The 70,314-nt window shown below is 44.6% G+C and overlaps 5 protein-coding genes across 14 annotated transcripts in view; 3 read left to right on the forward strand and 2 right to left on the reverse strand.

Moving 5' to 3' along the window:
• The first annotated feature begins 238 nt into the window (after positions 1 to 238).
• gopc (golgi-associated PDZ and coiled-coil motif containing) lies at positions 239 to 19,163 on the forward strand. Of its 2 annotated transcripts, XM_040125297.1 has the most exons (9): positions 239 to 796; positions 6,253 to 6,417; positions 9,741 to 9,764; positions 11,947 to 12,122; positions 12,950 to 13,115; positions 13,201 to 13,296; positions 14,551 to 14,715; positions 14,804 to 14,969; positions 17,280 to 19,163. In XM_040125297.1, exons 1-9 carry the CDS (start codon positions 536 to 538, stop codon positions 17,393 to 17,395), a joined length of 1,335 nt encoding a protein of 444 aa, XP_039981231.1. In that variant the 5' UTR covers positions 239 to 535; the 3' UTR covers positions 17,396 to 19,163. The 2 variants fall into 2 exon arrangements, with proteins under 2 accessions (XP_039981231.1, XP_039981232.1); XM_040125298.1 differs by lacking the exon at positions 9,741 to 9,764.
• A 2,327-nt stretch (positions 19,164 to 21,490) lies between these two features.
• Positions 21,491 to 38,800, reverse strand: cep85l (centrosomal protein 85, like). Of its 3 annotated transcripts, none has more exons than XM_040125485.1 (13): positions 38,452 to 38,800; positions 36,193 to 36,357; positions 33,376 to 34,238; positions 32,684 to 32,769; positions 28,849 to 28,966; positions 28,579 to 28,749; positions 28,204 to 28,356; positions 26,365 to 26,516; positions 25,716 to 25,833; positions 25,566 to 25,616; positions 24,993 to 25,091; positions 23,694 to 23,874; positions 21,491 to 23,064 (listed from the first exon to the last, which is right to left on the reverse strand). In XM_040125485.1, the coding sequence occupies exons 1-13, from the start codon at positions 38,498 to 38,500 to the stop codon at positions 22,883 to 22,885; spliced, it is 2,388 nt and encodes a 795-aa protein (XP_039981419.1). In that variant the 5' UTR covers positions 38,501 to 38,800; the 3' UTR covers positions 21,491 to 22,882. The 3 variants fall into 3 exon arrangements, with proteins under 3 accessions (XP_039981419.1, XP_039981418.1, XP_039981420.1); XM_040125484.1 differs by having other exon boundaries at positions 26,365 to 26,519; XM_040125486.1 differs by lacking the exon at positions 24,993 to 25,091 and having other exon boundaries at positions 26,365 to 26,519.
• Positions 38,801 to 44,122: 5,322 nt separating this feature from the next.
• Positions 44,123 to 62,287, forward strand: mcm9 (minichromosome maintenance 9 homologous recombination repair factor). Of its 6 annotated transcripts, none has more exons than XM_040125751.1 (15): positions 44,123 to 44,299; positions 46,452 to 46,640; positions 48,623 to 48,788; positions 50,217 to 50,323; positions 50,495 to 50,701; positions 51,264 to 51,345; positions 51,679 to 51,879; positions 51,988 to 52,113; positions 52,788 to 52,907; positions 53,061 to 53,235; positions 55,376 to 55,578; positions 56,005 to 56,208; positions 57,334 to 57,416; positions 58,813 to 58,958; positions 60,131 to 62,287. In XM_040125751.1, the coding sequence occupies exons 1-15, from the start codon at positions 44,138 to 44,140 to the stop codon at positions 62,112 to 62,114; spliced, it is 4,155 nt and encodes a 1,384-aa protein (XP_039981685.1). In that variant the 5' UTR covers positions 44,123 to 44,137; the 3' UTR covers positions 62,115 to 62,287. The 6 variants fall into 6 exon arrangements, with proteins under 6 accessions (XP_039981685.1, XP_039981686.1, XP_039981688.1 ...); XM_040125753.1 differs by having other exon boundaries at positions 44,196 to 44,299; positions 46,460 to 46,640; XM_040125752.1 differs by lacking the exon at positions 51,988 to 52,113.
• Positions 62,288 to 65,052: 2,765 nt separating this feature from the next.
• LOC120789119 (gap junction Cx32.2 protein-like) overlaps positions 65,053 to 70,314 on the forward strand; it is a 9,703-nt gene continuing 4,441 nt past the window's right edge. For both annotated transcript variants that reach the window (XM_040125629.1, XM_040125630.1), the window contains exon 1: positions 65,053 to 65,427. The gene's annotated coding sequence lies outside the window, so the exon portion shown is untranslated. The remainder of the gene's footprint in view (positions 65,428 to 70,314) is intronic.
• Positions 65,417 to 69,252, reverse strand: LOC120789121 (gap junction Cx32.2 protein-like). The gene is made up of 2 exons (XM_040125631.1): positions 69,187 to 69,252; positions 65,417 to 67,136 (listed from the first exon to the last, which is right to left on the reverse strand). The coding sequence occupies exon 2, from the start codon at positions 67,125 to 67,127 to the stop codon at positions 66,363 to 66,365; it is 765 nt and encodes a 254-aa protein (XP_039981565.1). The 5' UTR covers positions 67,128 to 67,136; positions 69,187 to 69,252; the 3' UTR covers positions 65,417 to 66,362.

The following is a 70,314-nucleotide window of genomic DNA, read 5'->3' on the forward strand; positions in this document are numbered from 1 at the left end:
TAACAATGAAAGGAACACATTGTATTAAAGATGATTAGTTTTATGGATTTTTCGTTTTTCAGGTAAAACTTTGCTTGGCCATTATGAGAACCAGCTGACTGCAAAGGCAGTTATTCAGTTAATATTCAAGTGCAGTATATGAACTGTGATCGATGCAGGGTCACCTTTCGTCCTGCAGAGGGCAGCAACGCGGCCAGTAGCGTCAAAACTGCCAAACAGCATCAGAGGCGAAGAGGAGGCTCTGCTATCCACTGCTTTTCCCTGCCGCAGTGACATCCGCCTCACACAAGCAATCGGGAGTCTGACGCGGGACTTCCTGGTCAGACAGTGTTATTCACAGGAATCAGAAAACGCTATTTGTCAGACCTCTCTCCGCCGACCCGACACGCAGGCCGGTCATTGGGTTTCAGCGTTATTTCGACAGTTGTTTCATTTAGTATTAACGGTCAAAAGAGGGCGGACTGATTAACATCATACACCATCAAAGTTAGCCGGTAAGCTAACAGTAACGTCAGGGCTCTGCTGTGCTTTAGCCATGTCCGCGTCGGCTGGATGCTCCCCGGCGGGCCACGGCTCGGGCCTTGGCCCCGGCATGTCCATGTTTCGCTGGCTAGAAGTGCTGGAGAAAGAGTTTGACAAGGCCTTCGTGGACGTGGATCTGTTGCTCGGGGAAATAGACCCAGATCAAGTCGACATTACGTACGAGGGTCGGCAGAAGATGACCAGCCTAAGCTCCTGTTTCGCTCAGCTGTGCCACAAAATCCAGACGGTTTTCCAACTCAACCATAAACTAGAGGTTAGTAACTGTTGTATGATGCACGGTTAACGCCACACTTCAGTCACTTGTAAGAGAGCTATCATGCAGACCCCCCCGCCGAGATGGAGAAGTGACTGACGGTGACGTTATAACGTTAGCGGTCCCGTCCTGAATCGGACTGGGACTGGGACTCGTGTTCCACTGACACAGAGCCCGTCTCACCGGAGAAATGCCCACTCCTGCTGAATGATGTTACTGCTGACTAGGACATAGCGCTGCCGAGTGTAACTTGCCAACCGTGGTAAGCAGGCAGATGTGAGCACACCGGCACCCGCCGCTGGTGTGCCACTGCCACTGCCACTGCCACTGCCACGGTCCTACGTCCGCTGCTCGGCTGGCAACTGGCCAACGGAGACGGAACCACTGGCACATGGCGGTTCCCCAGTGCCACACAGAGACGCCATGCCACTCATATGTCACCGTAGCAGGTGTCACTGCTCTGATAAAGGATTTCACTGATAGATACGGTCCTGGTTGACATTAATGGCAGCCCTGAAATTTCAGTACGGAATTTAGAACATCTACAGAAATGAATGCAAATTAATCGATTTTGTATCATCAGAATATTTTTATAAAATGTCCAAAGGTACCAAACAAGAAAAAACTAATGTACTGAAAAAAAAGACATAAAATGTATGCTTAACACAATTATTTGATGAATTTAAATTAGTTCCTTAAACAAAATATCAAACAAATAAGACTCATCTGTGCTTAATTTCCAGTGTTCACATGACCTGAATGAACCAATGAAAGATGGTTTTGCTGCATAAAAAGGGGCTGATTGTTTCCAGTTTCTTTTTAACAATGATGAAGACCAGAGCTGTCTGAGAGCATCAGAAATGCTATCATCAAAAAACAGAACAATTCCAAAGGCTACAAGGCATCAGCAGAGATCTGGAAATCCCTGTTTCACCAGCTCGTAACATTGTCAAGAAGTTATCTTGAAATCCCTGTTTCACAAGCTCGTAACGTTATCGAGAGGTTTCAAAGTCATAAAACTGTTAAGACGCTTCCAGTACGTGGGGCTAGGAAGAAACTCAGTGAGAGAAGTCTGTGAAGGTTGATGCACATTATTGAAAAAACACCACGCAAGTGATCTAAAGAACTTCAGACTGATCTGGATCAATCTGGAGTGGTGGTTTCAGCCCCGTACCATACGACGCATACTAAACTTAGCAGAGCTCCATGGGCGAAGGCCAAGGAGGACACCACTACTGAAAGAAAGGCACAAAAAGGCAAAACTAATGTTTGCAAAAACTCTCCTAGATAAGCCACAGTCTTTCTGGGACAATGTCCTATGGACAGATGAAACCAAAGTAGAGCTCTTTGGGATGAAGTGCATCAGTTTGTTTATAAGTGACGAAATGAAGCCCATAAGGAAAATAACACCCTACCAAAATGTCAGAAAACTAGGTTTGAGGTGAAGGTCTTGGGTCTTTCAGCAGGACAACGACCCAAAGCAAACATCCAGCAGCACAAAAGAATGGTTGAAAAGGAAAAGATGGACTCTTGTAAACTGGCCAGCAGCAAGTCCTGACCTAAATCCCATTGAAAACCTTTGGAGAGAGCTGAAATCTGCTGTTGCAGGAAGGACTCCTGTAAACTCAAAAGAGCTTGAACACGTAGCAGTGGAAGAAGTGGCAGAAACAACCAGTAGACGGGTGCAAGAAGCTTGTAGATGGCTACAAGAAACGTTTAGAGGCTGCCATTGATGCCAAAGGTTCAGAAACCAAATCACCAATCAGTGTAGGCCAGTAACTGTGTTTGGGTACAGTTTGTGTTGGTATTTTTTCACTTTCATTCAAGTTTTTTCTTATTTTCTTTTGTTCAGTAACCTTGGACACTTTATAAAAATATTCTGATCATACAAATTGGTTAATTTGCATTTATTTCTGAAGATACTCTAATTGCTGTACTTGAAATTACTGGCACCCCTGAATTTTAACCAGGACTCTAAGCAGGCTGGGCCAGCCATAGCTGTCGCTGCCTGTAGTACCATTACATGCCAGTCACACGATGGCCTGAAAGCATCAGTGGTTGTTTGTGGTGACAGCTGCATTTTAAAGGAACTGTAGCTCCTTCAGTGATTTCAAAACGTTCCCAAAGTCTGAGATCTTTCAGCATGAAGAACGAGCTTTCTTGCCCTCAAGCCTTGTGAGATGTAAAAGAGGTCACATATTTAGTCATAAATATAACAAAAAGTTAACAGATATGAACTGAACCATATTCTAAATATTTTATCACTGATTACAGAGAGATCTCTTTCACAATTTTAATCAATTTTAGTGGCTGACATAAAGCAGAAGCCTGCTTCACAAATGTATGTGATGGGGATGGACAGTTAGGTTTCACTGCATGCTGATGGAGAGAGGGGATACTCCGCTTGACTCGGCAGAAATGATGATGTGTTGCCAGGAGTAGCTCTCCAAGACTGCATGGACCGGTCTCTGAGAATGGTTGATCTAAAACCAAATCCACGCACAATAATTACACATAGCCATATAAAACAAGACAGGACAGCATGACGTGATACATTTAAAAAACAAAAAAACACCCTGGCATGTTCAAACAGTCCTGTTGCACACATTATTGACAGAAGATAGAAGTCAAGCGCTCTGACCAGGGCAGAGATGTGCATACATATTTAGAATTACAGACAGGACACTAGAATTCAATTAACCTCATGTATTTCTTTTATCATTCACTGCTGAAATAGAAATGCTAAATGTTATTGATTGCTTTTCTCGCATTTAGAATTTTCTCTTAGGCCCAAATGAAATTCATGAGTGGTCCAGACCTGTTGTATGAGTCATGGACAGACAACCTGCCTTTCTCCAAAGGCCAAAAAACACTAATGTGACCTTAAATTGAAATGCTATAACAACACTTATGTTTACTCTCTGTATTACTCAACAAAATGCATTGTGTTAATCCTGGAGGTCTCACAGATGTCATAAATGCTTTTCCTTCCTCTTAAAACATTTTGCAAAACCAGCATTGCTTACATGCGTGTTTGCTTGCTAGCGGCGGTCTTCTTCCCTGTTTTCGTGCGTTCATTGGTGCTTATCTTGGTGCATTACTGCTACCTGTAGGTCAGAGGAATAGTGTGAAGCCATTGGCAGGATTTTGTCTCGCACCACCCGCGTGCATGCTCTTTTGCGTCGTAATGACAAACAACATTGGCACCCGCTCATAAAGAAACTGCTCCACAGCGCCACCAGAGGTCTGAATGAATTTGGAGTTTAAATATGACACAGGTATGAACTTAAATAAAATATAAAACTAAGAAAAACTTAATGCAAAATCAATATTCCGTTCACCATATCATCATCGTCATGGCTTGCCAATTCAGGCTATCCTGAAATCCTGTCCTAATCCTGTCTAATATCTTTGACTGTCATTCGCTTTTTATTTGTCACAGTCTGCGTTGCTCTGATGACACACTGTTGACAGGTGTACCGTTTTTACTGTTTTCTAATTATTTCTTGCCTCTGACACTGCCAAATTTGTTTGCTGATTTCTAACAGTGGGACATGAAGTTCTGCGCTGTGAAATGATTTCTATCTCTCTCCTTGATTAAATCTCACAAGCTTTTACCTCCTCACGGACAAGTGGCACTCATCAGACTGAAACAGAAGACAAACTAAGTTTGAGACATGAAAAAAGGGAGAGTGGCTTAAGAACAAAGTATGGAAATGTTCTTGCGTGAGGAACATTTTGTTTCCTCTCAGCTGGGAAGGATTCAATTTCTGTTGCTTTACAGTTATAAAACTTGAAAACTCCTTCTTAAACTGCAAACTACCATACAAAAATGCTTCCCTCATTGCCACGTTTGTTTAAAAACACAATACTTATGTCAAGTAGCACATAAGTAGCATCTATGGATCAATGAACACTTGCTGCAAGAAGCAAATATGGAACAAGAAACAGTGCAACACACTGAGCCAGTGTGTTTTGAGAACCGAGTACCTGTCGAGCACTGAATGTGGAAGCAAGCGATGAAACAGACTGCACTGCAGCTCTTTGTTAGAAAGAGCTGATTGTAATACACATGCTTGTAATATTGTTTTATTCTGTGTTTAAATGTTTTATCCAGAATTTCTGTCTAAACTCCTGGTCACCCCCAAAGACTTACCACAGATGCTGTTGCTGTTTGAGCTGCACTGTCACTTAGAAACACAGTGATTGATTGATTTGATTGATTGACTGATGCAGGTAATAATGCCTTTTTTGTTCACATTTTTGTGTGTGCGTATGTTTCTGCCCCTTCAGAAAACAATAATGGAAGTGTTGAAACATTATTTCAGAGGGCTATTATCTCAGCTTTATACCAGAATAATTTTGTGTGCAACCCTAATTGGAAAAAAGTTTGTGGCCAGATGTATAAATGATGTGTACACAAAAAAACTATGCACACATCATTTCCACACACAAACTGACTTTTATCAAAACAGCAACTGTGATGAGAAAGCATACAACTCATACATATTTGAGACCAGCATACACATGGTTTTCTAGAGCAAGCCCAGGGTATATAGTAATCTGGAGATGGAAACTGAGATTAGAGACAGAATCTGGAAATGAAACATTGGTTCTTTGGGTTGATATCCAATTTTATTGATTGAGAGATGTATTTATTTATTTTGCAGTTTAGGCAGAAACCAATAAAATGCCCATCAAAGGCACATTTATTAACTTTATTTTAGTTTTAGACTTTTGTAACTGTCAGTCTTCGTTTGTGGATTTCTAAACTAGGGCACCCAATGGCAGACCCTAAGGACATAGCTGCTCTTACAATGTACAGACAGTGATCTTACAGTGTTGTATGGTTTTGTGGCACGTGTTGACTCCTCGTGGCTTGAAAACATTTGGCTGGATGTTCATAAAGTCCGGCCGTGTTAGGTCAGTCTCCCATTTGAGGATGACTCCTTGGAACCTGTCACTTGTGAACACCCCATCAGTGTGCACTCTAGAAAGGCAGTTAAAGATTCCCTGTGGAGTTATAAACCTTTAGTAGTACTTTGCTTATCTTGTGCGCGTGCTTTTCACTTCTACCAGTGGTGTCGCACTATTCCACTGATCAAAAGGTGGCAGTAACGCGCCACGATTTGCTGCAATGCACCAAGAAAGACGAGGAAAAAGACTACAAGCTAGTAAATGTGGATGTAAACAATACAGGATTTAAAATACTTTGAAAAAGACCCTTTCAAGTCTTTTATGAGGAAGGAAAAGCACTTGACATTGGTTAGAGCTGAAGGATACACGCAATGCATTTTGGTAAACAGAACTCAAAGGGAGTCCTGCTGGGACTGTTCTGTATTTTCTGAGGCGAGCACAGTGTTGACTCTGACCTGACATATCTACCTCTGGTGTCCTTCCCCATTACCCCCCCTTCTTCCACACTTCTTTCCTTCCATCCACCCCCTCCACTCCAGGCTCAGCTGGTGGACCTGCGTTCTGAGCTGACTGAGACTAAGGCTGAGCGGGCAGTGGTAGAAAGAGAGGTCCATGACCAGCTCCTGCAGCTTCATGCTCTCCAGCTGCAGCTTCACGCCAAGCAAGGCCAGGCTGAGGACTCTGACACCATCAAAGACAGACTGGTAGGTGTGAGGAGGAGATGCTATCCACAACCTTCAAAGTGACCAAAATAAAGTTTTAAAACCAGGAAAAATTATTTTTTCAGCTATGTGTTTTGGCATTTTGCCTTTATTTCTTCGAGACAGTAAAGATACAGGAAGTAACTGCTGTGAGAGAAGGAAAGGAAGACATAAAAAAGGACATTGAAAAGGTCCACCATTGGAGATGACCCGAGGGTGTAGCAGTTATTTGGTATGCATCTTAACCTGGTTGCTCCAGAGAAAACAACGTTAAACAAAATATAAGCACAATATATTTGACCCTCTCGCAATAGACCAAATTGGTTGTGGGTTTTTGTGGTTAATTGAAAGGATCAAGAATTATACACTTACAGTGGATTCAGAAAGTATTGAGACCCCTTCACTTTCTGCAGATTAGTGTTGTTAATTTGATTTTTAAATGGATAAAATTACCATTTTTGCTAAAAATCAGAAACTGAACTCTCTCATCGACAAAAGTATTCGGACCCTTTGCTGTGGCGCCAAACTGTGGTCAGGTTCTTTCTGTTTGCTTTAATTATCCTTGAGATGAGTCTAGAACTTGATTGGAGTGAATTTATTGGACACAATTTATAAAGGCACACAACTGTGTATCTAAGGTCCCACAATCACACCGCATGTCAGGACAAAAGCCATTCGGTGAAGTCCAAGGAGCTCTCTGTAGACCACTGAGATAAAACTCTGGCGAGGGACAGATCATGGCGAAAGCATTTGTAAAGCTTTGAGTGTTCCCATGAGAACAGTGGCCTCAATAACTGTGAAATGGAGAAAGCTTTGAACCACCAGGACTCTTCCTAGAGTTGGACGTCCGACCAAACCGAGTAACAGGACGAGAAGGACCTTGGTCAGGGAGGTGACCCAACGGTCCCTCTAACAGAGCTTCAGGAGTCCTCTGCAGACGTGGGAGAACCTTCCAGAAGGACGACCATCTCAGCAGCACTGCATCAATCAGGTCTTTATGGTAGATATGCTAGACAGAAGCCCCTGTGAGTAAAGACATATGGCAGCCCGCTTGGAGTTTGTCAAACGTCATTTAAAGGACTCTGGGAGCAGGAGGACAAAGATTCTCTGGTCTGACGAGACCAAAACCGAACTCATTGAGCAGAAATCTAAACACTATGTCTGATGAACACCAGGCACCGCTCATCCCCTGGCTGATACCAGCCCTACGGTGAAGCATGGTGGGGGCAGCATCATGCTGTTTGGGGGGGGGCTTCTCAGAAGAAGGGACAGGGAGACTGGTCAGAACTGAGGGAAGGATGAATGAAGCCAAATGAGACCGGGGGGGGTTATTTTCAGCATGATAATGACCTTAAGCATACATCCAAGACATTACTGGAGTAGCTTCAGGACAAGTGTCTTGACTGTCCCCAAGTGGTCCAGCTAAAGACCAGACTTAAACCCCATAGAACATCTGTGGAGAGACCTGAAGATGACAGTTCACAGAAGCTTCCCGTCCAGTCTGACGGAGCCTGAGAGGATCTGCCAGGAAGAATGAGATAAACTGCCCAAATCCAGGTGAGCAAAGCTTGTGGAGACTTAAAGTAGAAGACTCAAAGCTTTAAGAGGCTTCTACAAAGTTCTGTATTAGGGGTCTGAATAATTTTATAAATGAGAGTTTAGAACAGTTTTTATGGATTATTGAGTGTAGACTGACAAAAATGGCAATTTTATCTATCTAATCATTCGGATTAAGGAATTATTTGGTTATATTTGTTGATGATGATGTTTTGGGCAACGTCCTGCACTCTGCGAGCTGGGCATCAGGGATTCGATGTGATGTGTAGAAGCAGTTAAATACTGAGTTACCCAAAGTATGATGCTGTGAATCTGAAGAAAACTGAAGTCTCCTATTTGATGCTTGACAATTTTATTGGAGGTCCAGTTAGACAGAGCCTAATCCCAGCACAGTGCAATGTTCTATTCATAGGTAATAGGAATGGTCGGTCTTATTTTATACTGTGGTCTTAAAAAACAAGACATTGAAACTAATGTAGAGGAGGAAGGACACCTGCCCACTGAACGTATCCTCTTGAATAAGATATTATACTTGGACATTTAATTACCTTACTTATATTTAGTTTCTCACTGTACTGTGTAGTGTACCATGTATCTGCCCCAGCTCAACTTTAGCAACATCTGGATATATTGACTATTGACTAGGTGAACAATCACCCTATAGTGTGCTGCCAAGGTAATTAAAAAGAAAAGTAAAAACTAAACTAAAAATATAATGACTAGCTGCTGGTGTGTCTGCACATCTTGCCTGTAAGTTTAGGTTTGTCCCGCACGACCTGTTGTATGAGAGGAACAAACATTTCCAATCTCATTGTTCTAAACTTTCTTTAACAAATCCAAATCCAAATTTTTTTTTAAAAAGTGTTTCCAGCTTACTTTTAAAAGTTAGAATGATCACTTCCATAACACCGCAGAGCCTTGTGGTCAAAAGTGGTCTCCTCTTCTTCAGTTTCCTTCCCCACCACAGTGATTTTATACATCTGTGTGATATTTACTGAAAGGAATATGATCAAACGATCAAATCAACTGGGTCCGGTACCTCTTCTGTCATGCAGCTAGCACTATTGCATTTACACACTAGTGGGGTTTTGCAGGGTGTCCATGGAAGTTTATTAAAAATTATGTTAATAATGTATCTTTGCTCATTAAAATGAAACTAACATAATTGCTTCCCTCATTGAAATGATCATTACTGGTTTAGAAAAGGCACCAAGTGTGCATCTTAACACTCATTCCTCAAGACAGCTCACAACCTTTAGACATCGCTGCCACTGAGCTTTCTTTCCCTTCACCAGCCGGGTAACCAAAGTGGAGCATCTGCAGCAGCTTCACTCCTCAAGGCTGTGGTTAGCAGCAGTACTGCCTTGACTAGCGTTTTGACAGCACTTATAGCCGCACACAATTAATGAAGTTATGCATATAAATCAGAAGAAAATAGCCTTTTCTTTTTCTTTTTCTTTTTTTTGCAGTTATGTGTGTGACGTGACCGTTCCACGGCCGGTGTAGGCTGCTGTTGCTTTGGTGCTCCCTACTCCTGCTCTTCCATTGCTTCCACTGTTTTCAATTGCGTTTTTCTCCAATTCTGATGTTTATATTACTTAACAATACACCGATCAGCTGCCACATTAAGAACTGGTTTTGATGTTGTGGCTGTTCAGTGTATATCTGCCACCTGTATTGAATGGTTAACTTACTCAAAACCTCTGTCGCCTGAATTTCTCTAATCTATGACTTCTCTCTGCTCTTCCTCTTCCTCTTTCCCCCTAAAGCCTGCACCGACATTGGGAGAGATGGTAAGTTTGTGTATGGGTGTGTTTTGGAGAAAATATTATTTTTAAAATAATTTGTTTGGATTTACTATAGATTGTGTAGCTACACTTGACACAACTAGTGATTCAATGATACTTCAAGGCAGCAGTAGAAAGGACTGATACATGAATTATAGCTGTCTTCGTACTTCTAACACAGCCAGACATTCTGTTGTCCATGGCTCACACCTGCAGTTTTTACTCAAGTTTCTACTTGTGTGACGGTGTTTCTAGTACTTCCCCAATTAAGGTTGCAAGTGTGAGTAGTTTTTCAGAGCAAACTGGGACACACTTGGTTAATGAGGCCATCCCATCACCCACACAAATACACTTCCAGATCTGGCCCAGATGCTTTGTTGGTTTTATTTTATTCTCACATTTAGTACAAAGGGGCAGAATTGATCAAACAGAATCATAATTACCATTAGTGACAGTAAAAAAAGAAAAACAAAGCGGGTCTTTGTAGTACTGAATTCTCTGTGTGTATCCCAGGACAGTGTTTTCTTGCTAAATTGCAGAAGCATAGAAATGCAAAGGGTGAATTTTGAATCATAAAACTACAAAAACTCTCCTGTCAAGCTCTTGGAGGCGACCAAGTTTGGTACACTGTTTGGGACACTCTTCTCTGACTGTTGGCGTCTTGAAGACTGTCTTTTTGGACTCACTTTTTTCTAACAGGACATTCAGTGACAACGTATTTTGTTGCTGCTAGACAGCTGCTTGACAATTCTGCATCACCAATCACCATTTCTACAAAGTCAGAAAACAACCAAAATAGTTCCACACACTGCTTCCCAGAGGCCTGGTGGCTATCCAAGCTTGTGTCCTCCTCTAGTTGTATTGATTTGCTCAGTATGCTGACAGCTCAGCAATAGGTCAAGCTGATAGTGAATTTTAAGGGCGCCCTTTGCTTCAGATGATCTGTTGGTCCTTACAGTTTGAATATTTAAATTTTTGAATTTTGAATAAAGGATGACAGCCCTGTGCTGCAGTACTGCTCTAGACAGTAATTAAAGAGTAAGGAAATGAATTGATGAATTCGGCTACTTGTTGTCTGAACGTTACCATGAATCATGTAGGACTCACAGCAGCTCACTGCCCCTTATAATTCACATAAGTTTACTTCTTAACTCTCTGTCCACTCATATTACATAAAATGCATTTTTTCTAGCATATCTGGTGGTGCATGACTGTGAGCAGGTATTTTTATATTAACAATAGTTCAGTGGACTGTGTGTTAAGGGGGGAGGGGTTGGTCGTAGTGACAAACCAGTTGTCATCAACTCTGCAGTTCCCATCAGCCCTACAAAGCCTTTTAACACCTTTTAGCTCGTTGTTTTGATTTTACAGCCCAGAATTTTACTGTTTTGGTTCACTCTCACCACTCGTATCTGCACCATTTACAGGCACAGCAGGCAGTGAAAGGCTCTGATAAACCCACTGTCCACTACCTTCCCAGCAGCGAAAGGCCAGTAGAGAAAATTTGTGACCAGCTGGTGAACATAGTGGAGCATTTAGCAGCTAAAGATATTTTTCTCAGGAGTTGGTGGAGACCAAAACGAAGCTAAAAGAGAGGGAGTACTGGTCTTAGATTTGTTTTCTGGACAAATGCAAATAAATGGAACCTGAGCTGGGGCTTAATTGAGAAATTGAGATGGCGGTATTAACTGGGAATTCTTGTCAAATCTGTCCCCCTTTCCTAGTAAAAATATATATGGGACCCCAGGGTGTGTGTGTCTGTGTGTTTGTGTAATGAAGAAACATTCTGCAAACCTCATTAAACCTACCACACAACTGTCAGAGCCGAATACTGACCTTGAAATGCAACCAGTGCAGTAATCTACCTGGATCAACCTTTCAGCTGCAGCTCTTTCTCCCCGTTACTTTTCCTGGTTTTCTCAGGGATTCATTTCCGAATGGGAAAACATTCTGCTCGTACTAATAATGTATGAACTGCAATTTCTCAACATAGTAAGAAACCGGTAAGATCAAAATGTACATTTGTTTGAATATGTTGTATATTAATGAAATAAGTTGTAACTGGTGTGAAACCCACCTCTTCTAAGTGGTACTGTATTTAGCAACAAGATTTTCACTCATCCACTAATCTTGCGTATAGTGCTTGCTGTGGTGTGTGTCAGGCTTACATGCGATGTCCTTGTTCTAGGAAAAGGAGCTCGAGGCCAGTAAAAAGGAGAAATTAGCAGAGGCAAGGCTGGAGACAGAAGTCAGACTATATAAAAAGGAAAATGAGGCCCTTCGCAGGCACATGGCAGTACTGCAGGCTGAGGTGTATGGAGCCAGACTGGCCGCCAAATACTTGGACAAGGAACTGGCTGGCAGGTAAGGATTTGGAGCTCCCGACATCTGCAGGTTAAAACTGAGGGTTTGCTAATTAGGTAATGTATCACAACGTTACAACTGATGCTATTATTAACGAAAATAATATCTTCTGTGGTGGGGTCATGTACACAATGTTTACTTGCTTTTAGAAAAGCAAATACACGTTAGTAATTGCAGACTTCCATTTCAAGACGATTTGTTTGGGACTGTAGTCCATCTACAGACTGTCGATTACCCTCTTCACCAAGCGCACCGCTAGGTTAAAATCGCATCATTGCAAATTATGTTTTTTGGCTGAGACATTATGTCCGTCTCTTTGTCCTTCCAGCGTACAAACAAGCCTTGATACCTGGTTAAAATATGTAGACTGTTAGAGGAGGTTAGTCTGAGGTACCGAGGGACTGTTGTGTAATAAGGAAGAGGCCATGAATACTATAATGTTTATCATAATTCTGTGTAAGGTGTATTGATGAAATTGCTTCACTAATGTTGCGTATTTTACAAACTGAACAGGGATCTATAGATGAAAAGCAGGAGCCATCAGCACATAACTGCATAAAATAAGTGTCGATGGGCCCCGCCCCCCACGCCTCTGTCCCCCCTAGTCCAGTATTTGAAGCACTGACCAAGAGTTGCAAATCAGATTCAACTCAGAAAAGTCTGATCCAGGTACAGCCATGGAACACAGTGCCCCCCATTGAATGAGTGGGATTACATCTCAATCCCTGGTAGGAAGAGAGGGCCAAATTCTTGTTCTGTTTGTCATGTTGCCAAGGAAACCAGGCCTGATTCGAATTGACACCAGGACCTTTTGGTTTGTCTTCCAGGGTGCAGCAGATCCAGTTACTAGGCCGTGACATGAAAGGGCCAGCGCACGACAAGCTGTGGAACCAGCTGGAGGCAGAGATTCACCTTCACCGCCACAAGACCGTCATCCGAGCATGTAGAGGTCGCAATGATCCTAAGAAACCCCTCCCCTCTCCGGTTGGGCACGTGAGTGTAAAACTACAAAGCAGTTGAAACTGTTGAAAATCTGTTATTTGTGCCGTCCAATCTGAATGTGTTAATGTAATTACAGGACCCAGATATGTTGAAGAAAACCCAGGGAGTAGGCCCCATCAGAAAGGTGGTGCTAGTCAAAGATGATCATGAGGGGCTGGGAATCTCCATCACAGTAAGAAATTCCAGCTGTTTTCTTCTGCACCAACAACTGGCTGTGACAGCCTCGTGAAGTAGCACCCAGGATCTGTTTCGAGCAGCCAAGGGTTGGTTCCATGTGAAAAGATGGTCAGGCAGGGGGCAACGGACTAAGCCTCAGTTTTTTCTTAGTGTTGTGCTGCGCTGTGAAGTCTTCTGTGGATAGATGGCAGAGAAGGTGTGCTTCTAATAACTAATGCGGTGCACAGCACCAGCTAAACTGACTTTTCCAACCTTTCTCAAGATGTGCTTGGAAATCTGGAATCACGAGCTCCTCTAAGCAGCTAACTGAGGGTGTGGAAAGGAAGAGAATTCATGAGGCTGTCACATGCCACAAGGGTTTTTTTTTTTTAATTTTTTTAAGTCAGTGAAGTAAAGTAACAGCGCAACAGTAACATGAGCAGTAAAGTCTCATTCTTAATGTCTGTTGCAGCGGCAGCAGTAGTAGTTGTGTTTGCCTCTTTCCACTTTAAAAGTCAACAGATTGTGTATTTTGCCCATGAGGGGGCCAAACCTTTATATACAGCTGGTATACAGGTTCAGATTTTTCAAGTCATTTTACTGGGGTCAGAGTTCCCTGATTTTTAACCTCTTCACCAGCAAAATCGGATTTAAAGTCTGATTATCTGCTCTGGACCAATACATAATGTTAGGATATCAAATAGCGAGACTTGTTGTCATCGTGTCACATTGCTGACCATTTCCTCTATTTTAAGCCACAGCCTGCCACGTTTAGCTGCGCGATGAGATTACAGTAGGTGGATAGTAGCAGCCTGCGACGTCTGGCGCTGGTCTTCAGCGGGATTGGAGGTGGCGGGCAGCTGTGGGCGAGTTGTGCCTTGCTGTCGCCCCTGTAGAAGACAGAAACCTCTGCCTCTCTGGGCGGCAGATGAAGTGGCAACTGCTCACTGTCTGAGGGCACTTTTAGGAATGGAAGTGAAGCAGGATTGACAGACTAAAATCAACTCTGATGGTGCTGCTCCTCTAGTCATTTGCATGCAAAACAAAAAACAAAAAAACCCCCAAAATCCACATATGACTGCAGAGAGCTTGCATGCCCGTTTGGGATGAAGTCAGTTTCGGTGTGAGTGATTGCAAAGATAAACAGAAGCGTTGGCAGTACTGTCGGCCGCTCAGCACATGGCTCACATTACTAAAACATTCCTGACTTGACCATAATCTCGCCCAAACCGAGGAGTTGAGTTAACTCTTGTATGTCTGTCCTCGTCAGGGTGGGAAGGAGCACGGGGTTCCCATTCTAATTTCAGAGATCCATCCCAGTCAGCCTGCAGACAGATGTGGAGGTCTGCACGTCGGAGATGCCATCCTTGCTGTCAACAGCATCAATTTGCGAGATGCCAAACACAAGGAGGCCGTCACCATTCTGTCCCAGCAGGTACCACAGGCCTGCGCACGCATGCACACGCTAAAGCGCACAGTTTTTCTGTTTCTCTCAAAGTGCTCATTCTGGGTGTCTGTGTCAGCGTGGACAGATAGAGTTTGAGGTGGTGTATGTGGCTCCAGAGGTGGACAGCGACGATGAGAACGTGGAGTATGAAGACGACAGCGGCCATCGCTACCGCCTCTACCTGGATGAACTGGACGACAGCAGCACGGCACCACCTAGCAACAGCTCGGCATCGCTGCAGGGTACGTTTTCCCAACTTGCTTTGACCACTAACTAGATGCGCACGGATCCATAAAAGGTCTATCAGATCTTAAATTATGAAGTACAAATGTTCTCCTTATTTAGGAAGCCTAAGAAGGCTGGTGCTGCTTTCCCCCATAGACGTCCTACGGCCAACAGAGGGGGAGAGTGTACGGTTTGCACGTTCTGTAGTCAGAGCGGCCACATTTATGAGAAGAGGAACCAGGTTGAAAAATACTGGAATTTTCCTGCACAGAAACTGTACTCTTCACCCTGGCCCTGCTTCTTGAAGGTTTAGCCCAGCTGTCTTTCGGTCTCTTTTCTTCACCGTCGTTGCTCTGATTTCCCTGGTTTAAAACTCGCTTTTTAAGTGTGCTGATGGAACATCTTCTACTCTAGAGACATTTAAAATCAGATTTACACCTGCCACCGTCTCTACCCGTGCTGCAGAGTCCGATTAGAGTCACCTGGCTCCAGCTCCTCCAGCAAATATTGAAACCACATGGTGGAAGACGTGTAACTGCTATAAGGAGCCAGATGGATTGATTTTCTTCTGCACCGTTGGTCTGGATGGTCTGAATTACTTTTCTTTAGGAGAAGTTGTTTTGATAGTATAGAGATAGAACGGTAAAACAGTTGGTAGTTGTATTTAATTAAAATCATTTCTACTTGCCCAGGCCCAGAATATTCTGGTAGAAAAGTGGTTTAACACCTTTCACTGTGGTAGTGGTTTTATTTTCATTGTATAGAAAACTAGTTTTATTCAGGAGTATGGACTTTTAGGTGAGTATTTGATGACATTATCATGTGACCAGTGTGACGTTTCTGTGTTTGGCGTGGATAGCGTTTGCGCTGATGAAGGAGCGATGTGGCCTGGAACACGTGTGCCGTGATCTGCAGCTGTGACTCTCTGAGGCTGCGTCGCTGAATTGCTTGGACAAGGGGACACTATTGACTTGACTCCATTGCTTTTCTCCGACAGCTGGAGTTACTAGTTACTTTGAAGCTCAAGGTTTCACACAAAGCAAATAATAAACTACTGAAATATAATGCACAATGGGCCTCAAAATGCACAAACCACTCATGCCTTGTGTTTCAGTAAATAATGGCATCTGATCACACACACAATGAACCACCAAGATGGTAGAAACTAGAAACTGAAAATACACACTGACATAGAGCCATTTTACACAGCTGCGTGTACAGAATACAGAGTCCCTCCAACCGAGATGTAATTCTGAACACACGTGTTTTCAGACACGCAGAGACCCATCAGTCCATCTTCTGTTCAGGCCACCAGTTTGTCATGATGCTAACACACAAACGGCTATAGTCAGAGTCCAATGAGCCGCCAGCTGGACGCCCCAGGTGGAATCATGATCTGCGAAGGGTATTGATGTTTTCATGTCGTTTTACTGCTTTTTAAAAAAAAATCTGTTTAACCTGTACTTCTGTTCATTTGTTATGGACCAAGAAAAGAAAAAGGACACATTCTTGCATTTTTTTAGTTCTGGTTCGGTTCATGGTCACATTGGCTTTTTAAGAACAAACCGAGTGGAGTAAACATGAAGTCATACAGACTGACAGGTAGCTCACCGACCGGACTGTGGGATGTCATCCTGCATCATCAGCACATCAGCAGGACCCAGGTGGGAAGATCAGATTCTGGTGACTGACAGCGGGTCAGTCTGCTCTTTAGTGCGTCTCGCTCCACGTCTATATCTGTGTTCTCTCGTGGCACAGAGAGCTCCCAGAGAAATAAATGATTATTAGACTGCAAATCCATCGCTTGTTATGAATGATAACAGACCTTTAGAGACAGGATGAAAAAGAGGGGTCCCGTCCAGCAGTATTCTGAGGGTGTTACAGTAGGCAGATGAATTTAATAGCACTTTTTTAGCTTTCAGAGTCATGCTCAAAGCACATCTGCTATCGCAAAATGCTGTGGTTGGATTGTTTGCTTTGGAACCACAAACAAAGTCCTCCAGCGTCCACCTGGAGGCAAACGGAGCCAGCTTTTAGCACCAGTTTGATTTACCCCAATCAAGCAGGTTAGGTGTGAAGGTTGGGCCCTCAGAGGCCTGGTTCCCAATGAGAGAGTGGTCATTTTCACCAGGAGGGGGATTGTGACATCTTGCAGTAATTACAGCGTAGCTCCTAGAAAGGTCAGCACCACGGTCATTGATACAAGAGGAGGGAACAATGCCCCCCCTGACACCTCGAGCCTCCTTTTAAAACAAGCCAAGACTAGTTCTGTTGGATGTAGAACAGCATATCGCTAACTATACATCTGAATCTGTGTCCTCCTGCAGCTATGGAGAAGATGTCCCTGAGCAATGGACCAGAGAATGGAGATACTGGCATCTCCAGCGAGACACCTTCAGAGGAAACCCCCTCAAAGCCTCCTGACACTGACTGCTCCTTCTAGAGGCTCCGCCAGGCCGATGATGCTTGGAGAAATAAAAGGAGGATTGGTGGGGAAATCCCTCACAAAGAACTGAATCAAAGAATCCATAACAAGCCCAGGGACGAGGGAAAATGAACAGAAACTGTCTGTTTTCCCTTTTTCCTCATGATGTTCTGGGGTGGTGGGACTTGGGGGTTTAGCCTGGGCCTGTGGCAATGATTTGGGGTGAAATTGCACACGTTTGAAGAAGCAGAGGTGTAAGATACGTAGAGGAGGGAGTGATACTGTACTGCGTGACTTTTTTTGAGATACATACTTTATTGAGATACATATGGGCATGGATAGGACAGCTGTTTGTGAGGGACGAGTAGGAGGTAGTTGTCACCGAGCTGTCCCGGGGGCCCGGTGACATCAGGGAGGAGGCGGTTACTCGTGCTTGAAAATGTCTTTCAGGGACACACGTGAAGAGTGTTTTGCTTCTGTTTGTACAGTTATTCATTTTGTCTTGGCAACATTACGACAAGACAATTCTGTCCTATAGGGACCTGGGGAGAGGCCAGGGAAAGATCTCAACAAGGAAATGAACGCGAAAACAATTTTTTAGCGAACAAAAAGAAAACGCAAGTGATCGTTGTACCTGGCAAGAGCAAGGCCAGTCTTTCAGATTCAAATGAGATGTGGAAAAAATCTAATTGAAAAACCTTGTGAAATAAATATCAACTGGAAAAATGCTGAAAGGTCTTACCTGTCATCACCAGTACTCCCCTTTAAATCTGTGGGACGATGGATCCAGGGTCTGATATTTTAACCAGCACACAAATGAACACGCTAAACACTGACAGCTCAGTGGAACGGCGGGCTGGATGTCTGAACAGGCTAAAAGTACCGGTGGGGGCCTTCACAGCCTGCATCTAGCAAAGCAGTCAAAGAATGAAGAGAATGCCTTTGTCCGTCTTCGGCAGAGGGAAACAAGTCTAGGGATGTTTAAAGCCTAAGCATTGAGAAAGCATGTTACACAACATTTCATAGAAAATACTCCCCCCAGTCCTCGAGGACATTGTAATTATTTCAGTGACTGTACTAGTCATACTAGCGTATGACCTCCAAACCCTGACCTGCTCTTGTATCCTGTTTATTAGGTGGTGACCGTAGGGTGGATGTTCCATTGTCCCATTATCCCGCCAGAGCTTTTTAACCATCCTCCATCACTAACAGATGTTGGCATGTCACTGTATGTTGAATATACAGGGTGAGCACAGTAACACTTGTACAATATAAACTAATTGAATACAATCATTTTTAATAACAGGTTCTTTCTTAACTTGCTTGTATTGCTCTACACTTTATTTAGTTTTGGTTTTTTTAAATTGTGTGACATTACATTCTGTTGTAGCACAATGTATTTTGTCAGGAACACCTCACGGTATAATGCAGTAAACGCATCTCCAAGTACTCTAAACTGGGTAAAGAGCTGCATCGACCCCCCCACCGACACTAGACTCCCCAGTGTGAACATGTTGTGGTGCCCAGCTCGTGTGTCTGTTGGCACCACTGCTGCCTGCCAGTGGCAGTGTTGTGGCCCAAAGGATCGTGAGGAAGTGGAACCCTTAGTGCGCCCCAACTCTGTGACCTTACAGCAGTCACGTTTCTTGACCTGCTTTTTCTTACTGTTTCCTTGATGCTTGGTTTGTGTCTCAACTCTTCACATGTATGATGTGCATCTTTATAGGTAATGTATTCAAGCTAAACAAATTAGTTAGCCTTTTAAATAAAGTTTGCTTTCAATTTGGTTTGTTTGTAACACATTTGGAGTATGTTTTGACTGTCGAAAAATGTCCTCAGTACCTTAAAACTCACATCAGGGTTTGGAAAATAAATTACTTATAAATCTGCTTAGAATTGTATGACAGGGACCAAGCACCCCGATGCAATTTGGACCTGGAGGCTAATCGACCTGAACTGATCTGAAAATTGTCAGCATCACCGAATGAGGCTTTTAACGGGCAGTTCAAGAGATGCATGACAGGTAATTGCACCTTTTACAGCAGTTTGCACCTCCGCTGCTCCACCAGGGGGCAGAATTGGTCTAAAAATGGACTGTCATGTCAAATTGATTGTGTTTTTATGCCTCAGCAACAGCCGAGGCCGGAGGTGTTATGTTTTCGGGTTGTCGGTCCATCCGTCCCATCCTCAGGAATTTCTGCCAATTTTGGCACAAACGTCCACTTGGACTCAAGGATGAACTGATTAGGATTTGGTGGTCAAAGTCACTGTGACCTTGCAAAACACATTTTTGCCCGTTACTCAAGAATTCACATGCTAATTATAATAAAATACACTTAACAGCTTTTATTAAAATTCCCTCAACGTCTTCACTACATATGAGTCTGGACAGACACGGACGTAAACTACAACTTGACCCGTTGGCGGAGGCGTACAAGCACGAGACGATGATTCCGGTTTGACATGAAACATAATTTAATTCTTAACAAAATTGACATGACAATACTTAAGTACAGAGCAACCAGAAGGTAATCAGAGCCCTCCACTTTTTTCACATTTTGTTATGTAGCAGCCTCATGCCAAAATCATTTAAATCATCTTTGAGATGTTTCCACACCTTGACTGGAGTCACTTGTCCAACTTCCTTCTAGAAGTTTCTTGCGTCTCCGCACAGGATCTCTGGAGCTCAGCCAGCGTGACCATCGGGTTCTTGTTCACCTCATTTACCAAGGCCCTTCTCCCCCGACTGCTTGGCCAAGTGGCCAGCTCTAGGAAAGAGTCCGGGTTGTTCCACACTTCTTCCATTGATGAATTATGGAGGCCAGTGTTCTCCTGGGAACCTTCAATGCAGCAGAAATGTTTTTGTAGCCTTCCCCAGATCTGTTCCTTGACAAAATCCTGTCCTTCGACCTCATGGCTTGGTTTTTGCTCTGATGTACATTGTCAGCTGTGAGACCTTATATAGATAGGTGCGGACCTTTCCAAATCATGTTCAGTCAATTGAATTTACCACAGGTGGACTCCAATCAAGGTGTAGAAACATCTCAAAGATGATCAAGAGAAATGGGAGGCACCTGAGCTAAATGTCAAGTTTCATAGTAAAGTGACTGAATACTTATGTCAATGTGATATTTCAGTTTTTCTTTTTTAATACATTTGCAGAAATGTCTAAAATTCTGTTTTGGCTTTGTCATTATTGGGTATTGAGTTTAGATTGATGAGGGGGAAATGAATTTAAATGATTTTAGCATCAGGCTGCAACATGACAACGTGAAAACAGTAAAAAGGGTCTGACAACTTTCTGAATCTCCATCTTCTGGCTCTTTTGTAAACATCTGTAGTTTCTGTACACACTAATGAAATTCATTCTGATTGTATGACTCCATCTACATGTCAGGACATGTCAATGTACATCACAACTTAGCCGTGTTTTTGATTAAATGACACCATCACATCATGGTCTTTCAGCTGACCTGGCTGATGCAGCCGCTCAGACCCAGCTACACCTACTGAACGTCGTCAACACGTGGTAAGAACCAGGACGAGGTTACGGGCACCTGTGAAGGACGTTTCTAAAGCTTTGGCAGAGTGGAGGACAGAGAGTCCCTGACTTTACCTCCAGAAGGTTGCGATTTCCTGGCTCGGAGCCACCGAACACGATGTCCTCACTTACACCCCGGGAGGCTGGGGGGGTGAGAGGCAGTGGGTCTTACAGGAGTCAACTTTAAAACAGTACCTGACATAAGCTTTACAGAGACAGAGGGAGAAGCGAGAGCTAATCAGTGAAGCTGCTCTGGTAGAAAGAAAACTTCAGCAGGGAAATGTAGGGTCAAATGTACGGCATGTTTTAATCCAGTTTAGGGAAATGGGCTCCAGGGTCATACTCTTTTCCCTGACTGTGAGAGCGCTGACATCACCCCCCCCCCCCCCCCCGGCTCCGTGAAGGACGCCTCCTTCTCCTTGTGGGGGAACGAAATAAAGCACATTGAACTTACTGGAACCGGCTCCTTGTAGTTGACTGACATCCTTTCTTATTGTGCGCATATTAAACAGCGAGTGTTCTCACAGTGTTTATACCAAGTAGTAAGAAATCAATCATACATAATTCTTTATAAAAATAACTTTATTAGCCATCGGAACAAATGAGATCGAACTTCCAGATTGACAAAAACATTATGTAGGAACATGACTGTAGACAAACCTTTGGCATTCGTAGACTTTGGCAGTAAAACAAACCATCCGGCGGCTGGTTCAACCCACCGGGGGAGCGAACACACAGAGAACTCTCAGTTGTTTAGAGCACTTCAATGTTACAAACTTGTTCAATCATGCCGACCAAAAGTTTGATGGTGGAATTCATTCGTCCTCTAACTTCTCTGGCTGCAGGAGACAGAATCTACCACTTTGCCCTTTCAGCTTCTTTGGCTGCGAGGTTCACTGTTCTCGAGGCTCATGGAAACAATAAGCACTTACAAAAGTGACGGGTGATAATACACGACCCGACGCCTAAGAAAGTTGCTGGCTGTACAAAGAACCGCTCCTGTAGTTGGGTTGTGACAAACAGCTGAATATCACCTGATGGAATCAGTGCTGAGTTAAATACCAACGACACAACACGGGGGACTTCACTCAGGTGGTAAACAGCACAACTGCACGGCTGATATTGCTCATTGAGACGTTTCGATTCACAGAGACAAGCGTTTCTATCAGTTACCTGACATCTACAAGTGGGATTTCATTGCGGTCTCTGTGGAACCAGAGCTGCAGAGAGAGAGCCACATAGCTGAGGTCGGATCCTGGACGGTGAATGTCGATGTCCAGTCTGAACAGTTTGCCCTGTGGTGTTTTCACGCTGTCGTGCGTATTTATTATTGTTCCGCTCTGGGTACGTCCGGATGTGCTCGCGCTCTGCTTATTTCGATGCCAGCCCGTAGTATTTACAGTATGGAAACCACTGAATGGACAGGTGTTGTGGGTCAGCTGGAGGCAGCGCAGCGAGCTGTGAATACAACACACCCATGTCAGCTCAGAAACACCTGGCGGGCACAGCCTAAGCCGGTGATTTTGTCACCGGACACGCAGCCATCTCATCGCCATAGAAACATGGATTCAAGCAGCTATAAACGCGTGTGTGATGAATCCAGCTCTTTGACTCGGTGCTCGCGCCGGCCGCTCTAATTTCCCTCCGCAGATTTTCCTTCTGCTGCGGAGACCTGCAGATCCAAGCGTCTGATCCACACCCAAGGCCCCGACCCAGGAGGGTCCGGTACGTTTGCTACGCCGTGAAAGCTGTCGGACTGGTGTGAGTACGCTGAACAACGCGACCGGTCACATTAACACCTTCAGTCATCGTGTTCCAACCACAGCATGAAGGGGACACCAAACGCTTGTCTGATGAAATCCTGCATTGGTATGAGCCTTATAATTCTCCTTATAATGAATGTCATTCTCTACGTGGTTATGTATGAAGTAGTGAGAAGTAAAACAGGGAAAACCCACTCTGGGCTAGAGCAGCGCCGTCCGAGCTGCAGGGTGCCGGGGTTCACTGGGCGACGCGTGGCGGTCGGAGATGCTTTTCCTCAGCTCATCGATGTCTCTCCTGAGCTGGCCGACCTCCAGCAGCTTGAACCGCAGTTCTTCTTCTACCACCACTCCGCAGTCGCTCTCCTCCGCTGAAACGCTCAGCGCTGCAGAGAGACAGCAAAGGGCCGACAGTTAGCACGCGGTACGGGACAGTACACAGCAGCCGGTCTGTCACTAAATACATCCAGGCGGGTAAGAGTAACACCAGACTCTGAACTGCTTCTCATTAAAGGAGCGGTTTGACATTTTGGCAAAGTGAGATGAGAACATTGACAGTGTGTTAAATGCGGAGCTGGAGTGTTGAGCGCAGGGAGCAGGGGAAACACGGATACACCGACCTTCCTCTAACGCTCACTACTCAACAGGTTCTATTCCTTCTTTTGCTCAGTGTGTACACACACACGGAAATGTGGAAACCGAGGATCAGGTCCTAGCAGGTTGCCAGAAAATGCAGATTTAGTCTGCTCACTACTGCCAATGGGCGAGTGGTCGCTAATTAACGGCCCCGGTTTTCTCTTCACTTCATTTCTACAAAGACTGTCCGAGCTCTGCTCACTCTACAGTCATCAACGTTTTCCTCCAGCACCACACACTTTTACCGCTGGGTGCGGAAAAGAATAAGAAAAGTCCCATCTACGTCCATGAGAGTCCAGATGTTCCAATACCTTCACCCCTGCCCACAGACTCAGACCACAGACTCTTATGTGTGTGTGCGTGTGTGTTACCCACATACATTTCATGCCCAGGAGCAGGGACAGGTTGGGCTCCTTCCCTTGCGCTCTCTGGGCCAGGATGCTGCACAGAGTCTGGAGGTCCAGTAGACACAGGGACATCTCTTTCAGCAGCCGGCCCACTTCTGGCATCTCCACATGGGATAGAGGATGCACCGACAAGCCGTCGTCCACCTGCTGCGGCTTCTCAATGGGGAACAAAAGCACACATTTAGCTTCCAGTAGCTCAGCTCTCTACAGCACCCCTCAGGCCAACCCGACCTTCAGGGCCACGCCAGTCCGACCTTGTCTCTCCAGATATGAGTTCTGTGTTGACTAAGGTGCTGCCTCTCTCTGCCTCTGTGAGCATGGAACCTACTACTGGTCACTTCTTCTTCTACTCTGAGTGGAGACAGGGAATGACTTTTCACTCTAGGGAAATCTTCTTTATAAATGTAGAAATTTGTGTTCTCGACATCCGGCCAGTACCTGCTCTGTTTTAAGAAGTCTGCGCAGCCACAGATACTGATTCGGTGTGTCAGACTGATGCCGGGGCCACAGGACTAGCTGCTGCCTTCACCACGTCTGGGCTTGTAAGATACAGACAGCTAATGCCAGCTAGAGCCTCTGCTTTCTCTCCGGGTGTGTGTGTGTGTGGGGGGGGCAGAGCTTCTACTTTTGTCACAGAAACTCAGCAGCATGACGGCTCCTCCCAAACGGGACGTGCATGGTTGTTGGCCAGAGATAGTGGGCTCCCCATCACTATACCCCCCCCACCGCCTACAAGACGCTGCAACATGTTATGTCCCGAAGCTGTGCAGCAGGACGGGACATCTTTATTCAAAGAAGTAAAAATGGAGCAAAGCTTTTATTTTGTTCACTGTTCGATCGCAATGAGATTTCTGAGTGTCCCAATGACCACTGTCAGGTAAGACAGGAACACCCGGTGGATGGGACAAAATGGGCACGTGGTTGCTCATAGGCAACCTGGAGGACATCTGGGATGGGGCACACTGCATCCAGAGACCCAGTCTAGCTGCCACGGCGACACCCGCCAGAGGTCTCAAATTCAGCGGCCCTCCCGTTAGCTCCTCGAGACTCAATCAGTGTTTACTTTACACACGACGTTAAAAAGTGTCCCAGGTCCTTTTGTTTGCTGTTGTGCAGCATTCGGGGCCCGCCCGCCGACAGTGGGTCTGGTTCACTACTTTGATTTGACCGTGATCGGTGACCAGGTCAGGCTCCGGCCCACACTGCGTTCTGCAGAGCGACAGACAGAGAGACAGAGAGAGGCAGTACGCTGCGACTTCCAGCGCTGGTACCTGTGGGACGCCTCTGGACGCGGCGGCCGGGCTCTCCTCCTGCGAAGACCGGTGTCCGGGGGACGGGCCTCTTTTCTTTTGCAGTCTCGCGCTGGTGGCCTAACAAAGCACAGAGTGTGTGTGATGGCTTCAGGTTAACAGACAAATAAAACGGTGCTGCGGTTTGACAGTGGCTGTTGAGCTCGACGTGATGAGGCCGTCGATTCTAATGTCAGTCACTGGCACATTCCAAAGCCGTGGCTGCGTTTCTGCCCGTTTTCCTTTCACTGCTAGTGGTTTTTTTTTGCTTTTCTTCTCAAGCAGCTGTTTTGGTGTCTACTTTTACTTCTGCTTGAGTGCTTGTAACTACAGTCCTGACGGCCCCCTTCACTTGAGAACAGTCTTTGGCTGCTCTTCCCAGCTCTGGACCTACTGTACAGTAGCTGACCTGGGGTGAGAGGGTGCCGTGGGGCGCATGTGGTCGGGCTGCTTGTCAGGGTGAATCTCAATAAGGCAGACTTATTTTCTGTTTTCCAGAACGTGATCCCAAGGGGGAGGAACTCGCTGAGTGTGCGGATTTGCCTATTAACATACCGTTAGCTGCGAGGTCAGCCTCTCAATCTGTTCTTTCTGATGCTCGATCAGCTGGTGGGAGCAGAGATAACACGTTAGTGGCTTTAGGACTTTATTTGTGTATGCGCGCATACTGTACATATCTGTGCGTGCGTGTGTTCGGGACGCTACCCTGCTGCTGTGGCCTTGCTGCTCCAGAAGTTGAGTGTTTTCCACCTCGAGCCGCTTCAGGTCTTGCACGGGCAACCTCACCCCATCATCCAGACACCGCTGCACCTTCTGCTGCAGGCTTTACCGAGATAAAACGCGTGTTCCCAAGAGAAAGAGGGAGCCATCGAGAGAAAGGGACACGGAGCAAGAGATGAGACCACGCTGGCAGGTTGGCGTCTTCTCATCTAACATAGACGGGGGTTTGTTCAGACTGAACGCAAAGGAACTCTGTCGGCGGCAACGCCCTCACAGTTGATGCAAAGTGGACACGCATTCGCTCTGAGGTGCAGATGCGAGTTCAAAATGGTTCAACTCGAAATCTACGGCGATCAGACAAAAGGGAGAGAAACTGCAGGAGAAGTGAACTTCCTGGAAGTTTTCAGACCAGTCAGAGTCCCAGCTGTCACTCCCACACACACACACACCACACAAACATGGTCGGTGTGTAGCCAAAGCAAAAATCTTTACAGGTTGTACACTGGCTAGAAAAAACCAGTCAAATTAGCACGAATAACACGAGGTGAAGGTTTGCTTTGCGTTCAGTCTGAATGCACCTTAAATCACGGCGCCAGCCGGCAGTTACCAGGACAGGTATCAGCTGATGACTTACCTGTGCACAGATGCAATCAACTCCTTCTCTCTCTTGGCCTGCATCTCAATCTTGATGTCTTTCTCCTTCATCAGAGCCCGTCCTTCCTCCAGGCTCTTCTGTAACTCGGCCACGGTCTTCTCCAGATCCGTGGCTTTCTGCTGCACCTCCTCCTGCTGAGCACACACAAACGTACACGGCGCGGTCACTGCGGTGGAGCAGCGCTTTGATGACGCTGTTGACTGACGGCGCCTGACCAACGTCATCCATGTGATTATCAGCCAATGTACAACACACGTCCAATCAACACACGTCCTCAATGATCTTCAACAAATATTGCTAATTCACATAGGAGTGATGTGTTATGGACAAACTGTCCATAGATGCTGTCCCATGAGTCAACGCCTGAGCTTATCGCAGTCAAGAGACTTCTCCGATCCGTTTTTACCACGGTATCGTTCTCTGCTCGGGTCTTTCCATGCGATGCTGCTTCAGACGTCGTCTTCACTACATTTCAGCAGGAAGTATGTTCCTCGCTACCCCGCTACCTTAATCTGACAGTTTCGTGGCTGGTTACATTCATCACATACAGCATATGATGAGATTACAACCTGACCATTCAAAAAACATGATGCACTGCTATGAATGATCCAACGGCATATAAATAATAGTTGGAGGTAGCTCCACTTATTTAGTAGTTTAATATTATATTAATATATCATAGTCCAACACACACGGGGGACTTTTTTTTTTTTTTTGCACCGAGTACTTTTGCTTTTGACGCTTTACACATTTCACAGCACATGATGCCAATAATATTCTCTCTGATGCACAGCAGCGTTTTACTTTTTATTTGTTTGGCTTTTTTTTTTTTTTGAGGACAGTTTTCTACAGCGTCAGACTAGCTCTGGCTGGTAGCTGCACGGCGGGGTGTATTAGCCGGAGCGGGGAAATTATGATGGGTGATGAGGTGTGTCCACATCTGGCTAACTGGCAAATTACATTCCTGACAAAGGTCCTCTACGGACTTAAGCGTTGCCACCTACTGCACATCTCCCACCATCTTAGCACCGCACTGTTCCCAGGCTGTTCATCGGCAGGGAGAGCTACTGGTTACTGGAGCTCCGGAGTGTTGGCTGTGGGCTGTGAGGATTTGTTTGGCTGTTTTCAGAAACTGGGACCGGATCAGTGGAGTAGACCTACAGCTGAGAGAGACTCAGTGCAGACGCCTCACGTATCCCTTTCCACATCTGAGAGCCTGATGTGTTTACTACTTCCTGGGTGCCTTCCATCGAGTCAGAATATTTGGAACTCATTTACAGAGTTTTTCACGCACGCTTCTATTGATTCAAATGAAGTAATCCAGTATGAAAATGAACTGCTAAATGGGTGTATTTTGTAATATCTTTCCTAATGGAAAAAGCCATACACACGCTCACCCCTCTCCTCCCGATCCCGCCTCCATCTAGTCCATGGAACCGGGTGTAAAAAGGGTGTTAGAAGACAACAGGATTCATGAGTGATTAGCTGAGCAGCCGATCAGCACCTCGCACAAGGGAGGACGTCCCCTTTTGTGTCTCGCGTTATCAGGAACAGTAACTTATTACTAATACATGTGTTACTATGTGTCTAATGTGTGTGGAGAGACATTTCAGTTCTTCAGGCTCCGACTTCCTTTTGTTGTCGGTGCAAACCAGCACACAGCAACACATCATTACTGTAACGCACAGCCTTGTCCTTGCCATGTTGTCCTGTGATCCAGCACAGAGTGAACGACTGGGTGTCTCTACCCCAGTAGCGAAGCCAGACACGTAGCCGCGGCCTAAGCGTGCGTTCGCTTGCGTGTGCGTGCATGTGTACCTGCTGGGCCTGGGCCTGCACCTCGTCCAGTGTCGGCAGGTCGGAAAGGTATTTCTCCAGCGTCTCTATACGTTGCTGTTTCTCTTGGCCCTGGTCGCTCTCTCTCTGACACTTCTTTTTCAGACTACTGATGTAGCGATCCCTCGTCTTTATCTGCGGATAAAAAACACACAGCGTCGTATTAGCGGGTGATTAACATAATAATTTCAACATATAGAAAGCATATACAAATGTACTAAAATAAAACATGTCAGTTGTCATGTTGTAAGAAGCAACAAGTGCAATAAAGGCCATCATTTTCCCTTTAAATGGTGGAGGTGGCTTGTGTTTTTGTTCCTGTTGTGGATCGAGTTCTGTCTTGGTCACTTTCTGTACCTTTTCCTCCAGTTTTCTGATGTCCTCCGTATACTTTTGTGTGACTTGCTTGAACAAGTCGTTCAGGTGGAGAACCTCCAGTTCGGCCACGGCTAGCTTCCTACCAAGTTCCTCATCGCAGCACAGCCTCACATCCGACGGCTGTTTGCATGGCGTTCTCAGCGCTGACTCCTGGTGGACAAGCTGAACTTGTGTGGTTACGTTTATTACGAAAATATTTGATGTGTGATTATCAAATAATAAAATCTGAACGCTCATTCTGAGTGTTACCTTAGTGTTTAGGAGGTGGGGGTCGTCAAACCACGTTCTCTGGCTCTGCAGGACCTGCTGCGCTCTGAGCTCATTCTCTCTGATCCGGGCATGGAGCTGCAAGATCTGCTGCTTTTGTCTGAAACACAGAATTTCTTCCTACTTACAAACGTTGTCATCTGTAAAAATAGCAAAATGCAAATGCCTTTATTTTTTTCGGGTCTTTTGAAACTATACAGCAGCTGTACAGTTTACAAAGACAGGATGTTCAAGCCAAAGCACACAGGACAAACATTAGAGCCTGCAAACACTCCACAACAGGCGATGTAAAGGGGACGCATCAGTGTTTCGAACACACTGAGCATAGTGTCGATGGACATTTTCACAGGTTTATTTTACACCTAAACTATTGATAAAATAAGAGGAAGCCAAATTAGCTAGAATCGGAGAAAGCGATACGATCAAATTGTTATCTGAAAAGTGACACGGGCTCAGCTAAGTGGATCCTCTCAGACAGATCATTCCAGAGTCTCATGAGTCTTCATGTGAGTCTTTGAGCGGGAGGGTCAACGGTTCACAAGTGTTGCTGATCTCACCAGAGGATGAATACCTGGAACTCCCCACCAGCCAGGAAGAACTGAAGAAGCCCTTCGGGCTTGAGAGGCGAAAACATCGTACGGGATGATAATATTTCCCTCAAACAGACGCAGCTAAACTCACAATAATCTCAGAGATCTTATGGAAACATTAAAATCACTGATGCATGGAGAGAAAAATTCCCTACATCCAAATTATACACTTGGAACTCTAAAGACTTCTCTAGGAAAGTCTCAAATTGACTATTGGCTTCTCTCACAAACATTTGACTTGGACAGCTTTCAGCGGCTTCAGAAAGTTTCAGATAGTATTCAGACCAGTTCGTTTTATGGTGTCGTACGTTCGTTTTAAATGGATCAACTGCCATTTCTGCCAACCATTCTACACTCTGCACAGAGTGTAGACATAGTTTAAGAATTATTCGCGGATTTATTAAAAATCAAAAACTGAAGTCTCCTATCTACAAACGTATTCAGACCCTTTGCTGTGGCTCCAAACTGTCAGTCCTGTTTGCTTTAATTATCCTTGAGATGAGTCTAGAACAGTCTGATGAACACCAGGCACCGCTCATCCCCTGGCTGATACCAGCCCTACGGTGAAGCATGGTGGGGGCAGCATCATGCTGTGGTGGGGGGGGCTTCTCAGAAGCAGGGACAGGGAGACTGGTCAGAACTGAGGGAAGGATGAATGAAGCCAAATATAGAGAGGTCTTTGGAGAAAACCTGTACCAGAGTGCACAAGAACGGTGCAACGGTTCAATTTTCAGCCAAGACAACGTTGGAGTGGCGTCAGGACAAGTCTCTGACTGTCCCCACACTTAAACCCCATAGAACATCTGTGGAGAGACCTGATGATGACAGTTCACAGACGCTTCCCGTCCAGTCTGACAGAGCTTTAGTGGATCTTAGGTTGGAATCTTAAGAAGAAATCTGAAGAAATGTTCCGATAAACTGGCCCACGTTCTTTTCAGGGTCCCATCTGAGAGTATTGATTTTGGATTTTTACTACCTACACTAACACAGGGCCTTGTCACCCTCATCCCAAAACCCAAAGAAGAGTTGCCCTTGATAGACAACTGCCACCCTATCTGTTTGCTGAATAATGACCACAAAGTACTGGCTCTTATTCTGGCCAACAGAATTAAGAAAACCGGTGCCTCTGTAATCGACAAGTAACGATCTGGCTTTATGTCAAACAGCGAATTGCAAACAGTATTAGACTGGTCCTGGATTTGCTGGATTGTCCCAAACCGATGAATAAAAATAGCTTTATTTTGCTTTTAGACTTTTATAAAGCATTCGATTCCCTAGATCACAGATTTATCCAGCAGTCACCTTACAGTTGCTGTAACTTTACTCAGATGTTAATTCTTCGGTCCAACTTCAACACGGTGCCTCACCCTGTATTCAGTTGTCTCGTGGTGCTCGTCAAGGCCGCCTGGTCTCTCCTTATGTATTTTTACATGAAAGCAATATTCAGTGTATTTGGCTGATGACACTGCACCTTTTTAAGAAACTCAAAGCAAACTTCTCTTGCAATAAAAAGATTTGAATATTTTCTGCAGCATCAGGTCTTTGTTTAAGTAAAAATACCTTACTCTGTAGCCCAGTATCCTGTGGGAACTTTATTCCAGATTACATCGTTTATAAATGAAGTGGTCTTCCTGTTTATCTCATTATTACCTTTAAATTAAATGACAGCTCAATTACCGTTTAGATGCTCATTTCCCCAAACAAACGCTTGTGGCCTTGACTCTGCGTGAATATCTCATTTGTAGTAGCCGTGACATACACTCAAAAACAAATCTCTATTTTTGCCAAATTGTTTTAACGATAATATTTTATTGTAAAACAGTTATTTAATTCTGAAGGTCTCCCGATGAGTTAATCTGAATTTTTGTACGTTCATAATAATAATAATGCCGTTCCTAAAGGTGTAATGATGTTATTTAAGGCTAACACTGAACCCCCCTTTTTTCCTGGTCCTTTGTCGTTTCCTACTGCTCCACAGTAGGAAAAATGTGTTTCTTATCCATCTCTTCAACCCGGAACGGAAGGATCAGATCCCTCTTTCAGAAGGCCATCGTCACCAACCCATATGTAATCCACTTCTCAAATATCCAGTGGAAAAAGGTTTGGACTTTGTCTCAAAGACACTTCATCACAAGCAACCGTAGTGACGTCTGTTCCAAACTTATCCATCGCTGCTGTCCGACCAAACATTCTTTCCAAAGAATAAGAAATGGCGTTGACATCAGTTGCTCTTTCTGTGGAGCTGATGCTGAAACTTGTTTTGGAAATTCGACTCCGTTCAGAACAAAAACAATCTTTTCAATCATCTGAGCAGAATTTCATTTTCACAAAAGCTGATTTTATAATGGTAAACCTTTAGTTAAAATGCTGATCAATGAAATGCAACAATAAATACAAACAATTCAGGACTCCGCAAGCCCCGAAGCCTTAAGACTCCCAGTGTGTTTAAGGTGTATAATTGTCTGAGCTGCTGGACGTCCTTCTGTGTTCTTTGTTTTCCTCCTTTAGGTTTTATGCCTCCTTAACCCCCGCTTTGTGTGTGTGAGCATTGGCGTCCGCTGCAGTGGACATCACATAAATAAATAACAACTGTCGCTGCTTTTAAAGGGGATGAGAGGAGCTCAGGTGATTGGTTGTTACTGCAGCTCGCCTCGATTCCACCTGCTGATTCTGTATTCCTCCTGCTAATAACGTGTTCACCCTCTATTCCACGCTGAGCCGAGCCGAGCCGAGCTGTGCATTGCCGAACCCGGTTTGCACCTATTCCTCTGATCACCAAAACTGCACAACTGTGCTGATCAGTGTTTGTGCCTGAAGATTTTGCTTGTGTTTGCAAGCATAGATAGAGCCCAGTACCACTTAAAGGTATGGAAAGCAAAAAATGTTGGATTCGTAGCTAAATCGATGCTAATTTGGTCAGTTGTCTTGCCATCGAGTCTTAGGAATGTCACCGAGTGCTGTTAATGCCTAAGTTGTTTCTTTACTTGACTATTTTTATCTTTATTTCCTGGTTTACACTCTGGGTTTTCAGCCCACAGTCCAATCCAACAGTCCCTGTAATAAATCCTCCTTCGGGAAGGTTAAAATGTTCAGTTTGTGCTGACACTGTTTCAGAGCTGGCGATTCTACTGGATGGGCATTTTGGAGGTCGGAGTGTGTGTGCTGCTGCGTTTCACAGATACCGTGTCAGGGCAGGTGCAAGTGTTTGTGAGTGTGCCCTGCAGTACCTGTCTATCTCCAGTTCTCTCTGTCTCAGCAGCCCCTCTTTAACCTTCACCAGAGTGTTGACAGGAAGGGAGGTCCCCATCAGCATCTGGCAACACACACAAACACAGGTCATTTAACACATACAGCGCGCAGCTTCATACTGACACAGTGAGTACTGACATCACTGTCTCATGTGAAGAACAATGATTTCTGTCGGCATAAGCACCTTCCTCTGATCTAGGAATGGAAATTATGAGCAATATTCCTAAGTGACAAGAGTCATGATAATAATCAATAATTAATCATTGTTATTGTCTAAAATATTAAAAACGTGTGTTTTTGCTCCAGTAAAAGAGAGAAGCGTATGAGAACATGCAGCTTTTTATTTGAAAAAAAACCCGCTGCATTCATTGGGATTCATGTGACGTTCTTCTGCCTGTAGGAGACAGGGAAATTTACTGACCAACATCACTGGTTAAAAAAACACACAGTGTGTGTTCTGGAGTGAGGGAGGGAAAAGAAAAAGTCACAGCGTCACGCGGTATCTCCAGCAGAGAAGAACGGCCTCTGACTGCAGCGTTGGGACCAGCGAAACAGAAGAACTATAACGTAGGAACCTCTTTTTCCACTCTTCATGCTTCCTTCCTTTCTTTCCTCTCTCTTTCCTGTATTCTTCCCTCCACTTCCTCATTATTATTAACACTTGTCTCACCTGGTTTAGCCCTGGTTCCTGCTGATGTCCCCGTTGCCACGACGAAGGCCCATCTCCACCACAGCCCTCTGTTCCAGTACCACTGGTCTGAGGGTCACTTCCACGCTCTGCTCTGGGCCTGTACTCCATCTGCTCAGTCAGCCACATCTGGGTGCGAACTGCAGGCTGAATAGGGGAGCCTCGGTCTGTCTGATGACCCAGTGGCGAGTCTGCTTGTTTGGGTAGGCTGAGACCACAAACCTGTCCGCCTCCCCGACTCAGTTTAGCTTCTGGTAAAGCGCTATAGTTCATGTCCAGACTGCTGTGTTTTACCGGCGAGGACAGACCTGAGGAAAGGGACAGGCCTGTTTCCAAACCGGTGGATCTACTGCCATGGTTGTACCGGTAGCAGGGGCCAGCACCTGGTGAGCGCTGCAGCAAGCTATGGCAGAGCAAGGAGGAGGATAAAGGTAGATAAAGGTCCGCATTTGAACCAAGGGGTTCCTTTCTGTACCCATATAGCAGACCTCTGTCCAGGGAGCCTTGTGAATCTGGGTTGTACTGATAGCCCGATGTCCTCGTGGAGCTCTTCTCAGCCCCAGATGACAACTTGGTGAGAGATGACCACCTCCGGATGGGCTGATGCGCCTTCATGTCCAGACAGCTCGGTGCACCCAGGTGAGACATGGCTGGCGTAAGGAGCTGGCAAGACCTGCTCCAGTTGCCTGCGCTGCTTGGGGAGGATGGTATTCTAAAACTGGTGCTGGGTGAGGAGGATGGGGACGGCATGACGTGGACAATGGGGATGCCATCGTCGTCCTGGCCCAAGTGATGCTGGGACAGTGGCTGGAAAGACAAAGGCGTGGTACTGGAACTGGAGTCGTCTGTAGGAGGACACACAGACGAAGACTGTGAATCATGTCAGACATCATCTTCATTATCATCAACACAGGCACATTAGTTAACGTTACAACGTAAAGTATGATTGTTCAAAGCAGAAACTAAAAACATGACAAGGGAACTGCTCAAGGGTTCACGAGGTGATGTCTAGACTGCTGGGGGCGAGTCCACTGTCCAGCCCTCACACCAGCTCTGCACTGAAAAAGAGATTAGCTGTGATGGTGGTCTGGCCATCAGCTCATAGAAATGTAGAAAGTGGCTCCCATGTAGTTGTTGCTTTTTTAAACTTGAACGTTAACATCTGTAGTTCCTGGCTCCGACAGCTTAGCTGCACAAAACAAACAAAAAAACCTACGAACCTAAGTCACCCAATGACCGCGAGATCAGCATAGTTGGGCCCTGCAGCGGCCTCAGAGTCCGCAATGTGTGAAGCTCCTTGTTGGTGAGGAGACATGGGTCATATTTCAGTGGACGTATCGTTGAGAATGAAAACAACATAAAAAAATTTGAGTAGCTCAAAAATTTGCATGAATCAGTGTCAGGTAAGTTTAGACTTTGTGATGATAACTGGAAATAAAACTAAACCCTGTGTCTCTGGTCTGACAGCAGATCATTTTTGCCCATCAATTTACACCCAATAATCCAAAATGACAATGCAAAAACATGTTTTTAGAAATGTTTGCAACTCTATTTAAAACCGAAAATCTGTCATCAACAAAAGTATTCGGACCCTTTGCTGTGGCGCCAAACTGTGGTCAGGTTCTTTCTGTTTGCTTTAATTATCCTTGAGATGAGTCTAGAACTTGATTGGAGTGAATTTATTGGACACAATTTATAAAGGCACACACCTGTGTATCTAAGGTCCCACAATCACACCGCATGTCAGGACAAAAGCCATTCTGTGAAGTCCAAGGAGCTCTCTGTAGACCACTGAGATAAAACTCTGGCGAGGGACAGATCATGGCGAAAGCATTTGTAAAGCTTTGAGTGTTCCCATGAGAACAGTGGCCTCAATAACTGTGAAATGGAGAAAGCTTTGAACCACCAGGACTCTTCCTAGAGTTGGACGTCCGACCAAACCGAGTAACAGGACGAGAAGGACCTTGGTCAGGGAGGTGACCCAACGGTCCCTCTAACAGAGCTTCAGGAGTCCTCTGCAGACGTGGGAGAACCTGCCAGAAGGACGACCATCTCAGCAGCACTGCATCAATCAGGTCTTTATGGTAGATATGCTAGACAGAAGCCCCTGTGAGTAAAGACATATGGCAGCCCGCTTGGAGTTTGTCAAACGACATTTAAAGGACTCTGGGAGCACGAGGACAAAGATTCTCCAAAACCGAACTCATTAAGCAGAAATCTAAACACTATGTCTGATGAACACCAGGCACCGCTCATCCCCTGGCTGATACCAGCCCTACGGTGAAGCATGGGGGGGGGGCAGTTGGACAGAGCCATGAGGTCCAGTTTTGTGCACGGCTGAGTTTTAAAGCCCTGCACGTTCTGCTTTAGCTGGACCTGCTCTCACCTGCAGAGACGCCCGACATTTGCTAGTCAGAGCCATAACCCCTGGGCTTTGACACGGTTCGGCAGAGGAGTATGAAATGACGCGTAGGTCCACGGCTGGAATCGACTGGGGACATTTTGTCACTCACACATGGTTTTAGTTACAAAGCATTACCTGCCTTTGGGAACTGCAAGACCCCTTCTGAGGACCTTTGACCTCTGGCCTCTGAGCCTTACCTCTATTTTCACACATGGTTTATATTCTACATATATGACCATACACCTCCACTCTCACCTGGGCATCGTCTCTGATGTGCGATGAACAGTCGTTAGTCGAATTAGTGTCAGCAGAGCTCGGGATTAAACAAACTGAGTGGGCAAAACCAGAACTGCGGGAGACGGAGCGGCGATGCTGTAATAGACAGGACATCTTACCTTCCACACTGTCCGAGTAGCAAGTGCCAATACCAGTGTCGCCGCTGTCGGACACTGTGCTGTGTCGTCGCCCGCCACAGACACCGTTCCCGGGGCCAGGGGCGTTGCTGTGCCAGGCTGATTCGTGGCCGGGGACCCATCCCGGAGAGCCGCCGCTACTGGAGCCTAAACAACAATTTTTAAAGGCTGTTACGCGAGTTATTCAGCCACAAAAATCTGACTGAGTTACAGGCACGGAGCGCGAAGAGCCTCTTCCCGATGGTCCCCAGTTTGCTTTTTCTTTCCAAATGTACTGATTCGTCTGCTTTTTGTTTTCGGAGGCTTAGCGGGTATTTAGACCAAAAAAACCACCAAAACCACCGCACGGTAGCTTCTAGCCCTCTGAGACTGGATCTTCCAGCTCTGCACCATTATGAGGTACTTCGTCTTTTGTGACGACGACGACCCTGAGGTAAAGCGCGGGAATCCGGCGTCCCCGTCGTGAGCTCGCGCTCAATTCGTCAACGCAGCCTCTCGCCGGAGGAGAGATCGAAACCGGGCTCAGCTTTTCCGTCTCAGTCAAACGAGGGACGGAGCTGCGCTTTTAGTCGCCGAACGTCTCCTCGGTCACGCGGATTTGTGAACTGCGCAACGTATGAAGACCCGAGTGAACGAGGACAATGGCACGAGAGCCCACGTGCAGCGCACCCCCTCTCTGTTCGCTCTTTACTTGGGCTGACGTGACGGTTTTTCTCTCAGGAGACCTCGGCCTCAGGTGAGAGGAGCCCCCCCCCCCTCTCCCCCAGCGGGCCTCCCGAGGATGATCCCGGTGACCTCTGCACATTTAGGTCCAACGCGGGGACCAGACGGCTCCTTCCGCCTCCACGGTCTGGACGCGTTACCTCGCGGGCCAGATGCCGGTCTGGTTACAGTACAAAGGAGGGGGGGCCGGAACACCTATTACTAATTGTGCCGTCGTTTGGTGGCTGGGGCGGGAAAGTACACGAGGACACCGGGGTACATTCAGCCTCCCATCCAGATCTGCGGGAGGGACACAGAGGCAGCCGTGTGAGACCCCACCTGGTTTAGCGGTCTGTGATTTGGACTGGCACCCGAGAGCGTCGGGAGAAGGGCTCGTCCTTCCTTGACTTTGACTATTACAAACAATATCAACCGAAGGAGAAATCTGATGCAGGCGACACGATGCCGCTCTTTCGTTCCTACTGTAATGCGGATACTTGCAGCATCTTCTTTGCTTTAGCTTAGTGTCGTCGGCCTTCGGATCCGAACGTAGCTGCTTGATTGAGATTTGTTTTTTTGTCGAAAAGGAGAAATGACAGACCTCAGCTCGGTTTCGTCCGGGAAATCCGTCTCTTATTTATGCAAGGAACCTGGCCGGCGGAGCTCCGTGCTTTTCCCACGCCCCGACGCGCTGCAGCTTGAAAAGAGGTTCGTCCCTGGTCCTGGCTGCGGTCTGTACCCTGCGTTTTTCTCCGCGCAGCTACGAATTGATCGCGACCCCGCGAAGGCTCCTTCGGAAGCCGCGGTATAGAGCAGCGGGCCGCCGGGCGCGGATCCGGGTGTCTGCCCTGCGGGCGCAGAACCGTGGCCGCGCTTCGGGTCCTTCCAGTGGCCGCGACTGCCGCCGGTCCAGAGCTCTGCGTGTAGCCCTCAGCCCCCTTGCTGCCCTGCAGCCGAAGTCTCCTCGTACACCCCCCACACTGTCTGTGGTGTTGCCAGGCGTCAGACTGAATTACCCGCGGAACCCTGGCGACGCAGGGCAGCGAAAGTCGAACCCCGTTACACGTTACACTGCCGCGTTACCGGGAAAAGGAACGCGATTACACGAAAGCGAGCCTCATGCGAGGCTTGGCTCGGCAGAGGACCGATGGGACACGTCCGAGACTGTGTAGTTACCACGTTACACGTCGGTTTGATTAGTTCCGGACTCGACTCGCGGCACGGCTGCCGCATCGGGCTGCGACTCGCCGCCTCGACTCGTTAGGCCGAACCAGTCCCCGACCTCCGGGGATCTCAGCTGCTCGTGGTCGGTGGGGACATCACCTGCACCGGGACAGCGGCCGCGGCGGGAAGCCGGTAAACCCCGGCTGGCTCCCCACCGCGCTGGCCGGACGTGTCGAGGCAGCCTCGGAGGAAAGCAGTGCCCCAGTTAGTGTCGCTGTAGCTGCCCCGGGCCTTTAGGACGGACTCACTGGACCCAGGTCGTCCAGTGAGTCCGCCGTCTAGTCTTCGCAGACCGTTATCTTATGGGCGACTCACCTGTTTTATTGGATTCGTATCCATCTTCGAAATCCCCCCTGTACCACATTGTGTAAGGCGGTGGCTTGATATCACAGCGGGAGAGACGTCGTCCGACCAGAGGACAAAAGGAAAAAAAGGCCAAAGTGTGAAAACATGGCGACCGTATCGTTCATGACATGACGGCACAGACGATCCAAACCCCCCGTACGCGGACTGTCGTCCGGCTCCGAACCAGCCTGTCTGATAACGGAACCCTGCCTCTGATTTCAGCCCGTGCTTCCTCTGGGTGGAAGTGGTCCCCGCAGACTCCTCCTCCGCAATCCCAGCCGGCACTAGCACTGCCAGCACGGCACGGCACGGCGCGGCGCCGCGCACGGGCCGGGGATACTTGTCTAGTCGGAGGGAAGCTGCTGTAGATTCTCTCAGGGCGTCTATTCCTGCAATTACGGTAGAGGGGGGTCTGTGCGGATGGAGGACGCCTCCAGGAGGCCTGACGGTGAGTGCGTGTGGGGGAGTAACGAAGACTGTCCAGTAGAGACAGTGAAAATAAAGAGGTTGAGTTCTAGTCTCTGGAAATTTGATTTTAAAAAATGTGTATTTGTTTTAACCTGTGTCAGTGGCTAAAGTAGTGACTTAAATTTGATTTAAGTCACTTTTCCGTTCTATTAATTCTGCAACAGAGGAATTTAACTCGTTTACAAAATCGACTCTTTAGTGACAAATTGTTATTAAATTCCCAAACACGTCAGTATTTCCAATCCAATAAACCAATCAGACAGTGGCCAGTGAGCTGTGATGTGGAAACCTTGGATTTTAAAACAGCTTTACATAATCTAATCTCCACCACTGACTGATTCCTGATGAGATGATCCCTGAGTATTTTAAAGAGGCGGGATCAGGCTTCCTCCAGTGATCAACAGTATTTGCTGTTGCACATCGACTGGTCAAAGTGTCGTCATACCGAGGTTTCCGGCCTCTGTGAGGTACTCGCTCTAACCATGAACTGGGAGCTATGTTCAAATCTCCTCTCGCTGCCCCTTCATCTGCCGGGACTGACTTTCCATTTATTTATGAGTGGTCCCATTTTCATATCTCTCACGTTAGCGCTATTGTTTTCTTCGTAGACACAAAGTAGGGAAGAAAGCGCCTGTTATAGATCTCAGATACCACCACTAGCCAGAGTCCGCATGGATCGCTTTTCTGAAGATGAAAGGGATGACAGTCCTCCCACCACTGCAGGGACGGTGGTCCATGCCAGGTTACAGTCGGCAGGGCGACCTCGCTCAACGCAGCCACAGATTTACCTTCCAGCTCTCATTTCCCTCACTATCCCCTCAGCACTGGAGAGGTTTTCGCTTGCCAGCAAAGCAATTATGAGGATTTTGCAATGTGCACATGTAACAAATCAGGCTAAGGCACCAAAACATTGGCCAAATGTGAGCCTCGGAGATGCTAGTGAAATCCAGAAGACTCCAGATATCACTGTATGTCAGCTGGGTCAAAGTCTCTTTCAAGTTAGCCCCCCAAATGGAGCCCCAGCAACAGAGATTATCATCACAGCTCTTGTTATGAGAGGTGGTGCCAACCTTGCCCGACCCATCACGCTCCAGCGTAATAGGGTTTATAGCTGGCACTGAGTTAAAGCAGTCTAAGGCCCCTGCCAAACACCAACTAATACAAAATATTACGGCAGCTTTTCCTAGTTCTGAGACGTGTGCTGTCCAAGCCTTTGTGGGTCAACTTTGTGCCAAACAGACATGAGTAAACAGCAAGAACAGCAAAAGGGAAACTAAATTTACCCATTTACTCAGCACAATTCTGTATAAGTAGATTGCCATGTGAAGACATCCAGTTTCCAGGAAGACACTACTCTCATATTTGAGCCTGATGTTAATCCACTGTGGGCAGCAGGGTTGGAATACTGCAACAACCCTGTAAACCAGAGAAAGGGAATAAAACCCTTCATTATTTTTGCACAGAACCCCATAGACCATGGCCTTAACCTCCTCTTACTCATCTTCCATTGAGGAAAATAAAAACAACCCTAGTTTCTTTTCAGCTCTGTAGCCAGGCTGACTGAGAGTCATAGCTCCATTGATCCAGGTATTCCTACAGCTCTCAGTAGTGACGGTTTCATGAGCTTCTTTCATGATAACATTCGAACTATTAGAGACAAAATTCACCACCTCCTGCCCTCAACCGGCACCAACCTATCTTCAAACAAAGGCACCTTAGAAACAGCTGTAAAACCTGATGTATACTGTATCTGTCTTTATTAACAGGCTATGTACCGCAGTCCTTTAAAAAAGCTGTAATTAAACCTCATCTCAAAAAGCCTATTCCTTATCCAGATGTTCTAGCCAACTATAGACCCATATCTAACCTTCCCTTTCTCTCTAAGATCCTTGAGAAAGCTGTCGCCAACCAGTCGCCAACCAGTTGTGTGACTTTTTATAGTAGTTTATATAGTAGAATAGTTTATTAGCAGATTTTCAGTCAGGATTTATAGATTATCATAGCACAGAGACAGCACTGGTGAAGGTGACAAATGATCTTCTTACCTACATTGGACAAAGGACGTGTCTCTGTACTTGTCTTGTTAGACCTTAGTACTGCATTTGATACCATTGACCATCATGTCCTATTACAGAGACTGGAACATTTCATTGGCTTTAAAGGAACCGCTCTAAGATGGTTTAGTTCCTATTTATCAGATTGACTTTAGTTTGTGCACGTTAACGATGAATACTCCATCTACTCAAAGGTTAGTCACTGAGTTCCACAAGGTTCTGTGCTTGGACCAGTTCTATTCACCTTATTTATGCTTCCTTTAGGCAACATTATTAGGAAACACTCCATAAACTTCCATTGTTATGCAGTTGATAGTCAATTGTACTTGTCAATGAAGCCTGATGTAACCAATCAGTTAGCTGAACGTCAAGTTTGCCTTAAGGACATAAAGACCTGGATGACCAGCAACTTTCTGCTGTTAAACTCAGACAAAACTGAAGTTACTGTACTTGCCCCCCAGCACCTCAGAAACCCCTTATCTAATGATATAGTTACTGTGGATGGCTTTGACCTGGCACCACCATTAGGAATCGCTGAATTATCTTTGATCAGGAAATGTCCTTTAACTCCCAAATAAAACAAACTTCATCCTCTGTCTTTTTTCACCTACGCAACATTGCAAAAATCAGGCACATCCTTTCTCAAAAAGGCGCTGAAAAACTAGTCCATGCTTTTGTTACCTCTAGGCTGATTTATTGTAACTCCTTATTATCAGGCTGTCCCAACAAGTCTCTAAATACTCTCCAGCTGATCCAGAACGCTGCAGCACGAGTACTGACAGGAACTCTGGAGAAGAGATCACATTTCTCCCGTGTTAGCTTCTCTGTATTGGCTCACTGTAAAATCCATAATGGAATTTAAAATCCTCCCAAAGCAGAATGGGGGGCAGAGCCTTCAGTTATCAGGATCCTCTACTGTGGAACCATCTTCCAGTTTGGATCCAGAAGGCAGAAACCCTCTCCGGGTTTAAGAGGAGGCTTAAAACCTTCCTTTCTGATAAAGCTTATAGTCAGGCCTGGCTCAGGCTTGTCTTGAACCAACCACTAGTTGTGCTGCTATAGGCCCAGACTGCCAGGGGACTTCCCATGATGCATTGGGCACTTCTTCTCTCTTCTTCTTCTTCTCTCTCTCTCTCTCTCTCCTCATACATTTATATGACACTACTGCATGTCATTAACTTTGTGTCTTCTCTCGCTCCCTGTCCTCATTCTGCAGGTCTCTCTGACTCCAGAGCCAACACCAGTCAAAACTCATTATTATTTTTATTAATATTATTGTTGAGAATAATAATAATAATTGCTGCTGTTATTATTATTAACAAAACTATTACACCTATGAGTATCATTATTATCAAAACAGCAACCAGTCTGACAGCGTTTGAATACAACAGGATATACAGCTGTTCCTGCCCCGTCCCCTCCCCATTTCTTTCCTGTCAACCCAACCGGTCGAGGCAGACGGCCCCCGCCCTGAGTCCGGTTCTGTTGGAGGTCTCTTCCTGTCAACGGGAGTTTTTTTTATCTCCACTGCTGCCAAGTGCTTGTTCATGTGGAAACTGTTGGGTTTCTCTCTATAACATTGTCAGGTCTTGAACTGACTCTGTGAGGTGCCTTGAGATAATATGTGTTATGTTTTGACCATACATAAATAAAACTGAATTGAACTTAATTGAATGATATTGTGCTAGCTGGGAGAACTATTATTAGAACAGTACAACCAATTCTTCATAAAAACTTTATATTTTCTGACCTTTTTTGTAAAACCATAAAGACTCACTTCTGCAAGATTTAACTTAGGCCGAGGCACTAGACAGGTTGTCTCTGCATCGCCGTATTTATTTCTTGTATGTGCACCACTCCTTACTACACGTTAATAATAGTGAAATACCATAGAAGGGATCTCTGTAGTTGTCAGAGAAATTCTTATTACCCACTTGCTGATGACTGTACCTCATTTTTACAAAATGCATCTCAAGTTCCAGTTACAATCAAAGAAATAGTCATTTTCTGTAGCCTGTCATCAGTGTTTTAATTTTAAAAAGTGTGAATTCTTAAACTTCAAAAAATGTGATTATTCTGTCTTTGGTATACCAGTCAAGGTTAAGGGGACATTTTAAGGGATTGCCATTGTAAAGAATGAGGATGAACGATGCCGTGCAAACTTCAACTTAATATTCAAAAAGGCAAAGAAAAAACTTACTTAGTGGTTGCAGAGAGACTGATTTTTATTTTTGTTACCCACATCTCACATATGGTGCAGATAAAGATCCAAATACTGCAATAACAGGATCTTCATCCACCATTTCAGCCTTAAGAATAGGCTAGCTATTAAACGAGAACATCAGATCACCCTGCAGGTGATACAACTGAGATGCTTGCAAATGCATCAGCTTTATGGGTAAAACTAGACAAGATCATTTGTGTTTAGACTCAGTTCTGCTTTACTATGACTACAGTCATTTTCATCCCAGAGTAGACAGTTCATAGTAGATGAAAATACATGAAACACAATTTAGACCTCAGAATATGAACTTATCACTTTTATTTATGTGGGTTCCAGCTCAGGGGAAATAAAGGGAATGAGATGGCAGGTACTCTGGCATAGGAGGCAGTCAAGGGAAGGGAACGGGAAAGAAAATACCATGGAAATTTCCTTGAGCAGAGCAGTGGCAAAAGGAATAATAACGAACAACATAATGAAAGACTGGAAAACATGAGCAGGATGAGAAAAAAATAAGGCAACGTCTTTAGGCCTCTGCAGTTCAAAGGAAGTGGACGTGAGGTCAGTAGGAAGAAACACCAGAGAGGAAAACATAAAGAAAAGGTTGAGACTGGTACACACGAGACTAAATACAAGATCACATCTAACAGGTGAACATCCATCCGGATCGGTGTGAGCACTGTCAGACGGAGGAGTCAGTAGATCACCTGTCAGACACTCGGGAGGCAACTCAGAAGGCTGCAGGGAGCGGAGGACTCAGTATTTAACACAGACTCAGTCTGGCAGCAGGGACCTGTAACACTTTAGTAGTTTAGTTGAGAGAAACTGGATCAATAAACAGAGTTTTTTCATTTTCATTTGACTTGAGGAGTAACTAACCCGGGTCCACACTCCATCGTGGCAGGTGGCGGTAATGCGCGTTAACATTGGTTGCCACTCTCCATTAAAAAAAAGAAGAAGAAGAAAAACGAGAAGCGGAAGTGCTGCCCGGGCGACGTCAAGCCCGCGAAACACAAGTGGCTTGTTTACCCCGGGGAAGGAAACCGAGGAGCGGGCTGCGTCCCTGTACGATACGGTGAGTAACCCTCCAGTTTGTGAGGACAGTGCTGCAGGTAACCTCGGCTAACTAAGGTCAGCTCACAGCGGTGTTTGTGTGGCTAAAGGCAGTTAGCTACTGCTAACTCAGTCAGTTCATGTTCCCAGCGTCAGGTGTGGCAGAGCGGCACCAGGTCAAACACTCGTGTCGGTGTGTAAGGACAGGTATCTGCAGTGAGACAGCGACCACGGTCACTTAGAGCACAGTTCAGTATGGCTGCCCTGTCCCTGCAACAGGCCCTTACTAGTTACGTCGTGATTATTTAACTAAACAAGCAGGCAGAAAGGGTCGCACGCAGCAGTGCTTCCGTACTGTGAAAGCCCTTAATATTCGTATTGAAGCGACAGAGCAGAATATTCGCTTTAACGAGAGAAATTGTGTTTAAAGTTTGGTGATCAAATTAAAAATTACTCAACAGCTATGGAATAACAAAGGATTAAAGTGGGGGTGTGATCTCTCACCAGTCCTGCATGTAAAATATCACTGAGGGGAAATGACCATTGGAGCTCCCATGTGTGAAAGGGTCAATGAAACGACCGGTGCTGCCTGATGTGTGTCTGCTGCAGCTCTGTCAAACTGGACCCTGGTTAATCGGTTGTGAATAATAATCGAAGACTGCCACCATCGCATTAACAGTTGGATATTTCAGTCCGCGTGAAAACGTGTGAAAGGCAAAACGCAACATACACGAAGCGTGTTCAGTACTTTTGGAGAGGTGTGTGCAGTCACCTCTGTCAACTAAAGCCACGTGAAGAAACTGCCTTGCTGTTGTCTCCCCATCTCTGCTGCAACCTTAGCAAGCCACTACAAAATTGTAGTGTGACAGAAACTATGAGTACACCTTGAATTTAAAGGATAAATGATGAATAATCAGTGTGATTTATTTCATTATGATTTATTTATGATTTATTTCAGCTTCAGTTGTGGCTGCACTACATGTTCATGGTTTTTTAATACCAACAGTGTTTCCCCTGAATGTATTCAGCTGAAATTTCACAGGGTTCATTGATACTCAGGACGGAAGGTAACCAGCACATCTTGTGCTTTCTACACTGAGACTGAAGGGGGGTGGTACGCAACAAGGGGGCTCTCCCACACCCAAAAACACATACACACAGCGTGTGTAACCCTAACCCAGTGTGACGTCACCGTTTAGCAGACCACCATTGGGAATTCAGTGTGTGTGCAGAAGTCGCACGGTGCAACAAGGAAGTTCTCCACGAGTACAATTTTCCAAACCCACAACCTCACAGCTTGGAACTGGACACGACCCGTTACCCTCGGTTGTCACTGAATCTGATCTGGATGCATTAATAAAAATCCCGCCGCCCGACCCCTAACGTTAATCAAACTACACAGTCGCTGGCTTTAAAATTCATCCAGATTGTATTTACACGAGGTGTGCATTATGGCCGGTCTGAAGTTATCTGCCCTTGCACAATGTAAGGTCCCATTCAGATGTGCAGAACACTCAGTTGGCTCCCACTTGTCGATGCAGTGCAAAGTGACCCCCGTTTCTATCAGTCAGCTGCAGGAAGTATTTCCTTCAGAGCTTAAACCCATAGTCCGTTTAATTATTTGTTAGTTGATTATTTGAAAAGTTATTTTTCAAAAAAAAAAAGACAAAAATTCACTACACTTTTACCAGTGCGAGGATTTGCTGCTTTTCTATGTCATACTTAGATAAATTGAGTATCTTAAGGAGTTGGGCTGTTGGCCAGATAATAACAAACTATTTGAAAATGCTACTGTTGGCTGTAGAAAACTGTGATGGGTTTTTTCACTATTTTCTAACAATTTATGGATAGATGACGGATTCATGAAGCAAATAATCAGAAGATTGGTGGCTTAGTTTCAGCCTTTTTTTGTCACATTTCAACAAAGAATTTATGGAAAGGCACATCCTGTTGGATGATTCCAAAGAATATATTTGATTTCAAAGGAATGCCCTGCAGGGAAATCCATGCAGAAGGAGAGAGCTTTCTTTCCCGAATGCACATGGACATATTTATAACAAATACAAATCTGTTGTGAGCTTGGTTGAGCTGGTTTAACTCCAGTGTACATGATATTTGTCTGATCTCAGGCTATATAAATGTCAAACCCTGACTGCTGCATTGCTAATTTCTAGGACTTCAGACCACATCCCTTCAGTATGCTGATAAGCCCAGAACAGGAGGCGGTGATTGGCCGGGTTTTTGAAACCTATCTGAGGGAGCATCATCATGGTGACATTCTCCAGCTTATTGCAGATACTAATGAAGAGACCCATCAACCTGTTGTTGTTAACGCCATGACATTGTTTGAAGCCAACATGGAGGTAATGTAAACACAATTTAAAACAAAATCTACTGTACTCACAATAAATAGTAGTAAGTCAGTGTACTTAGGATTTGGATTTCAGTTAAGGTGACGCCCAGTGATATGGTTAACATCAGTATGATGCGCATTCAGAAAGTTTTCAGACCCCTTCACTTTTTTCACGTTGTTATGTTGCATCCTGATGCTAAAATCATTTAAATGAATTTTTTTCCCTCATCAATCTACACTCAATACCCAATAATGACAAAGCCAAAACAGAATTTGAGAAAATTTTGCAAATTTATTACAAAGAAAAAACTGAAATATCACATTGACATATGTATTCAGCCACTTTGCTACAAGGGACTGCCTGCAGAGCACAGAGACAGGACTGCGTCGAGGCACAGATCTGGGGAAGGCCACAACATGATTTCTGCTGCACAGTAGCCTGCATAATTCTTCAGTGGAGGAAATTTTGGAACAACCAGGACTCTTCTCAGAGCTGGCAGTCGGGGGAGGAGGGCCTTGGTAAAAGAGGTGAACGAGAACCTGATGGTCAATCTGAGATCCTGTTTGGTGATTGGAGAAACCTCCAGAAGGACAGCCATCACTGTTGCCTTCTGGGTTTTATTGCGGAGTGTACAGACAGAAGCCTCTCCTCAGTGAAAGACACATGAAAGCCACTTGGATTTTGCAAAAAAGCACCTAAAGGACTCTTATCCTGAGAGAAACAAGATTCTCTGGTGTGATGAAACCAGGATCGAACTGTTTGGCCTCAATTCTAAGTGTCATGTCTGGAGATAGACATGACAGATATATCCTTCATGAAAACCTGGTCTAGAGTCTTCCAACAGGATAGGTATCCTACGCACACAGCCAAATCAACAGGAGTGGCTTAGGGACAGCTCTGTGAACTCTGACTTGACCCAATCAAACATCTTTGGAGAGACCTGAAAATTGCTGTCCACTATTGGCCCCCATCCAACCTGACAGAGCTTCAGAGGATCTGCTGGGAAGAATGTCATGAAATGCCCAAATCCAGGTGTGCAAACCTTGTCACATCAAACCCAAGAAGACTCAAGGCTGTAATCGCTGCCAAAGGTGCTTCAACTAAGTACTGAGAAAATGGTCTGAATATTTTGTCCATTTTTAATAAATTTACAAAAATGTCTACAATTCTCTTGTTGCTATGTCATTACGGGATATTTGAGTGTAGATCGATGCGAGAAAAAAATGAATTAAAATGATTTTTAGAATAAGGATGCAACATAACAAAATGAGAAAGAAGTGAGGGGGTCTGAAAACTTTCTGATTGCACGGAAAATAGGAATATTTCTCCTTTACCAATATATAACACTACGTCACATGTAAGTACATGTAAAATGATCTAACTGATGTCCATTTCAGTGAACTCTGTTCCACCAGCATGATTTACATAAGACAGAACTCTTCAAATGTATAACACAAAACCTTCAGTGACTCATGAGGTTACTTTTTAATTCTACAATCCTACATCGACAAATGCCTCAACATAAAGGCTCGCTGCTTGTAGCTAACGTGCTGTTAAAGTCACGTAATCCGAACGTTTTATTGCGCTGCGACAGTGATGCGGCTGGATACGGGGTGTGTCAGTACGGCTTACGTTCCTAATGTTTTGATAATCGCAGATAATGACATGAGCGCAATTTCAGAAGAAAAAGCTAAGAACTAACCCGGTCAGTTTTTTTAGGAACACCTAGGTTCAGATAAGTCATGCATTTCTTTTTGGCAGGTCTGTCATTTTATGTTGTGGCTTGTTATTAGCTGGTACAGTCAAGAATTCTCAAGGGTGATTGAATCCCTTAGTTCAAAAAACAAATCATTTCACCAGCGCTACTTGTGCTGTGATCTACTGTACGTAGACTGTATGTAGGTGTGTGTGTATGTTAGTTCCGGTACACTAATCATTTAATCTGTGTTTGGACTAATTACTTGGTACTTCTGTGCTATGTGTGGCTACAGGTTGGGGACTATTTCAATGCTTATCCCGATGATGTCCTGGCTCTATTTGATAAAGTGTTGCAGAGAACGGCCATGGAGTTATCACAGAATGCTTCTCCCAAGCACTGCAGAGGAAGAAGGACGAAAGAGAGGAGAATGAGGCACACTCTTCATGCCCGCATTACAGGTTAGACATCCAGCTGGGATTGATGGTCAGATGTTACCAGATGATGCTCAGAGCGTGCATTGCGAGGCTATTCAGACTCTTCTGCCCTTAATTATCAGTAATGAATTCCTCGCTGGTCTACCGTGTTGACTACTATAGAAACGATTAGCTGGTTTAGTTGTTGTTGTTAATGGACAGCATTGTCTATTATTAAGTGTGTTTCCAAGTTTGTTACGATTAAATCTGTGCAGGATTCTTTAAGACACGTCGTGACAGTATCACAGAGAGACTTTAAGCCCAAACCTGCAAAGTTTCAGGTTAATTCACAGTTGGTCGGATCATGACAAACACATTTCAAGGTGAACCCAAACACGACCTCATACACATAGCGCCTCACAGAGTGGTCATCACCTTTTTTTCTAAACATTTTGTTTGGGCATTTTATGCCTTCCACAGATAGCAGACACAGATGACAGGAAATGAGGTCAGACGGATGGGAATGACATATAACACGGTTCCCTGTCCTGACGCTATCCGGGGACGTTGCGGTTCATGGTCGCTGCCGTAATCCCTAGGTCACCTTAGCAACCCTAGTTACCACCTGGCTGTGATGTCGCTGTCTACACAGGTTGGACTGGACCTGCTGCAGATTGTCGGCTTTGCAGGGAGTTGTTTCCGAGGCCGAGGCTCATGGAGTTGCCTGGAAAGTCTTGTATTTGCTTGCCATAGTTGCAAAAGTGATTAAACCATAGCTATCGTCCTTGTGATGCCGAAAGGGCATTCATGGGAATCTTTTAGGGATTCCGGGAGTCACGTTATTTTAGGACATTTGGAATGGAAATTTGGCTTGTGCCAATTTGCAATCAGATTGACCGTCAACGATTTCAGAGACGATCGCTGATAGTCTTTTTAATATTAAGGAACGGTTATGATGGTCACTGTTGATCAGCACAAATGATTCTGTTCCTTAATTTAAAGCAACCTGTTTGCGATCTCTTCCATCTGCCAGTCCTGACAAATGAACAAAATTACGTGCTAATGGCCGGCTATATTGAAACACAGAGTTAAAGCTCCATCCTCCCACTCCCACCAACAGTCGACCCGGAGGCGTTCAGATCGTCTATCAGCGATCTCTGGTAATGACAACCTGACGATATGGAAATACAGACCATAGCCCAACAAAAGCCGAAGTCATAAACTGGGTATTAAGATAGGGAGTGGGTGGGTGTGGCAGGAAACTAGTACATAGCTCATACTTACTTTAAAAAGAAATCTCTCCAGATTGTGATTTCGGTAGTCTTGTGGGGAGGGACTCTGTAAATACTGCCCCTGTTGGATGCTAGTTTGTGTTTTTGGAGACTGCACAGTTTAGTCCGTGCTGCTGATTCTCCTGTTAAATGCATCTCTTCTTATTTTCTGTTGTTTATTGACTCTAATATTTGTGTCCAGGACTTCCAGTGTGTCCAGAACTGACCAGAGACACCATTCCCAGGTCCAGAGATGTAGGCCACTTCTTGTCTGTCACGGGTACTGTCATACGCACCAGTGTTGCCAAGGTAACAGCATGTCATGTTCAGTTTTGTGTGTGTGTGTGTGTGTGTGTGTGTGTTTCTACTGTAACCTGTAGCTGAACAGTGGGAGCACAAATGTGTGGTTACTTGTGAGTGTTGCCATGTCTTCATGTTTTTCGTTTTGAGTTGAATCAGTGTCCTCTCCACCTCTATTAGGTTCTGGAATACGAGCGTGATTACATGTGCACAAAGTGTCGTCACGTTTTCACGATGCAGGCCGATTTTGACCAGTTCTATGCCTTTGTCCCACCGGTGGCCTGCCCTAATCCTGATGGCTGTAACTCATACAAATTCAGCTGTCTTTCTGGAGGATCTGAGCCTGCTGCCTGCAGGGACTATCAGGAGATCAAGATACAAGAGCAAGTAAGGCAACTGTGCATCCAATCCCCATTTTTTCATCCACCGCATTTCCTCGAATTGAAACTGGCAGTCAATTAAAAGCCAGGTCTCCAATGACAGCCAGGGGCCTGGTCGACACAAACAAATAGAGGCCGGTCCCCAAATACACACTGGGGGAAAAAGCGTGAATGAACTCCTGGTGCCTTTCATATAATGCGCATGCCAATTTAGCGTAATGTACATTTCTATCGCTTCATTTGAATAAATTCAACGATATAATCCTGATATTTTCAACACACACGATGGAGGCCTTTGATTCATTCTGATCCGCTTTGATTTGTTGTTCTTTAATCTCGTCCGGCTGTTGTTGCTTATGGTAAGCCTGCAAATCTTTCCCAATAAAAGCCCTGTTAAGAAAGGAAGGGTTTCTGTCATCTGAAATGCTAGAAGGCTTTTAATTTCAAACAGTATGTATTACAGTTTGTATTAGGAGCGGATCAAAATTAGGCTTTGTACTAAAATCTGATCAGTTGTATTGTTGTTGTTCTACTTCTGGTGACTGTAAATCTTGCCCCCCTTACCACAGGCCCAGAGGCTGTCAGTGGGGAGTATTCCTCGTTCCATGGCGGTGGTCCTTGAAGATGACCTGGTTGACAGTTGTAAATCTGGTAAGAACTGCAGAACAAGAGACACTTGTCAAACTTTGCTGTGAAGGCTGTGTCATTATCTTGACTGCCTGCACATCCCCGTCTACCTATCTGACCCCTCAGTGGGATCAGAAGCAGAACGTTCTGATAGATGATTTCAACTTTTCTGGTACAACACACGCTGTGAGACAAAGCATCCTGGCAGTGTGAAGGTTGAAATGAAATTCAGTGAGAAATGAAATGAAATGTGACACCGCAGTATTCATTTTTGCCTGACAGTGGCAGTGGCAGTGTTGGGTGTCATGCTCATGCTGTAGCTTTTAAGTAATTTCGGTCTGTGTGGTGTGCTGCCAGGAGATGATGTGACCGTCTATGGGGTGATGTGCCAGCGCTGGAAGCCCTTTTATGATGACGCTCGCTGTGAAGTGGAGCTGGTCCTCAAAGCCAACAACATAGAAGTAAACAATCAGCAAGCTGCTGCTGCTCTGCTCATGAAGGACATTCAGCAAGAATTTGAAGCCTTCTGGGAAAGCTACAAACATGATCCCATAGCTGGTGTGTAAGAATTTACCTCATAACACAAAAAAATCTACTACCTTTTATTTTTTCTCGTTTTATTTTGATTTGTCCATTTAAAATGTTATTTTTCTCCCCTCTGTGTAGGTAGGAACCAGATATTGTTGAGCCTGTGCCCACAGGTATTTGGCATGTATGTGATTAAACTGGCAGTGGCCATGGTGTTGGCTGGTGGAGTGCAGAGGATAGATTCTTCTGGGACCAAGATAAGGGGTATTTGTCTTGTTTCCTATGTGTTTAAATTAAGCAGCTGAAAAGAAGAACAGCTACACCTCAGTGTTTTTGCCATCTTGTAATAATAAAAAATGGCAATAACCTAATTTTTTTCAAATAAATCTTAGCACACTTTCTAGGACCTCCAGGCCAGACAGTTTACATCTTCATTTCACCAGGTATTGTCACGACACAGGAAGTACTAGTAAAATGATTTGTGTAAGGTCAAGGAGATTTAATTACCACTGAGGCTTATGGCTTTACCAGCTAGTTAGGCCACAGCGTATGTACTGAAACCCAGGGTCGATTTACAACAAGAAAAGGAAGCAGACCTTACCTGAAATGCGGGTGAGCTCAGCTAGCTTTTTCGCCGTTGCTCCTTTCAGTCTCCGCAGTGTTGTCCACTTGACTGTGCGGCTGTGCCAGTCCCGCTCCCGTCCTGTACTTGTGTTAATGATCGTGCACTGAGCTTGAAGTCAGTTAAAGTACGTTTAGGTTGACAATTAGATGCAGACAAACCAAACCCAAATGCGTCAGGCATGAGGGTTACCAGTCACTGTCCATCAGGGTCTCAACAAATGACACCATGCCACTGCAATATGGAAACTGCGACAAATGTTTGCTATATGTTGGTTGTTGTCATTGGAAATACTGGTTAATCTTGCCCTCTCTAGGTGAGTGCCATATGTTGCTGGTTGGTGACCCCGGCACAGGGAAGTCTCAGTTCCTGAAGTATGCAGCTAAGATAATGCCTCGCTCTGTACTCACAGCTGGAATCGGATCAACTAGTGCAGGTAGGCCCTGTTCACTGTCAGCTCTCAGTCTGTTTTCAGTGCCTCATTTTAGCCGTGTATCAGGAATTTTTCTTCAAGAGCTTGATTTGATCAGACAGAGAATTATACACACTTACATATAAACTTGTTGACAAGTAATGTCATTTGCTGAAGGACTGACAGTAGCAGCGGTGAAAGACGGCGGTGACTGGCACCTGGAGGCAGGAGCCCTGGTCCTGTCAGATGGTGGTTTGTGCTGCATTGATGAATTCAACAGCATCAAGGAACACGACCGCATCAGCATCCATGAAGCTATGGAGCAACAGTCTATTAGTGTGGCCAAAGCTGGGTAGGACAGTCATGCATTTCCTAACACTTGTAGTATTCTAGTCCAGGCCAATAATACAGCATCTACTTATAATGGAATTTGCTGGTTAAAAAAAGGTATACAGGGTCTTTGAAAACTGCCCTTTATCAGATTAGAGAGGGCAAAAATATGGTTGTCACTATTAAGATGGTCACCAAAAACGGATGCGGCTGCTGTAGTTTGGCAGCTTTTTGTGTTTGTGGCAGGCACGGATTAGCTGATTTGACTGAAGATGTGTATGATTTGCAATAAAGATTTTCAGAAATAAAGTTAGAGATGGAGAGATGCAAGTACTCAGTTACCCACTCACACCTGCAAGGATGTGCATGTCATCAAGTACAGACCGCACACAGTTGGCCCTACAGGTAGAGAGAAATGAACAGTGAGCGTCACAAAACATCAACCGGCAGCATGGGCTGTAAGCACAGACGCCCCCTTCACACATGTAATGTTAGTGTAAAAAGAGTTACTTGAGAATTATAAATTCCTGCTGTTTGACACAGAGGTACGGTTATTATACTCATAAGAAAATGTGCAGGTACGGGATTATTAAGTATCATTAATCAGCCAGGATCCCGAAGAGACTCTGAACACCTGTTTGGTGGTTTTTCTCTTGAACCTGCAGCTTTATCAGCTGTCACCAAGTCCCACATCAAACTCTAAACCCATGTCAAACTGATCACCAGAGCACCCGTCACAATGACTGAAAAATGTCAAAAGCGTGCGGCGTCGTACCTTAAAACAAGTGTTTATTTATGCAGTTTTTCTGCAAAACCGCCCACAGCCTTCCTAAAATCCACAACTCTGACCAGGCCACCTCAGCTAAAAGCTAAATCTGCACTCCACCCATTACTCTAGGCATAAAAACAACTCCTCATGTTGATCTTCATCATCTGTTTTGTGTCTCACTGATGATGTCACCCGGAAACCCGTTAGTACAAAGATGGATAATAGTTGCTTGTTTTATTAACGAGAACAGCTTAGGCATAGAAAATAGCAATCAGTGGGTCATACGTTCCCTCAGTTTCACAGCTGCTACTTGCTGGGTGTCAAATTCTGTATCGCTCTGTAAAAGCTACCTGTGGAAGCTGTAATTACCTTTTGCCTCTGTGATGCTCTTTTTTTGAGTGGATTCGTCATAAATTTGGTTGATGTTGAGCATTTGGACTTAACGAAACAAGATTAGAGTCTACAGCCATGCTAGCAGCTCTTTGAGGCTGTACTTCGTCGCGGCAGTGCCCTGAGCTAAATGCTAACGGCGGGTTTGCTAACAATGACTGTCATGCTGATGTTTAGCAGGTATAATGTTTACCGGTTTCACCATATTAGTTTAGCGTGTTAGCATACTAACAGTAGCTAATTCTCACCAATCACAGCGTACAGCTGAGGCTGATGGGAATGTCACTAGTTTTGCGGGTATTGGGAATTAAACCAAAATATTGGACAAATTGAACCTGTGACCTGGGTCGGTGCCAGATGAAAAGTCAGAGGATCACCAAAGTTATTACAATTCATCCTGAGGAAACATGAATGAAACAAAGTTTGTACCTATTCATCCAGTAGATGCTGAGCTATGTCACTGGTGTAAACCTGCTGTTGGTGCTGATCGCTAAAGTCAGTGGGATTCATCCTCTGGAGACCATGCATATATGTACAAAGTGTCAGAGCAATGCATCCAGTAGTTGTTTAGATATTTCAGTCTGGACCAACGCGGTGAACTAACTGACCGACTGATTGCCATCCCTAGAGCTTCGACACTATCAAGCTTGTGTTGAAATGCGTCGTCATGCATGCATACAGTCTCTATACGGCAAGTGTTCCACACAGCCAGGATGTTTTCCCGGAAGAACAAAAGTCTCCATCCCTTGAACATTTGTGAAAAGGCTATTGAAGAGATCCTGCCAGCTTGAGGCACGAGACAATAGAAGATTCTTCACCCAGTCCTCTACAACATTGTTCTAGAAATAAGCTGATAGTGAAAAACTGAGGACTGCCCACGTCTTGTTTTAAAATAGACCCTTTTCTACAGAAACCTAATGTGCACAAACTAAGCAAGGTCAGGATGTTGACTTTTGTGTTTATTCTGTATCTTCCTCTACATTCTCTCATCTCTCTCTATAAGTATGGTGTGTAAGTTGAACACTCGTAGCACCATCCTGGCAGCTACCAACCCTAAAGGCCAGTACGATCCCAACGAGCCGCTGTCTGTGAATGTAGCTCTGGCCAGCCCTTTGCTGAGTCGTTTCGACCTGGTCCTAGTTCTGCTGGACACCAGAAACCCAGAGTGGGACCGCATCATCTCCTCTTTTATTCTGGAGGACAGAGGTACAGCATGTGCTTTTGAACTTGGAGATTAATTGCTGAAAGCAAAACAACCAATTTCCAAAATAAAGTTCTGAATGATATTAATATTTGAATGAACGTTATTTGGATATTTATAACAATATATACCATTAGCATTATGTATTTCGATGGTATAGGGAAAATTTTGTACAGCATCATTCCAGGTAGAAATCAGTAAATCTATAACTATTAGTGTATCAGCAAATAAATCATATTTATAAATGATTAATAATGAATGTTGTTTTTGTATCGTTTCAAAACGTTCACTGTAATTTAAAATCGTAACATCGATAATGACGTAATGCGGTGATAGTCAACGCTGTTTTCGTTTTGTCCCACTCCACACGCCTTCCCTGAAGGGCTTCGTGATGTGCTGCTGAAATGTCGGTCGTCTTGTTTTGCTCTCAGGACTGCCTGCCGACTCCTCCAGCCTGTGGTCCATGGAGAAGATGAAGGCTTATTTCAGTGTGATTAAACGCTTGCAGCCACGGGTGTCTGAGGAGGCCAACAGCATCTTGACACGTTACTACCAGCTGCAGAGACAAAGTGGCGGCCGCAACGCCGCCCGCACCACCATCCGTATGCTGGAGAGTCTGAGCAGGCTGGCCGAAGGTGAGGAAGGAACCTTGACTTCATCTGTCTAATCAGTTTTCACTTTTAACACAGATAATTTTACTTCCAAATATTCTCTGAATCTAGAATGCTTGAAATTTATTCAACGTTTGGAAATTATTCAGTTAAAACAAGACGATTCTCCCGATCCATAAAACTTCTCTATCTATTGCTCTATGTTACTTGTCACTTTATGTAAACTCAGTACTTTATCCGTGCGGAGATCCTGTAGGAACGATGACTTCATCTTTCTAGTCATCTGATTGGTCAGTTGTCCGGCTGTTGACAGACGGTGACAGATGTATCCATGCAGCATAGGTTACCGCGGTGATCTACCCTGTGAAAACTGAGCCCGCTTCGTGACAACGGAAAAAACCTGAGTTTGGGCAAATTACATATTATGCTGATTTTGGGTGTGAAAAGAAGTAAATCGCCTGCAGCCAGCACACTCTAAAAATGAGCCTTTCTTCAAACTTGAATGCAGACACTTTGTGAGCAGCTCATCGGGTATCTGGTTCTGACTGATGGATTTTCAGCCTCTTCCTGCAGATCACAGAAGCAGATGAGGCCGCAGGTGTAGTGTCCTTGTGATGACTCTACTACGTAGACCCTGTTTTTGCATCGGCACTGCACAGAGTACCGGTGAACCACCACAACTCCTTTGCAGTCATCTGGGGGTTTGGGGGCACAATTACTGTTTATCATTATTATTGTTTTTTTTTTTTTTTAAGTTCAAGAGATGAAAAGTGCATTAAAATTTGAAGAATCAGCTCATTTTTTTAAATGTCTGCAGGGCTTTCTCTTTGACACTGTCTCAGCGTTTTTTTGAATGCACAGTATCGTGTTCTGTGTAATGTGATGTGGCTGTAACCTGTTCCTGTTGCTTGGGGTTAGGACTAGAAGTACCGCTCCGTACGTTTCTGCATTTTCGTTGGTGTACTTTTTAAAATAAGTTCACCTTTAATAATTTGTGTGATAATTAACCTAATCAACTAAGTGTATTTCTTTAAATGTATAGCAAAAATGTCTTGGGCAAAACAAAATGCAAATAAATAGAACTGAATATAAATCGCTGAAAGCAGCAGAACTGTATCACTAACACAGAATGGTTTTTGAACCTTGCAGCCCATGCCAGGCTCATGTACAGAGAGACTGTGACCATAGAGGATGCTGTCTTGGCTGTCTCTGTCATGGAGTGCTCAATGCAGGTAAGGAGAAAACAAAATAAGCTGCTTTACCTCATGAATAATGACCCCCCCCACACACACACGCGCACATATAATTTTACCCTTGGGTTTTTGTTTGTTTGTTTGTTTTTTTCAAATATTTGGACTCTTGTCGTTGGACAATAAAAACAGCAAATACGGTGTACTCATCAAAATTGAAAACTGATATGATATGAAAATAAACAATACTGGTATACAGTCAGAAATATACTGGTGAAAATGTTGATTGATGATGTAGCCAGTAACCTCATAGAAGCTATGGTATTTCTAATTTCTAATCTATTTTATTTTTATTATTTATTTATTTATTTATTTATTTATTTAACCTGAAGCGTCACCACACCATTACGTAAGAATAAAGCCACAAATGAATAAATGTGTGTGTGTGATTATGACACACACACACACACACACCGACATCCGCTAGCAACAAATCACTCCACCGACCTAAGAACGGCCATGCATCACCACCCACAGAATCGAGAAAGAGCTATCTACCGATCTGTCAATCCTTTCTGTGTCCAGGCCGGGTGAGGTGGTGTTTATGTCAGATTAAGCCTCGTGCTCCACTCCTGCTGGTGGTGCTCTTTACATTACAATCTGCTTTTACAGCCAGCGTTGCAGCACCACCGACGACGACAACCATAAAAACAAATGAATTGACAGTCAGACTTAATATCTGCCGTTGCATTTTGCCATTGCTAATGACAGGGTGCCGAGACAGGCTGAAAACGGGGATTCAAGCTGATGAATGCAGTTGACGCAATATAGGCTTTTTCGCTGTAAACAGCTCACGCTGCAGGACCAATTAGTTATCATTTTGACTGGATCGTTTTTAAACATTTTTTATAATTGTTTTACTGAAATAGTTTTTCGTTTGTTAGCAGCCAATTTTTGACATTCTTAATCTGCTCCCAGTGAAATTACAGTACAAGTGAAACTTTATACAACCCTATGTGTTACAGATCATGATTATTTATCCAGCGCAGCCCCCTGAGTGATGTGAAATACAGTAAGACATGTCATAGGCGTTGTACCACTTTGGGACTCCTGGCTGTGCCCAGATAGAGTGGTGATGAGGGAAGACCTTTTCCACTCCTGCTGGCAGAACAGACAACAGCATGTTGGAGGATACTGTGTGCTTGCTGCTATGCAGCTATGCTTCTCCTCCTTCCAAAGTCTAGTGTAGTTACTCTTTAAGTTAAGCAGAAATATCGAATTGCTTTACATTTAACTAATTGTCGTGATTCATTTTGACACCAGCACACTAGTGACCGGTAACATTTATTCATCTTGCTGTTGATCCATGTCCCTGTTTTCCACCATAACACAGCAGCCTGCGCTCCAGTGGCAGTCTGTAACCGCTCTCCTCTTTTAGGGCGGTGCTCTGCTGGGAAATGTAAATGCATTACTCACCTCATTCCCTGCTGACCCCAGTCAGCAGTACCAAACTCAGTGTCAGATACTACTGGAAGGACTGAACCTGCCGCGGCTCCATCGGAAGGAGATGGAGAGACTGGCCAGGTGAGTGACTGACTGCATTTTCAGTTTGTTCAGTGTCAGTCAGTGTGTGAAATACAGGGGGTCTGAAGGGGTCTTTTTGATTCCCTAAGTAACACCATGGGCCCCCCAGGATGTAAAAATCTCATTTTGGGGGGCCTCCAAATTAAGCTAATTATTTTCTTTTTGCCCATCTTGGAAAATGCATTGTCATGTGATGAGCAACACAGAAATTGCAACTAACAGCGAACAAGCAGCTGATTTCGTCTGTATCGTTGCTGCAGCTGCCGCATGGATACCAGCGCCTGTTAATACAGCTAATACACTCTGAACTCTGCGGCTCTGCTCACCCTCTCCTTATTTGAAGAACATTTGTGAGACATCACTTATGTTTTGTCTTTTTTTTTATTCAAGGGAAGTCTTTAAATCTCAATCAATCTCAAAATAATATGCTTGGAGATTTGCTCATCTGCTCCAATTGAACGAATGATCTCACTGTATAAACTGTGAATCTGTCAGAACAGCATCCTGCTGTCAGAAAATCACACAAGGCCAGTTAACAGTGAAATCCCAGTGTCCTGTCACAAGGTTGAAATAATTAATGAAGTTATCCACGCTGAGCCAGCGGTGTGTAATATTACACAGGGTTTTGGAGAAGCGCGAGTGTGTGTCTGTGCCATCGAATTGGTCTGAGCAAGACGCAACACAAGTGAAGTAATTAACTGAAAATATGTTTTTATTTATTTATTTTTTTCCCCCTTTTTTTCAATCTTTGTTTTTTGAAGCACCGCCCACAGCACGGGACCCCCCGATTGTCAGAGTATTTCTCCAGTCTTATTCACATTTCATTGATTAAAGGTTGTGGCTTGTGTTATCTTATCTTACTGTCAAGAAATCCCTCAAAGAAATCAAAACCATCAGTCTGACAGATTTGTAATCCTCCTTTGTGTTATCTACATAGCCTGATCATGTTTCTTTACTGTGATCAACATGGCCGGTGGAGTTTATTTGTATAATCTTGTGCTTGTATTTTCTCTTCTTAGTACTAACTCACAAAACTGGGAAATCCTTTCTTTATGCTCCTGGGTTTATGTGCGGGGACATTGTTGTTTAATGTGTTTTTGGGTGACCAGTGGGTTACTGTAGCTTTAAACAACACACAAAAGGAGATGACCTGTATTTCCTTTGTTCACTAGGCTAAAGTGCTACATCTCCGAGGCCTCCCAGTTTGATCCATCAACTGATAATTACCAGCATCAACTCAGAGACACACACACCATCAACAATGCACACTGCAGTCACATCACCAGTGATTGCAAGGGGGATCTCACAGTAGAAAGTGGCTTGGACTGGTTCCACTCCATCACTCCATCACTATCACCAGATGATATGACTTCACCCATAATTACATCAACTCAAGAAAACCTGAGTAGAAAACTAAACTCCAGTTGGTCAGAAACATCTCCAACAATCAAACAGCCAAACCCTCAAACTGAGAAGGACATTCAAAGTAACACGAGCTCAACATCAAACCATGATGGAACAATTATCTCTGCTTCAGAGGAAGAAAACAGAACAAGTGAGAAAAATGAAAACATTACAGAGCAAAGGTCTATAACCCAAGCGGAGGAAAAGCAGCCTGAGAGACAAAAAGATGAACAACAACCGACATCAGTGGGATGTGTGATTCAGAAGGTCTCCAAGAACCAGAGAGACAGAAGACTGAAGGAGCTGGAGCTGAATAATCAGCAGTGTGACAAAGAGGGAGGAGGGGCACATGGAGAGAGGGTGGTGTCCGTAAATAGTGTAAGTAAAAATGTGATTGACGTTTTAAATACGACTTCAGATTCCCACAGTAGGAGCACACTGTCATCAGGTAAAAACTTCCCCTCAAGTAACCTAATCCAGGATAACCAGTCCTCTGGCAAAGAAAGTAGATTTGAGAAGATAGACCAGAGGGACCAGAGTGGGGCCAAGAACATTTGCACTGTGCTAAGGGAAAAGATGGCAGCTGAAGCTGAAACAGGTAAAGACTTGCGTGCAAAGTTGTCAGACTTTATATTCAAACCAAGGAAGATGAGACCTTCACTCCACAGCCACGACTTTAATGCCAGCGGGGACGTCAGTGCAGAGTTACAAACTGAATCTAACCTAGGCAGCAGAGATATCCACAGCTACACAGAAAGCAGAATAAGTAAACAGAGGCCGGTTAGTCATGGTGAGTCAGCCATCTTACTTACAGACACAGAGAAGAATGAGAGAGAGATGAAAGAGAACCAGTGCCAACATTTTTCCGAAGGTGGAAGCAGGAGGAAACAGGTGAGCTGTGTCAGTGAGGTGGGAGAGATTGGGTCTGATAGTACTTGTTTCACATCAGTAGAGCTGGACGAGGATGTTTTTTTCTCTGGAAAGGACAAATCGGCACGCAGAGAAGCCTTGGGTAGAATAAAGCGGAGTAATGATACAGAAAATCTGTGCCAACAACAAAGAACCACAGGCAACACTTGTGATCAGACTACAGTTGATGACTTTATTGGCACCCCACCTTTAAATTCAAGGACTGACATCAGTGATCCGGCACCGTTCCAGTCTGGCCACAGCAAGTCCACTGTGGCCTGCTCAACCCTGGCTAAACTCTCAAGATTCTCGTTCACCTGCACAACTAAACCTACGACCACCTCTCAAACGAAAGTGGAAAAAAAACCTCCCGCTGCAGTGCTAAAAGGTTCATTGAAAAGAAACGGTGCTGAATGCTCGAGAGCAAATTCTCAAGTCAAGAAAACTTTAAATTTCCCCGAGCACAGTCCCTCAATAAAGAAGATGGAGACTGAAGTCACTGTGGGCAAAGTAAAGGATGTATTATCCCCCCCAGCCACAGTGCTCACACTGGGACAGGAACGTGAACAAGGGACAAAGTCACCAGATAAAACAAGGTGCAAGGCAAAGCAGACAGATCCTACTCACGCTGGGAAAAAAATCATGAATAATGGTCCTGTTGACTATGAAAGCAAAGTCAGTCTGAAGAAGAGAAAGTGTTTTGAGCTGGGCCCCCCACCAAGCGGTGGTGGTGGTTCCAAGGTATCATTTTCAGGACTGTCCCTGTTTGGCTCTGTTGAGTTGAGTAATGATGTTCTTGACACTGACTGGGACCAAGAGGTCTCAAAGAAAGCCAGAGTTTGAAATCATGGGCTGCTGTACCAATGTGTTTGTGGATAAAGAAGAATACCACAGTAATCTATCATTGTCACTTCATATCACATTTTGCTGTGGGGATCATCATTTCAATGCTTTGCCTGATGTATGATTTAGTTACCTCTTTCAGCCTGACAATAAATCTGTTAAATTGTTCCACACGTTCAGGTGTTCATCCTGAATCAGTCTTTTTTTGGATTTGTTCGTGCTTTCTTATTTCTAAAATATTGGTAGGTCAGATCAAAATGTACCATTGGTCAGTACCACTTAGACCACCTATGTATACAGATATACATCCTTTCCTGGTTTTGAGTTATTGGGCGTTTTAGTAGCAAAAAAATGAAACACAACCAGGACAATGCCAGATATACAGTGACGGTATTTTCAACATATTTTTCATTGTGTTCAAAACGGTTGAGAAACATGTCAGTATTTGCTACTTTTGGCACAGTAGAGAGATTTGGTTTCCAGCAGGGACATCCCTTCCCTCTCTGTATACAATGTACCTGATGTGGATGCCTGATATATCCCGCTCCTGCGGAGTAAATAACGAAGCCGGGAGATGTTTTTTAAGCTGAGCGCTTTTATTTTTGCCTGGGACTTGGAGACCTTTCACTCCATCCATCCATGACGCATGGCAGCCAATACGACCTTTTTCTTGACACCCGTATCCACTCCCAGGCCAGATGGATGTAATCTTTCCAGCATATCATCACTATGAAGAACAACTCGTTTTTTATGATGATTATTGTCTCCTCACACCAGTGACAGACTGCGTAGCACATGCATCCAGTCTTATAGGAAACATTCATGAATGATGATGATTGACTTCCTACCATCCAAAAACCTTTAGTTTCCTTTAGTTTGACTCTGCTATGAAAATCAATTAGAAAAAAACCAACTGTAAATATCACTGTAAATATTTAGATGCCTTTATTTATTCTTTATTCATTCTCAGGTGTAATTGATAGTTAAGTTGTTGTGAATGAAACTTCAACATGTTGGTGTGTTCATAGACACTGACCTCACTCTTAAAGGCAGGCTGTTCGTCAGCAGCCTTTCAATGCAGGAAATTAAAGTATTCACGGTAAAATTTCACAGTATTTCACCATTTTGCCTATTGTTTGTCTTTAGGATCAGGTTTTTAGGTAACATAGCTTCGGTGTGCTCCCAAGTGTGGTGCTGTTTCAGATCAGACCTGCTCTCTGACACTGAGTACACCACAAAAAAAAATTGCTTTTCAATGTGTGATGGATTACGTGTCGCACACAAGCTTCATTTTACTGAAATGAATCTTGAGAGATGAATGAATTCGTGTCAGAATAGTATTGTCATCAGCATATTTTTCTGTTTCTGTTATTGCATTAAGAGCATAAAATCCGGATCTGACCGGGGTGCTCAGAGTAGCAGCTCAAAAGTTAGCTTTGTTTATTAGCCTGCTGTTATCCTTGTAGCAGGCAGTGTTCATGAATGAATTTCAGACCCCTTTACAATTATTCCAAACACACAGTGTTGCGTGCTGCAGGCCATCATGAAAAAGTGGCATCCACAAATGTCCCTGATGATATTACTGCAACAGTGAGCGAAGAGAGCAGGCCCACTTCCGGTTAAACACGGGTCTCGTTGCCTCCCATTTCAGCAACATGTCCGAGGTGGACCACATCTCAATTTCAACAGATTATCCACCATTTCAAGTCGAAGGGATTATATTTAAAAATCACATCTCAAAAAAACTCAACTAAAACTGATAACAAAGTGATTAAGTGCAATTTATTCTCCACATGGAGGTGCAGATCCAAACACCTCCACTACACTTACCAGTGTCGGTTGAAGTTAAGGAGAATATCACAAGAAGCAAAACCATGGCTCTCTTATGTGTTTTTAATTAATTTATACCACTTCTGTGGTATAAATTAGTTTAACTTTGACCACACAGATAAAATCTGTCATGATGATAAAGAGATAAAGCGGCTGCTATTTGGTCTTTTAGCGCTGTCTCTGGACCAATCGGGGCCTTATTGAGCAATGTTGCGAGGTGAAAACTCAGAGAGGCTAATACGTGAACCTTTCCTGTACATACCAATGCATGAACTAAACAGAGACTTCCTCATTTTCTTGCAAGTTCACTTTTTGGCAGACATTGTTTCAACATCTAATGTGGATATTTGAGGAAGTCTGAGGCGCATGCTGTTCACCATGTTTTAAACAGTCCACGCTGCAACAGGAGGCATTATCTGGACAACTGATTCCACAGAGTCATCGAAAATAAAACCCCAAATGTCATTGTTATGCTGTTTCCTCCTTGTCCTCATAATTTTATTACATTTCACAGAACTAAATGATTCACAATTTAAACTTGTGACACTTACAGTGTGAAAGAACAGGTGGAGGAGCTACACTTTATCTCCCAGGCTGAAGGGCAGCAGTCAGATCTACCCTCAGCCCAGTATGTGCAAAACAAGCTGTTATTTAAGTCTGTACTTTTGTATCAGTACAACCTCTGAAACATCTCAAAACAAAATGATAAAAACAATAATTCATTTGACAAAGGAAAGTAAAACTCATCATTACACGTTTGTTGAATACACATTTCTGACTGGCCCAGTATTAGTAACAGAACAGAATTACAAACTGATTTTAGGTGATCTCCAATGACACATTGACAACACGCTCTGTGATGTGATGAGTACCGTGGTGAAAACTATTCATCTCATCCGATCCAGAGGCTAAATCGGCGAGGCTTTCCTGCGGGAGGTAATCTACCACTGAGATGCGCACTGGTCTAGCCGTGGCCCAGCTCTGGAGTGCCTCTGTTGTCTGAGATCTGAAATGGACCGTTTTTCGACAGAAAAGGCTCACAGCCTTGTGAACCGAGTAGCCCTGAGTAGACGGCCCAGCACTTGCTGGATTTTGCTGCCGTGGAGAACATGAACCTGTTCTCAGGTTCTTTCTCAGCTGATGTGGAAGGAGAACAGGAGCACGAGCAGCTGGAGCTTATTGCAAAGTCATGTGATGAGACACCTGACAAAGGAGCTCAGTCGTCAACTAGGAGGGATATTTACTGCTGAGTGAAATGTAAAAGCGTTAAAACCGTCTCACCGCAGGTTCAAGTGTGCAGCACAAACGGATTAAACCTTTACCATGAAGATATTCTCTTAAGTTAAAAGGCTCGTGGCCCAGGGACGTTGACTTTGTTCTCCTCGTGGCTCCAGGCAGGAAAAGTTTGGACAGCCCTGAGAACAAAGCTACAAACATTCTGCGAGTGTTTTACTGTAAGACTGTTCATTATTTCAGCCTTTAAGTAAGTGATTTAAAACAGTATTTAATGTCATAACAGTGAGTAATGTCAGTGGTAAATAGCAGTGTAAAGAGTGATATAATGTACTAAGGTAAAAGGTATAAAGCCACATTATCCACTTTTTACGCTGCTTTATTCATTTAATGTTTTTCATGATTAAAAATCAGTTTCAGGCTTGAAGGAAAAATATTCCACTACAGCAGTAGAATAAAGAACTGTGTTTTCACCCATGAAAATCTTAAAATGAAACGATATAACATTTTTTGTGTGACCCGTTGTAGAAACAAATACACAGGCACAGCGTCAAAAATAAAACCTATAAGAAAGTAATATGCAATGGAGATTGTCAGCCCTGAACTAAGCTTAACTAAACACAACATTTATATGTAGCTGAAGTTTGAAAATGACCCTGAGCCAGTGCTTCAGCCACAATATGCAGAGATGACTTCTGTAAGAGCGTGGCCTTCCTTTCCATAAACTCTGTCCTTTGGTTGATCTCATGGAGAAAGAACCAGATAACGATATTGACCCAATCTACATTTGAAATACGCAACACTGTTGTTGCTGGGAATTTGAGATTCCCTTTGACTGTAAACTCAGAGATTTGTTCAAGATTCACACAAGCACAAGCTCCACATTAATCAGCAGTTGTTGGATCACACAATGTCCCCTTTACATCGACCTCTTGTGATAGAAAGGGTTGAATGCAATTTTTGCTGCTACTCCACAGACCTGATTTATTCAAAGCTGTAAATAAGAAAGTAAAATATATCATGAATTAATGTAGATACATCAGATACATGTAGCATTCTGACAATTAAACCTATATATGACTTATCTCAATATTTATGCCTAACAATCTTGAGCAAAGCAGGAAGCATGGTCCTTGGCAGACTGCAGGATCCATCTGAGCGCTGACCATCTCCGTTCCCAGTCCTTCAACAAAATGTGACTTTCTCACTGTGGTTCGGTTTGATGACACTGCACACCTCTGAGGGAACCAAATCGCTGCTCCTCCTTTTCCTCTCGCTCAACTTTGAGCAGATCAGGTGACACATCTCCACGATGTTGAGGATCACAGAGAAGGCGGCCATCACCAACATAAAGAGGATAAAGATGGTTTTCTCTGTGGGGCGACTTATGAAGCAATGTACCTCATTTGGACAGGGATGTCGATCACATTTAATCCTAAATGGCATAACTAAGGAGCCGTAGATGTAGTACTGGCCTGCGATGAATGCCACTTCCAGCAGGACCTTGGCCACAAGTTGTATCATGTAGCTGACCAGCAGGACGCCCTTGAGCTGCACTTTGCCATGTTCGTCTGAATACTTTGGAGCTTTAATCAACCCATTCTTACCAAGTTTCTGCTCCATGCGTCTCCTCAGCTTGTTTTCTCTGCGAATCACCAGCAGGACGTGGCCCAGATAGATGAGTGTTGGCGTGGAGACAATCAGGATCTGGAGGACCCAGAAGCGTGGGTGAGAAATGGGGAAGCTTCGATCGTAGCAGGCGTTCTTGCAGCCAAGGCTGTTGGTGTTACAGTTCATGTTTGCTTGTTCATCTCCCCATATTGTATCGATGCCAGCGGCCAGGATAAAGATCCTGAAGAGGAAAAGAACACTCATCCAAACCTTCCCCACTACAGTGGAGTGTGACTGCACCTTGTCCAACAAAGCTGACAGGAAGGACCAATCCCCCATGATGAAAGCCTGTGAGAGAGAAGACAGAGAAAGCACGGATGAATACACAGTTGGCCCCTGCCACAAGTCATGTCTGCGAAGTCAGCGTGAGGCAACCTTAACTGTGTAGCACATCTTACACACAGGAGAGTTCAAACCGGACACTGAAATAAGATGTGGCAGGATTGAGAGAAAAAGTGATACGGCAGCAATACAGTCCCCAGTCCACATTTACCGGCCCTCTCTCGTGTATGAACGGGCAGGTTTGCAGTTCCAAGGAAAGATTCGGGGAGTGCAAAATAAATCACAACCAAAAGACACTGAAGAAGAAAAACTCTGTACTGTATATTTCATCACAAATTCACAGAAGTCGTAAAGGGTCATATGGCATAAAATTGACTTGCGGAAATCCACGGGTACTGACTGCTAAAATGAGTCCGGGGGCAACGTTAACGTAAGGCTTTGGGAATATGCATCTGGCACTCAGAATAATCCTTAAAAGGGGTTTGACCGTGTTTTATTGAGGCTGTTCTCACCAGAGATGAGTGGAAAGGCTTTTAACAACCTTGTGCTTTTCTCTGGTGGTCAAGAGAATAATGACTGTCCCCTAACAGTAGCAAAGGTGGACCAAGCACGATGGGGTTTAAGGGTATGGTCCCGTAGTTCTGTTTACCAGAAGTGACCTGCACGCGGCCCTGAAAACAGATGTGATGTAACAGTTCTGACGGGGGCAAGAAAGAAATATTGATCTGTGAGGGTAACGCTGGAATTTACGCTGCAATCAGGTAGTGTGATTACTGTACGAGGAAATCAAGCAGGGCGGCGGCACACGCTTCAATCGTGTCCTTTTCTCCAAAGAGGTCCAAGTCCGTCCTACTGTACTTAGACGGCCACAAATCATACAAAACCCCACCCTGTCCTCAGATGCTTGATTCAGATAAGGAAAAAAAAACACCTTCAGTGGGAAGAACAACAGGGGAGGGATCCGTCCCCCAAGTAGGACAGACAGGCACGAGGTGCACAGATCGCGGCCAACTAACTGACTAAGGGCCACAGCCTTGATCCAGCCTTGTGCACTGTGCTTCAGTGCTGCTGTCAGCTGGCTGTGCAAATACCCACGGTCTAAGTTAGACAAAGCTGAGCTCACAGCACAGATTGCACCAAAACAGAAAGCACAATCTTGAATTTATCTTCGTCCCGGCTTCACTGTTCAGCTTAACCACAGAGCTGACGGGTCATTCGTGACTTTTGGAAACCGTCACGGGTTGTTTGCAGCACACTGACCAACGAGCTACTTTACTGCTTTCAGGGCGAAGAAGGAGCGTTGCTATATTTAGATTTTTAGGAACAGTTGCAGAATAGCGATACTTCAGAAGTCCATAAGTTTCAGTCTGAAAGCACATTGTGTAATTTATGCTGAGTGGACTCTAGACGCCAATGCGGAGATTGGGGCGTTCCAGTGACTCAGCTTTTTAAAGAAAAATTCTTACAAAATCCGACTGAAGCGTAGCTGCCTCAGAGCCTACATAAATAAATGCTATTACAGAATGCTCGCTGGTCAACCAGGTTACAGCAGACCACAGGTGAAAGTCACTCAAACACACACTCCAAGTATTGCTCAGGAGCCTGGCTGCCTAATGCACTGAAGCAGAAGCACCAGTATTACAGACAGAGGGACAGAAAGACCTTCGATTGGATTCATCACTTGCATTTGTCTACAAATGCATCTCTCCATAATGCCACAACATTCTTTTAAATTCTGTAACATTTGGAATTTGAAATGATTGTCTGACAACAGTGCCGGTATCATTAGACTGTAGCTGCCAGATAATAAACGGGATTTCAGAGAGTATCTGAAATGACATGTAGACCGCCAGTAGAAAGCATCTTTCTCAGATGTGCTGTTAACATTTTATAACGACACATTTTACATTCTCAGGCTGCTCATAAATCAAACCTCAGTTCCTGAAAGCTGTGAAATATAATCATACAATTCATTGGTTTTCACATTTCAACGGATTCACAATTGATATTGCATCTGTACAATATTATCTCTTCACGCAGTAATAACTTCTCCTACCTCAGTGATGAACACTGCCTTGTTCAGTCAGTCCCTTTACTGTGCCTGGAATTCTCTCACTTCTCTCTTATAGTTCACGCGGGTGATTGCAGAATCATCAAACGCTCGCAGGTCCAATGGACCTGCCCACACTCCCCTAACCACGACGTGCATGTCTGTCACTCAGTGGTGTTGAAATGCACACATGTTTAGGCAGATGTTACCCACTGCTTACGCCACAACTGCTGTTCCAGTATGGATGAATAAGTCTCACTCCCCTAAAAATGTCATGTTTTTCATGCTCACTTCTCCTAGAGCAACGAAAAGTTCAGCACGTTGCTCTGTAGCCACGGCTCGATTCACCCGTCGCTCAAAGGGCCCAGAAAGCTCCAGGCTTTCTGTTTGTCAACTGCTTTGGGCAAATTTGAAGGACATTTTTTAATTTGGCCAACTTGAGGCCCCTTCTTGAAGAGCGTCCTTTCCTCCAGGAAAAGTGCAGCCTAGTCCTAAGACTAAATGTGTGTTGACTCAAACAACCAGGCAGTAAAGAACAGGAAAACTACACACTGCTCAGAGAGTGGGACGAACGCGGGGCCAGTGGTGGCTCAGTAGATTGTACTGGCCCCCCCAGCGCCCCAGTAGCTAAATCTGAGGCTAGTGTTTTAGCATCTGATAATTAAAGTGATACGGTGTATCAGCTGATACTAGTTTATTTGACATGAACGGGAATTTTTAATGTGTTCATTTGGATACATTGGGTTATTGTGACCAAGTTATGTAGAGAGTGGCACGTTTTACAGTGAAAAATGAACTCGACCGTGCTCTTGGGTGGACGAACCCTATCACGGAGACGCTGCACTGTTACTGTTCCTAACCGGAGGACAACTACACCATCCTGCTACATGCTACAGCCATGTATTGGTATGTATAAACTATCGCCCCAGAGTAGGATACAACTTATTTTTTGTGATCCCACAGATGTCCACACTCCGCCTGAATGATAACATGTTTGCCTGGGGAAAAACCAACATTTTAATGCAGCGTTTACAGAGATAGATAATCCTCTACATTCAATCAATCTGGTTCATATTATTGGAATTAAGGCTCTGTACGTCACCTGCAACCCAAATAAACACTGTAGACAGCTAC

This window comes from Xiphias gladius, chromosome 4 (genome assembly GCF_016859285.1).
Source record: "Xiphias gladius isolate SHS-SW01 ecotype Sanya breed wild chromosome 4, ASM1685928v1, whole genome shotgun sequence".
Lineage (NCBI taxonomy): Eukaryota > Metazoa > Chordata > Actinopteri > Istiophoriformes > Xiphiidae > Xiphias > Xiphias gladius.

Excerpts from the sequence above, each read along its gene's own strand:
- gopc (XM_040125297.1), top strand. The coding sequence starts at position 536 with ATGTCCGCGTCGGCTGGATGCTCCCCGGCGGGCCACGGCTCGGGCCTT. Across the intron at positions 9,765-11,946 it reads CACCGACATTGGGAGAGATG|GAAAAGGAGCTCGAGGCCAG; the intron begins GTAAGTTTGTGT and ends TCCTTGTTCTAG. Across the intron at positions 12,123-12,949 it reads GACAAGGAACTGGCTGGCAG|GGTGCAGCAGATCCAGTTAC; the intron begins GTAAGGATTTGG and ends TTTGTCTTCCAG.
- cep85l (XM_040125484.1), bottom strand. The coding sequence starts at position 38,500 with ATGTGGTACAGGGGGGATTTCGAAGATGGATACGAATCCAATAAAACA. Across the intron at positions 36,358-38,451 it reads ATACGAATCCAATAAAACAG|GCTCCAGTAGCGGCGGCTCT; the intron begins GTGAGTCGCCCA and ends ATTGTTGTTTAG. Across the intron at positions 23,065-23,693 it reads CCTGCTCCTGGGCATGAAAT|CGCTGAGCGTTTCAGCGGAG; the intron begins GTATGTGGGTAA and ends GTCTCTCTGCAG.
- mcm9 (XM_040125751.1), top strand. The coding sequence starts at position 44,138 with ATGCGCGTTAACATTGGTTGCCACTCTCCATTAAAAAAAAGAAGAAGA. Across the intron at positions 52,908-53,060 it reads AATCGGATCAACTAGTGCAG|GACTGACAGTAGCAGCGGTG; the intron begins GTAGGCCCTGTT and ends CATTTGCTGAAG. Across the intron at positions 58,959-60,130 it reads GAGATGGAGAGACTGGCCAG|GCTAAAGTGCTACATCTCCG; the intron begins GTGAGTGACTGA and ends TTTGTTCACTAG.
- LOC120789121 (XM_040125631.1), bottom strand. The coding sequence starts at position 67,127 with ATGGGGGATTGGTCCTTCCTGTCAGCTTTGTTGGACAAGGTGCAGTCA.